Here is a 72089-nt window from a genome sequence, read left to right on the forward strand (position 1 = left end):
TAAGTTTTCAATTTCTTTCGTTCTTTCAAGACTTTTAATTATTTAATTCTAAATGATATTTTTATTATAAGTTAACTTCATTGATGTTATCATGCAACAATTTATAGCATTAAATATTTTTGATATTACTTGAATACCGTGATTATTCTTTCTTCCAAAAATGGGTTAACCAATATTAGTTTAATTGAGAAAAAATAATTAAGTTAATCCAACATGAGGTAAAACTCAATTTGAATCATTAGGAACTTTAATGTCAAAAAATTTCAGCAAAATAAAAAAAGAGAAGAGCTTTGGGCATGCATTTGTTTGAAAATAAAAAGGAAGTCCAAATATACTCTTAGAAAAAATTGTTTTCTACCTTACAAATTTATTCTAGAAACATTGAGAAATTGTTGAACTACCTTTACAATTGATATAATATTAAAAAAAAAAACAAAAAGCTAGAATAACCAAAAAAAAAAAAAAAAAACACAAAAACACAAAAAGTTGCAAATATAAATTTTAATGTCATTTAGCCCGGGCCAAATGCCACTAATTACTACTATATATAAGAGTGAATGTCCAAATTTTGTAGTCCTTATGAGGGCGTTTTAGTAATTTTGATTCTATGACATCAACCATTCAAGGTGCTACATGTGTTGCCTTTTTCTTACTTATTCCTACTTTTTGCATTCATTCTCCTTTAAATCCATTCTTACTTTTTGTTCTTGGTAAGTTGTAGTATCATTATGAATCTTTTCTTGCTCCTTAGTCCCTTCCATTCATTTTATATGGTATTTTTAGCTTTTATATTTAGTTCAAAATAAATAATTCATAAGTGGCCAAATTAAGGCAACCAGTTGCAAAAAACAAATTTGAGCAATGACATCTTTCTGTATCAACCACTAATAAATATTTAATTTAAGCTTATATTAAGATATAAATTGAATGACAGAATGATTTCCTACGCGTCTATAATGATTTCTTATGGAAAAATATAATTTAAGCAAGTTTAATAATATTTTCACATAAAAGAAAGACTCAAATATGGACGAGTGTTCTTTGTGAGGCCGCTATGACTTTTTTCATAACATAATCACTCTTAGTGGCATGAAAAAGTCCATAAAGTTCTTAAAATTTAACAAAATGGATGAGAACTTACAATGTAAATATGAATAAAGTTGGAAAAAAAAAACTATTAAAGCCTTTTTGATTATATAAAACATTATTTATTTTGAACTAAATATAAAAACTAAAAATACCATATAAAATGAGTGGAAGGTACTAAGGGGCAAGTAAAGATTCATATATAGATACTAGAAGATATACAATTATATGAGATTTAAATATTACTAACATAGAAAAAAGTATATTTTTAAGAAAAGGCAACACATCTACTTTTATATGGTTGATGTCATAGAATCAAAATTACTAAAACGCCTCCGTGAGGACTACAAAATTTGGACATTCCCTCTTATATATAGTAGTAATATAATCAAGCAGGTTTTAATAGTTTTTTTTCCAACATTATTCATATTTTTAGATAATAAATGAATTTTTACATAATAAATAATCCATATTAAGTTGTTACCATTTAATTAAGGGTAATTTAGTAAAACTACTTTACTTTTTGCATTAATTTCTTTTTTAAGTCCATTAAAAGCAACATATAATATGGACCGGAGGAAGTATTAGATTATCCTTTACATTATTTGTCATCATACATTTTGGTATAGTTTAGACAACTTTGGAGTCACATTTTCATTTTTAACTGGAACATTTATTAAAACTTATTAATATAATTACTCTCCATCCTCTCCAACTTATGTGACTCTTCATTTTCTAAGAGTGAATTTGACTAAACTTTGAAGCTAAATTGAATTAGATCAACTTAATATTTTAAATTAAAATTTAATAATTAAAAATTATACAAAATTACTATAAATTGCATTTTAACGGAAAATTAATATTCTTAAGCATAAACTATGTATGAAGAACTAAACAAATTCTTGAGGTTCATTTAATGAATTTAGTCTAAAACTAAGCTTAAATCACCACATTTAACTAGCATAAACTCTTGCCATATGAAATATCTTATGAGTGAAATCAAAAGTTAATAAGTGCCAAAATAATCTATTTTTATCTAGTACATAAATTATATCTCATAAATTCATAAAAATGCCAATATTTTTCAATTATTTTATATAATTTAAATCATGATATTTTACAGAATCTCGAGGTGCTTGTGTCCTTTGATAGTTGAAAATTCTCTTGCCAAACTTTCTTCCCCCATAAATAATTTCTTGTTTAAAAATTATCTAATTAGGTGACTAAATAGGTGTTTGACAATAGAGACTTAAATATTTTTCATTTTATTTGAGATTTATGGAGTTGGAATTGAAGATGTAAATATGTTTGGTTATGCTTTTTGCAAAATATTTGAAATAAAGCCTCATGTCTTGAATGTAGTTAAATACACCTTCAAAATGAAAAGTGAGTTAAAAAACGTTATAAGTTGTTTTCCGAAAATACAACTTTAAAATGAATTAAATTTTCAAAAACACCATTTTCAAATAAAGAAAATTATTCAAACGGAAAAGGGGGCTACAAAGGCCTCTAACTATTCGAAATAGCTCACATTTACCCTTCGTTTGTTTTTAGTAACAAAACTACCCTTGCCGTCTATGTTTTGAACCACAAACACCCCTTAAAACGTTAGACTTGCCACTGAAGCTGACATGGCAGTCCAACTGGGTTAAACTTGTTGACTTGGTCGTTCACCTAGACAATCCGACATGACAAAAAATTTATGCTTTGTTCTTCCTTGTTGAATTCTAATCACAAAAAAGAAATTAGAAAATTAAAAAATACCACAATAGTTCTTGATTGGGGTTTATGATTGGATTAAAAAATTTCGTCGTTCTTTTTTGTGAATTTATGATTGGCTTGATCTAAATTTTTAGCTGCTTATCCGTGATAGCTTCGCAATATCAACCCCAACAATCCCTAGTAAGATTTAGATCAAACCAATTATTCACAAAACCCTTTTTCAGATTTTCAAGCTTTTAAGAACTCTTCCATGATTTTTTTAAATTTTTTTTTTTTTTTTGGTTTTAGCTCTGATCTTCAAACCAATAAATCAGTTGTTAAGTTGAATTTTCAGCTTTAATCGCAATTTACAGTAACATACAATTAAATCTCTTCAAATTTGACACACAATTTCTGCACTTCAATAACCCAACAACAACTAAAAAAATCACTAAGAAGGTTTCAAATCAGCAAGTATTTTCGAATTTCGACACACAAAGAATGGCTAAACAAGTTTTCCAACAACAATCAAACATTTGAATTAAAATTTCAGCCTTAGATCCGTTGACCCCGAAACCCAATCAATGAGCTCGATCCTTCAACACACAGGTACTACTTCAAACAAACTTCAATACACTTCGAAATTGGAGTTTCAAAGTCTGGAGAGCAACTCAAGCAAGAATAATGGAAGAACTACTCTTTTTTGTAAGGGAAAAGGGTCAAAAATACCTCTCTAAGCAAAAAATATGTAAAATATCTACACTTATTTTGGGAAAAATATATTTCATTTAATGAATTATACCCCTGTTTAATTTTCTTAAAATAACCCAAAATTATTATTTAAACTAAGTTAATCATTTAAAACCCGACAACTAAATAATAACCCATAAGATTTATTCCCCCAATTCCCTCAAACTTCAAACCTACGTTTGGGGGAATAAGGGATTTTAAATTATTATTTAATGGGTATTTTTATCTAAATGACGGATAAATTATCAAAAATGATTTCTTATTTTTGGGGATAATTCGAAAGAATGTGGGTATATTTGAAAACTTTTGGAATGATTTTTCACCGAAAATAAGTTGCAATATTTTTAACCCTTTTTTCAAAGAGAAAATATTTTTGACCCTTTTCCCTTTTTGTAATTAGGGTTCAACAAGGAAGAACAAAGCATAAAAGGAGGGGATTACTGCCATGTTGGCTGCCTAGGTGGACGACCACGTCAACAAATTTAACCCAGTTGGATTGCCATGTCAGCTCCAGTGGCAAGGCTAACGTTTTAAGGGCATTTGTGGTCCAAAACATAGACTAGACGGCAAGTCTAGTTTTGGTACCAAAAATAAATAAAGGGTAAATGTGAGCTATTTCGAATAGTTCAAAGATATTTTTGGCCCTTTTCCGTTTCGAAAAAAATGTTTATATCTTAAGTTTGGATCGGGTTTAGACGAAAGTAACTTAAAATATATATAAGTGGGAATCAAAAAAGTTTTAGAAATCATAAACTTTGATCCAAATTACATGTGGCTTTTGTGTTTTTTTCCTTATTGCATATTCTTACTTTCACCATTTTTTTTAATGACATTTCACTTAGGCCTTTGTAATTGGTTAATGTTATAGTAACTTTTTATGAATTTATTTTTTGCTCCTTATTAAATTATTTTTACTCCTTTATCTCAAAATAACCCCACTTGTGAAATTTTTATTGTTGTGTTAGATGAATCTAGAAGATAAAAATATGAGTTTTGTCAATACTGGTGAAAATAAAATACATTATTAAAATCTTAAATAAGTTCAAGATAGCGCAAAATGAGTTTGAAGTAGGACAGAGCTAGAGTGTCGACAACGGTTTCTATCGAAACCAATAGCTTTGGTTCACAAACTTTGTATTTAAACGATAAATTATTAATTTAGTACTGAATAACTTCAAAAATAAGAATTCAAAACCCATAAATTTCAAATATTGGCTCTACATCTAAATTGAAGTCGTTAACAATAAAAGTTAAAATGTTTAAGTTTGGATCCACGAGTACGAAACTAGTTATTCTATATACGAATAAGGAGAGTACCTTCACCTTTCTTGATTTTTGATTCCTAAGTATCAATTCGTGGATGAACATTCTCAAGAACTTCCCTACTTCATTTTTATCAATTTCCATGCATTAAATGGACTCAAAACTCTATTTTTTGGCCGCTTATGCGAGCTATTCTAATGAAACATATTTTATAATACGAGTAAAACAGTATGTCTACGGTGCTTAAACAATAGTAGCTTCTTTTTTTTTTTAATTTTTTTTTTCAAGATTTGATGTCTTGGTGGTGTATTTATTTTTGTAGAGCACAAAAGAAGGGGGGCTAGACCTTACCCCAAGTATACATCACTGATTGCATGACAATCACCAAAAAGAGAATGATATTAATGCTAATTGCTGATCATCATCACAGTTCTAACAAGCAACATACTTAACTAACAAAAAAAAATTGGCCTTGTCATATCTAATTCTTATACTTGGCAGTCGCATTCTATCCAAAACGTAAGGACATTTAGCACCGCTTGGTAAATGTTCAAGCCTGTGATATAGAGAAGGCTGATCCAATTTAGTAGCCAGTTTAGCAGGATAATCTGCCACCTTATTTGCTTCTCTATAACAGTGTGAAGATGTGAAGTCAGCAGTGTTAATAATGTTAGCAGTTTCCTCTACAATGTCCTTCCAGTATGTGTTACTGTGGTTTTGTGATTCATCATATTGACAATAAGAAAAGAATCCATTACAATGGTGCTCTGCTTTGAGCCACTGTTCTTGAGCCACTGTTCTACATATTTAGCAGTCATAATTGCGGGACTTATTCAGATCTTATCATTGTAAAGAGTGCTGAAAAATTGGAAGATATGTTCTTAGATGTACTCTTTATGGAGAATGAAAGTGATATGATCTAAAAATAGTTGTCTCAAATTATTCGTCATTTTAAAAGTATAAGACGAAATTGAGATAATAGTCAAAATACCCCCCAACGTTTGACCAAAATGCCAACTACACACCGAACTCATGTGCGGGGGTCCTATTACCCCCCAGACAAATTTTTTCGCAGTGTAAAATGGCCACTGGCCGATTGGCGATCCAATCTATGCCAACCCCCAAATATTAAATGGCGGTTGTCCACACGCGCCTGGCCCGCGTGCCACGTGTTTAATTTTGCCCCATTTTTTATTAATTTCCCCCTTCCTCCATCCATCTACTCTTCTTCTTCAAAAAAAAAAAAAATCTCTCAATTTTCCATACTCCATTTTTATTAAGGATATGAAAACCCATACCCAATTCTCCTTCATCTTCATCAACATTATCATCATCATCATCATCATCTTCACTAGGAGTTGAAAAAAAAAATCACACCAACTTGCTCAAATCTAATCCAAACAAACCCAAATGTGAAAGGAAGCTTCCTAACACCAAATAGAACAAAGTTCATCCATTAATTTGATTAAACAATGGGCAATTCGCAGAACTTGTTCTTTTTGGGTGGTCTTTAAATTTTGCCCCTCATATTTGCGTCTTTTTTAAATTTTGCCCTTCATATTTGTGGTCTTTAAGTTTTGCCCTTAGCTTGGATACACGAGGTTTGGGTTCGAACCCCCGCTCAAGCATAAAATAAAGAAATAATTTCGCAAGGCGGGGGTGGAGGGGAGTGTACGCCCCCCGCATAACTTCCTTAAGGAAAAACTAAAGTTATGCCGAGGGGGCATAACTTTTCCTCAAGACATAGTTTAGTTATGCCTTATGGAGCAAAACTTTTCCTTAAGGAACTATGCCTTATAGGGCATTTTTAATTAAGGCATAACCAAAAGTATGCCTTAACTAAAAGTATGCCTTAACTAAAAGTGTGACTTGAAAAGTTTAAAAAAAAAAAAAAAAGTCTCAAGGCAAAGTTCCGCCCTCCCAAGATAACTTCCTTAAGGAAAACTAAAGTTATGCCGGAGGGGGTATAATTTAGTTTTGCCTTATGGGCAAAACTTTTCCTTAAGGAATTATGCCTTATGGGGCGGACTTTTAATTAAGGCATAACCAAAAGTATGCCTTAAAAAAAAAAAAAAAAAAAAAAAAATGTCTCAAGGCAAAGTCTGCGGCTCTCCGCATAACTTCCTTAAGGAAAAACTAAAGTTATGCCGGAGGGGGCATAACTTTTCCTCAAGGTATAATTTAGTTTTGCCTTATGGGGTAAAAAATTTTCTTAAGGAACTATGCCTTATGGGGCATACTTTTAATTAAGGCATAACCAAAAGTATGCCTTAACTAAAAGTGTGCCTTTAAAAGTTAAAAAAAAAAAAAAAAAAAAAATTCTCAAGGCAAAGTCTGCCCTCCGGCATAACTTCCTTAAGGAAAAACTAAAGTTATGCGGAGGGCATAACTTTTCCTCAAGGCATAATTTAGTTTTGCCTTATGGGGCAAATTTTTTTCTTAAGGAACTATGCCTTATGGGGATACTTTTAATTAAGGCATAACCAAAATTTTGCCTTAACTAAAATTGTGCCTTTAAAATTTAAAAAAAAAAAAAAAAAAAAAAAAAATTCTCAAGGCAAAGTGCCATCCCTCCCAAGATAACTTCCTTAAGGAAAACTAAAGTTATCAGGGGGCATAACTTTTCCTCAAGGCATAATTTAGTTTTGCCTTATGGGGTAAAATTTTTCTTAAGGAACTATACCTTATGGGGCATACTTTTAATTAAGGCATAACCAAAAGTATGCCTTAACTAAAAGTGTGCCTTTAAAAGTTAAAAAAAAAAAAAAAAAAATTCTCAAGGCAAAGTCTGCCCCCTAAGATAACTTCCTTAAGGAAAAACTAAAGTTATGCCGGAGGGGCATAACTTTCCTCAAGGCATAATTTAGTTTTGCCTTATGGGCAAAATTTTTCCTTAAGGAACTATGCCTTACGGGGTATACTTTTAATTAAGGCATAACCAAAAGTATGCCTTAACTAAAAAGTGTGCCTGAAAAGTTAAAAAAAAAAAAAAAAAAAAATGTCTCAAGGCAAAGTCCGCCCTCCCAAGATAATTTAGAATTTAGAGAAACCCATTTAGTGTTCTTCATAGCTTTCTCCAAATTCTTAGCAATGGAGTTTAATTTTCTCCCCAAATCAACTCAAAGAATTAGTGCTTAAATAACTCCAACCAAGCAACAAGTAGCAACTCCAAACAAGCAACTTCCAATCAGATTTTCTTTAACAAGATTAGATTTTTCATCCTTATTTTTTTCCGCATTTTTCCTTTTTCTTTCTTGATTTTTCATTTTTTTCTTCAGATTTTCGTTTATGGTGGAAAGTTGTTCTTTAACAAGTTGTTCGGAATCATATGTGGATTTTCTTCGGAGATTTTCGTTTATAATGGATATTATTTTGACAACAAAAAATGGGGATGGATATTAAATAGGGTGAAGATGAAGATGAAGTAGCCTAAAAATGGAGGGAGTTCAAATTTTATCTACTTGGCATCATATGTGGCGGCTTAGTTGGCGTCAAAACGGTCGAGATGCATTTTTAAAGGCCATCACGCGCCACTTTGAAGGTGTATTCACGCTCTCGCCACATCGGCAAAAAAAAGGGCCATTTTACTCGAAAAAATTTGTCCGGGGGGTAATAGGACCCCCGCAAAGGTTCGGTGTGTAGTTGACATTTTGGTCAAACGTTGGGGGGTATTTTGACTATTATCCCAGACGAAATTCATTATTCTTTTTTCACTTGAAGATTACAAACACCTGAATTGTGGAGAGATGACATATAGATAAAGTAAATATTAAATGAAGAGAGATTATATATTTTAAACATAAATAAGAATAAAATAGTTAAAACCATTCCTAATTACTCTCTCCATTCCATAATAAGTGTCACCTTAGCTAAAAAAATTTATCCCATAATAAGTGTCACCTTATATTAAGAAATCAAGACACAATTGACAAGTTTTTTCCAACTCTACTCTTAGATAAAAACTGATAAGTTAAAGTAATATCTAAATGATGATTGGAAAAGCCATACAGTAACTTGTTATTGTTGGATTCCCAATGTCTAAAGGACTACTACCTGTAAATGCTCTAATCAAGTGGAAAAATATTTATTTTTATTATATAGGGGTAATTTAGTAAATTTCACATTGCATTATGAATTTTTTAATATGCGTGTTTTTAGCTAAGTTGATACTTATTATGGGATAGAGAGAGTAATATTTTCTTAAAGGGCGTATAAGAGAAAAACACGACAGATAATTTGGGACGGGAGCACTTAAACTAGGGAGAATCGAGATAATAGTCAAAAATACTTCAACGTTCCACGACCAAAATGCCAACTACACACCTAACCTTTTACGTTGACCTATTACCCCCACGAAATTTTTTTTCGGTGTTAAAATGCCCCTTTTTTGCCGATGTGGACAAGAGCGTGAATACACGCCGGTGGCGCGTTATAACCTTTAAAAAGAGCATGTGACGTGTTTTGGAGTCGCTAACTCGGATCGCCATACGTAGATGCCATGTAGATTAATTTGAACTCCTCCATTTTTACACCCACCCGCTACTTCATCTTCTTCTTCACCCATTTAATACCCATCTCCATTTTTTTGTCAAAAAGGCAAACGGCTCCATAACTTCAACCACTCCAATCGTTATACCTAAAAATCAACACCTTAATCGCTCCAATCGTTGGAAAGAGGTTCGTTAGCTAGGGTTTATTTCTCATTTATTTCTCTTTAAATTTTCGTTCATGTGAAATTTATTGTTTTAAATTTCTTGAGTGATTCTTGCTCATATTTAGTCATTTTTCATTTCTTAGGGTTTGTTATGGAAAAAATTGACCCTGGTCGATTGTGTATGGATGAGAGTGATCCTATGCTTAGAACCGTGGTCCAATGTCAACACGGGAATTTGTTGCAAATGCAAACTTTCGGTCTAAAAACAACCCGGAAGAAGATCGGTCTTGTCCCTATTTATAGTATGGTCTTGCTCCCATTTTTTGATTTATTGAAAAATTAAATTTGTAAAATTATGCTCGTTTTGCTATTTTTCGAGCTTCAAAAATGCAAGTTTTTTCGGCGGAGGACGGAGATGAAGTTGATCCAAGATCAAAATTTATCCTCCCAAAATTGGTTAACAAAATTAGAGATTTAGAGAAGGAATTGGTGCAATATCGGAGTTTGAAGATGGAATTGGATGAGATCACTACTAACGATAATAATTCGGTTAGTGTTGACATGGGTTTGGTCGAGGTTGATGGACCAAAAAAGAAGACACAAGGAAGACTAAAGGGGTAGTTCCATAGAATTTCATTTTTTTGTTTGTTGCTTGTGTTGTTGTTGTGTTCATAAGTTTTGTATTCCGTAGTGGCAATTCAAACAATGGAAAAAAATCAAATTGCCATAGATAGTGGTAGTGGTGGTAGTGTCTCGGCTATGTTATGTTTTGTTTGCCTTTTTGTTATGGCAAATTTTCTAACATATACATCTATTTTATCATGTATGAATGAAGAAGTTTGATGTTAAGGTGTTTTGAAGTATTTATCCGAAATTAAAATTAAAATCAAAATCACATCCACATAACATTAATCATTGTCTTAATCAAAATAGGTAGCATACATGGACATGTTAAACATAGACAATTGAATAATAGAGATCTACTAATCAATATTTATGATCTCTATCTCTTTTTTAAATACATTTAAATCCTATGCCATCTCCACACTCACATTTACACACCCAAATCTCTAGTGTGTCTCCCCTTTCAAACTCTTGAATCTATAAATGCCTTCCACCCTTGGCATAAACGAGCTTTTTTCCCAATTCTCCTAACGTCATCTTGTGAACGGTGTCATCTTGATACTTTAACACGGCATCGCGTTGTTGTCGTTGGAAAAATGTCATGATGTTCATGTGGAAGTATCTTCAATGAACAAAAAGAAAGTTTACATCGTCGGTTTTACGTAAATCAAATAATAATAACAAATATAAAAAAACTTACAAAATCACTTCGGTTTGCATGCAAGTAACGGGTTAATTCTTTTCACAAAGAAAGCTTTTAGCATCTTCTTTTGGTATGATGTAGATGTTATATGTTGTTGTGTTTGTTGTGCTTCGCTTTCGGTGCACTAGTTGTTGTGTTTGTTGTGCTACTTCGGTTACTTGCGTTATGTTGTTGTTGTAGTTTAGTGTGGTGAATGTGTGATATGGTGTGTGTGTGTATTGTGTTATATAGATGGTTTGAACATTTTTTTGCACGGATTGCCCTTCGTCAGTGGTCTTTAAATTTTGCCACTCAAATTGTGGTCTTTAAATTTTGCCCTTCATATTGTGGTCTTTAAATTTTGCCTTTGCTTGGAAAGATGACTAATACATGAAATTCTGGTTTTGAACCCGCGTCAAAGCATAAAAAAAAAAAAATAATTTAGTTAGGCGCTAGGGGAGTGTATCAAAGATCGACTGTCTGATCTTTAAGAAAAGTTAAAGTTATGCCGATCAGAGGCATAACAAAATCTGCCCCTCGAAGTAAAATGCCCCACGCCCCCTCCCGTGACTTTTAGTTAAACATAACAAAAAGAGTCTCTTGGGCAGGCATAAAAATTTAAACTTTGCCTTATAAAACAAACTTTTTTGGTTGAAGTCATCAACGATTTGCTAATCTCAGCATATTCAAAATCAATTTGTATCTGATGGACATTGGTTGTAGCATAATACTTTTTCCATGTAACCCGCTATGCCCCCATCGGCATTGTGAAGGAATTATGAGCATATGGGACTAGGCATACTTATGCATTGCGGCGTACTTGACATAGCTTGCCCGCATAACTTTGATAATTCCTTGATAAGTTCATGTGCCCATCTTGGGCATAAAAGTTTGCCCATTAAAAGTATGCCCCCATCGGCATAAACTTGTTAAGCAGATTTACCAAACTTATCTGGAAGTGAATACTTACGCTTATGGCAAACTTTGCCTTGAAGCATATATGTATTTTCAAGCATATATACCAAAGTTACATGGAAAGTATTATGCTACAACCAAATGTCCATCCCAAATTCACACTTTACCGGCAATACAAGGTAGATTAGCTAGCTGTTGATAAACTGACAAAAAAAAGTTTGCCTTATAAGGCAAAGTTTAAATTTTATATGCCCTCCTCGTGATTTTTAGTTATGTTTAACTAAAGTGCACTCCCGCGTACTGCCTTGAGGGGTATTTTTAGTTATGCCGGATCCGGCATAATTTAATCTTTTCTAAAGATTATCTTGATCCCAAGATACCCTACAAAGGGCAAAATTTAAGACCACAAATATGAAGGGCAAAAATTTAAAGACCCAAATTTGAGTGGCAAAATTTAAAGACCACCTGACGAAGGGCAATCGGTGCAAAAAATGTATTTAATGGTCATGACCATGTTGGATTTAGTGCCGTTAACGGTCCTTGACCATGTCGTATTTAGTGCCTTTAATCGTCTTTGTTGACGTATTAAATTCATGCCTTATTTAATTTTGTACACGTTTAACAAAATATGTCAAGTCAAAATGGAATTGGAACACGTTAAACTTGTTATGATGTATTAGCGTTGTTTTTGATTAAACGAACAAGACAAAATACTAAAATGTTGTTTTGATTAAACGAACAAGACAAAATACTAATATGTTGTTTTGATTAAACGAACAAGACAAAAATACTAAAATGTCAATCCATAAATGTGTACATTGAAGAAGCTCAGGACATTTTCATCATAATTTTATTTTTCCATGGTCGTTGGGATCGTAAAGTGCTTTCTTGGCTTGGGTTTGCCGATTTACCTCTACCTTTTGTCATTTTCTCCGTATCTCTTGTAGTTTCCTGGTTGTGATTGCTTCATTGCCTCTCCATTTCAGCTTACTATTTGCACTTGGCTTGTAGCCAATGTCATCAAGCAGTAACTTCTTATCCGGGGGTCACCTTGCTTTACTAGTTGACACAATCTCCGCTCGCTCATATGCCAGTCGTCTACGCAAATTATACCAAGGAGTTAGTAATGGAAACAACACATAAAATAACACTTAGTAATGGAAACAACACATAAAAGAACAACCTCAGTGTATTAAGGCACTCACATTAATCAAGCTAACCCATTTTCTCGCTCGAAAACACCCATTCCCATTACTCTAAAGCCTTTATACGGTGCACTAGTGCCACTTCCTCTTCCTCTTTTAGCAAAGTGGGTCGTGCACTAGTTGTCAGCAGGGGATGAACATGAAGCATGAACTTACCGTCGGGCAGATTATTTCCTCTTTTGCTGCGCTTTTCCTAGGTTCTCTCTTTGGCCTCTTTTGTCAACAGTACTAGTTTGTTGGTGGTTTCTTTGGTCTCCCCATGACCTTGCTTGAAGATGGTGGTTGTGATGTGTTGGCCCTTCCACCGTTAGAGCTTGTCAGTCCGTCCATGCCGCCGAGTCTTTTTTTGACACCCTCTCACAGCGTCTCTATTATGGCTGCTTGCTACAAGTCATGGCCATTCCGGGCCTTGGCATCTTCCCGCACTTCGAATTTCACTCGCCCTTCCTTTCCGGTCTTTTTGAGGCTTACTCGTGCATGCTTTTATGTCCGTGGAGCCACACTAGGCGGGTAGAGACAAAGCACATTTCCATGTTTCAGTGACCGGGTTGAAGAACATGCCTATATGTTCTTACGTAAGTCTCTTTGCTATAGCAACGGTCAATGTGAGCTGCCGGGATCATACCTTTTGAACCGAATCGTTGGCAAAGTGTTACGTGCACAGGATGCCTTTTAGTCGCCACACCTTGCCACCGCATCGCCTTTAGAAATATCCTCCGCTAGTGTTGATATAGTCCTTCCTAATTTCAAAACCACAAGAACTCCATTAAACTCAATGTTACATTGCATTGAAAGTGTAGATTTTCCTCTAACACCTTCGTACACACGGGAGAGTAGTTACATTTCCAAGTGTTTACAAACTCCCTTAATGTTCCAATCCTTGCCATCATTTTCACCCTAATCTCGCCTCAAGCATTGTTATTATAGTTTTGTGCGCTACCAAATTGCTAATAAACAAACAAATCATATTGTTATATCACAAACGGTTGTCAAAAGGAGCAACAGCAAGGTAAATATGCATTACTCATACCTGGCAGCCATGATCCAAGCATTAAAACACTCAGCCATATTGTTATCTACAGAATCTACTTTTACATTAGTGTTGAAGTAGACCTTACACCAATAATTTATGTTGTAATACATCAGTTTGTCCATCATTTTCGTTGGACCAAGCAACTTCATCTGCTCAATATTTCTCCTTAGTTGAGACTCAAAGGTGCTTTTGGCAATTCTCCAAAACTGCTGTCTTCTTTGTAGCCCTCTCCAGTCTTTGCTAAAGTTAGCTAAGATGTGCCTAGCACACTTTCTGTGTTCAACAACAGGTAAAAGATCTTGAATAGCAACAAATAGTCCCTGAAATAGTAGCAGTTAGTATAGATGAAAACACATGACTTTTCATGAAAAAAAATTGCAACAAATCTCTAGTGTACATACCTTCTGCATATCTGTTATCAATGTTAAATGTGTCCCATCTCCAAGTGCCAAATCTTCCTTCAAAATTCTGATAAACCAAGTCCAAGTGCTCTTGTTTTCATACTCCACCACAGCCCATGCCAGAGGCAACATTTGGTTATTACCATCTTTACACACAGCTACCAACAACTGTCCTCTACAAACCCCTTTCAGAAAACAACCATCTAAACCAATACATTTTCTACAGTGCTGAAATGCTTTCTTCAAAGCATCAAAACAGATATAAAAGCTTTGAAAAACAGGCCTACTATCAGCATTTGGTTCAACAACTTTAACTACACAAGTGGAACCAGGATTAGTCCTTAACAATTCATCCCTGTAGTCAAGGATTTTTCCAAACTCCTGAATGTGATCTCCCATGATTTCTTTCATTTCTTTTTTCTTGCTCTTCTAATCGTGGTCTTACCAACATGAAGATTAAACTTTGTCCTAATTAGCTCTTGCAATTGAACAACTTTAATGTTTGGCTGCTCAGTTATTCTCTTTCTATAAGTCTCGACAATAAACTTGGCATTACACAAGTAGTTTCTGCTAGTTTGGAGGCAAGTATGCTTTGGAATGTAAGTTTTAATTTGGAAATCATCTGTGGTTTTATCAAGCCTAGCATACAATAACCATGGACAACCATCCTTGCACCTCACCCTAACCCTTGTAGGCTCATTCACCCACTTTTCTACTTTAACCCTTTTCCTAACAAAGATATTTTGTTATATCGCTCTCCTAAACTCATCAACATCTTTAAAGACCATACCCAACCGCATATACAATCCTTTCTTTGGGGTCTGTGAATGATTTTGTTCTTATCATTCTTCCTTCTTGTAAACCTTTGTCTTCGCGTATTTACCCCAACAAATTCAATGTCCTCTTCATCATCCCAACCCTCATCCTCATCTATTTCAAAGCTATCATCACCGTAACTATCAATGTAAGGTTCATCACCTCCTAACCTACCCTCAAGACTAACCTTACCTATTCTAGTTTCATCAAATCTCTAGATCCACACCGGGCCTGACTCACTGGAACCTCTTCACGTTTTGCCCTCTCACTTCTTTTTCTCCTTCCGAAATTCAATCCTCCTTTCAAATTTCCTCAACTCTCTTACCTCATCACCTCATCACTTGCATATTCATCCTCACCTTCCCCTTCTATGTCATCTACATTGTTCACTATCATCGCAGAGAAATCGTAACCCTCATCTAAGGAATCGATCCAACCGGACCTACATCTTTAAGATCTTCATGCTAACAACGTGGTAGAAGAAGGTCCCGCGTATTTCTAGAAAGAGTACAAGACAAGGAAAAGAGAGGAATGGGGTGTTGTTTCTTCGGTGAGCAACAAACAGTGGATAGGTAGAAGGTGTTTTTTCGAACAGTAAAAATTAAGTAAAAAGAGAATGGGGGGTGTGTTTTCGGGCAGAAAGCATGTATATGAGAGGAGAGGTGTTTTTTCACAAGTTCGAGTAGAAAAGGACAAAGGTGCATTAGGACAATTTAAGGGCCTCAACAACCCTTTCATTACTACATCTTTCATCGCCCCCTATGTCATCACCTCTTTATTAAAAAGGGAACAAGATTCCTCCCTATCCTCATGACTAACATATTCTAATAAAGGTGGGTCAACAACCTGCCTATCAACCATAGGCATGAAAAACCTCCACGTTGTCACCATCATTCAAACCCACAGCCATATTTAAAATAACCTCATCACTATCAACATCTACCAAAATGCCACAATGCAGGTGGCTTAATACTGAATGCCGCAAGTAGGTATCCTAATTCTTTAATAAAGTCTCTCAACTCAAAAAAAGACAACATATCAACATCGACATTGAATATATCAAGAATCCCCCCCACCTTCATATATCGCTCCCCATTATTTTTAAGTGTAACACACCTCCATGGCAGGTACCATCTTAAGGTTACATACACAAAATCACCTACGTACTACCTAAATACTACAAAAATAAAAAAACAAAGAATACCAAGTAATTCAACTTAATGTCAAACTAATCAAAAAATGATAATAATATGCACAGAATCGAAAACCCTAGACTACACGCTTTTTGAAAAAAAAATCAAACAATATGCACAATATGATAATAAAATGTATGTCGATTACAGCTAGGGAACTATGAAAATTTGTTTTTATAGTCCATTTCAAACAATATGCACAAAATCCTAGTATCATTTTTTTTTTTGAAAGAAAAAAAAATGTAAGGAAACTAACCTTTCCTAGAACAACAATGAAGAATGAATCTAGAACAAAGAAACGAAAATATGTATTTTAGAAAATGAAACAAAGATCGGGGAAAATGGTGTTTATCGTGAAATTATTGGTAGGTTTTTGTGAATAAGAGAATTGGGATGGTGTTTAATTTTATGGCACAATGGTCGTGGTTCCGGTCAAAAATGGCCGAAATTAAATATGTGACACGCGGGGCGCGCGTGCCAGGACAAGCGCCATTTAATAATTTGCCGCAGATATCGAACGCACATCAAGAAAAAGTGGCATTTTAATACTGAAAAAAAAATTTTGTGGTGTGCACATAGCCCAACGCAAAGGTTAAAATACAGAATGAGATTTGTCAAACGTCACATATTTTGACTATTATCTCAGGGAGAATCTAACAATTGTCTCTCACTAAAAGGCCATACATCTTTTCCCGCCAGTTCTGCCTTGTTTTAAACTTCATAAAATCTCTTTGAAAATTCTTTAAAAATCTAAAAATTGTTTGAAACTAATGATAAACAAAACCTAAATTGCATAATTATTTCATAATCTTCAAATGAATCACCAAAACTCACAATCCTTTGGTTCTCAGTCACATTTTTATGTATCACTTCTCCAAGATAGCCTTAAATCAAAAGACCCATTTGCCATAAAGTTAATCCATAGCCGTATAATTAAATCTGGTGTCCATGTTGGTGTTTTTATGATGAATAATCTCATTAATGGGTATGTGAAAACCGGGTTTTTATCGTATGCTCGTAAAGTGTTTGATGAAATGCCTGTGAGAGATACTTCTTCTTGGAATACACTTCTATCTGGGTATTCAAGAAAAGGTGAAATTATCGAAGCGCGTTCGATATTTAACGAAATGCCTTATCGGGATTCTGTTTCTTGGACTACTATGATTGTTGGGCACAATTTCGTTGGTCGTTTTAAGGTTGCAATTCAGATGTTTCTTGAGATGGTTGCATTGAATGTTTTACCGACACAGTACACGTTTACGAGTGTTCTTGCCTCTTGTGCTGCAATTAGAGCGTTACACGAGGGACAAAAAGTTCACTCCTTTGTTGTTAAATTTGGGTTGTGTAGTTATGTTTCTGTGGCGAATTCTTTGTTGAATATGTATGCCAAGTCAGGGGATACAATTGCAGCTCGAATCGTTTTTGACAGGATAGCAGTGAAGAACACCTCGAGCTGGAATTCATTGATCTCGCTGTATATGCAGACTGGTCAGGTGGATTTAGCATTGGCACAATTTGAGCAAATGAATGAGCGTGACATAGTTTCGTGGAACTCAATGGTTACAGGCTATAATCAGCACGGCTTTGACGTTCTATCTCTTAATATGTTTTCTAGAATGCTTAAAGAATCTTCATTGGAACCTGATAGATATACTTTAGCCAGTGCTTTATCAGCTTGTGCTAATCTTGGGGAATTAAATGTAGGAAAACAAATCCATGCTCATCTTATCAGAACTGAATTTGACACGTCAGGAGCTGTTGGGAATTCTTTGATTTGCATGTATTCTCGATGTGGTAGCGTAGACATTGCTCGAAAGATTTTAGAGAAAAATAGAGAGTCCGGTCTAAATGTAATTGCATTTACAGCATTACTGGATGGGTACATAAAGCTTGGTGATATAAGTCCAGCAAGGAAGATTTTTGACTCATTGAAGGACCGTGATGTAGTTGTCTGGACGGCCATGATTGTTGGTTATGTTCAAAATGGCCTTAATGATGATGCGATGGCACTCTTTAGGTTAATGGTTAAAGAAGGGCCAGACCCCAATAATTATACTCTAGCAGCAATGTTAAGTGTGTGTTCAAGCGTCGCATCCTTAAATCATGGTAAACAAATCCATTCAGCAGCCATTAAGGCAGGGGAAGCGTTATCAGTTTCTGTTAGCAATGCCCTGATTACTATGTATGCCAAGGCAGGAAATATCAGCTGTGCGACGAGAGTATTTGATTTGATACACCTGAACAGAGACACGGTCTCTTGGACGTCCATGATATTGGCTTTAGCTCTGCATGGACTTGGAGCTGAAGCCATACAATTGTTTGAGAATATGCTTGCACTTGGAATGAAGCCTGATCATATAACGTATGTTGGTGTTCTTGCTGCTTGCACACATGTAGGATTGGTTGCTCAAGGCCGTAGGTATTACAAAATGATGAAAGAGATGCATGGAATTGAACCCACATCAAGCCATTGTGCTTGCATGATTGATCTCTTTGGTCGTGCTGGATTGCTAGAAGAAGCACAAGACTTCATAAAAAATATGCCAATCGAACCAGATGTGATTGCATGGGGTTCACTTTTAGCATCTTGTAGAGTTCACAAAAAGGTGGAGCTAGCAAAAGTTGCAGCTGACAGATTGCTTTCAATTGATCCTGAAAACAGTGGGGCCTACTCAGCACTTGCTAATGTGTATGCTGCTTGTGGAAAATGGGAGGAAGCTGCTAAGATCAGAAAATCAATGAAGGATAGACAGGTCAAGAAAGAACAAGGATTTAGCTGGATTCAAATAAAAAACGTAACCCATGTCTTTGGGGTAGAAGACGCGCTTCATCCGCAGAGAGATGCTATTTACAAGACAATGGAAAAAATCTGGAAAGATATAAAAAAGATGGGATTCGTTCCAGACACCGAATCAGTTCTGCATGATCTTGACTACGAGGTGAAAGAGCAGATTCTTAGACATCATAGTGAGAAGCTTGCAATTGCATTTGGGTTAATAAATACCCCGGAGAACACTACTTTAAGGATCATGAAGAACCTTCGAGTTTGTAATGACTGTCACTCGGCAATCAAATTTATCTCCAAACTTGTAGGGAGAGAAATTATTGTGAGGGATGCCACACGTTTTCACCATTTCAAAGGGGGTGTCTGCTCTTGTCATGATTATTGGTAGGTTGTGCACCGAATTTATCTAAAATTCCACATCAGAGCTGCTGGAGAAAAGTAAAAGAAAAAATCTATGATGCTGGAGGCTACTAAATGACACATGGAATCTGAGTTTGCGAAACCCATACATCAAGGTAAATTTACTATGTATGAAGTATGCGCTCAGTGATGGTGGCGTTGTATAGCTTTATCATCCTGTAAGTAGCTCCTCAGAGTGAGCTCTGTGCTATACTGTTGATGAATCATGAGGTCTGACCTCTAGTGGTCAAAGTAATGAGTCGAAGATCTACCTTGATGGCTTGATGGTTTTCACTAAAACACATTTCAGGTAAACCGGCTATCCAGTTATAGCATCTAAACAGAAGACTGTATCTTGAGCCGTACTTTGTTAATTTTCTGAAACTGTAACAGACATTTATGTCTTCTGTACTACTCTATTTTATAAGTTTTACTTATTTACATTTGATAAATTCTAAAACAAAGAAAGATCAGATATTTTTGTATGTTCATCATTTACAGACTCAGATGGAATACTACACAACTAATCTATTGGATGAACATACACAACTAATCTATTGGATGAACTATTCTCTCTCCTTCATCTCTCAGTACACCGAGTCAGGTATGCATACAAACTGAATAGCATCTACAGTTTATCCTGTTTCATATTTTTTTTATAATTTTATGTCAAATCACCTCATTTGGTGGCAAACCTGCAACTTTGCCTCACTTGGGAAACATTCTTCCCGGCTTCCTCACAGATTTTGAAATATTTTTACTTGATTATTTTTCCTTTCTCTTTTCCAAACACCAAATATGTCTCCACTGTTATCACTATTAGTGGTATCTTCCTCCTTGCAAAGCTTGTAATCGGCTCCTCACCACAAGTTTCAAGCTGGAGTAGCAAGGCCTTGAACAAGATGAAATTAGATGGGGGCTATTTCCCATGAGAAGTCTTTATTTGATGACGTTTTAAATATGATCAAAGTCCCGTTTCTTCTAGTAAACAATTTAAACAACCAGGTCAAAGTGTACCATACATTTCATGGTCAACTTCATAGGTTTATAGCTCAATTTTCATGGTAATCAAGCTCTTTATCATCTGACGTTGTCATTGCAGATGTAGAAAACATGATTCCACTACGCTGTTGCTCTAGTTTGTGGCTGTATGCAGTGGTGGAGCAGGTCACGTTTCTCAGATGGCTTTACTGACATTTGTCTCATAGTGAGGTAAATTCATCTCTAATAAATGTCGTTTTCAATAGCTGATGGATATTCTCATGCATCAACGGTGATTCAAATTATGGAATAAGAAAGTAATGTAATTTTTTTTATATGAATTAACAATTACAATCATAGGGAAGTGGATGTTGAATCAATAGCATAGACCAGGTTTGAAGAAACTTGATTCACATATGTAAGTCCTTTGCCTATAGGATGATAGGGCAGTTGCATGCCTTGCCTGTTAGCAAAAGGTCAAGATATCAACATATGTGCTTTTGCTTATATCAATACAAGTGTTTAATCCTGAATTTCAGAGAAGCCTTCAAAAACCATATATTTTCCTTCTTTCTGTATGATGCACTCCCATTGTTTTCCTTGTGAATATGTGTGTGCTCAGATTCCAGTCTCGCTTTATCTCTGGCTTGCAATTGTAAATGCTACAATTTATATACTATTGTGTTCCTTTCCTCAGTGTTGCTCTGCTCTTGCCTGTACTAGATGGATTTTTCATAGGTTCTCACTAGATATAGTTGATGCCACATCCGTGGTGGTGGGGATCTCATAATTGACGTATTCTAGTTGCGGAAAAGGGGCAAATATATCCCTATACTTTGTTTTATTGTTGAACTTAATCCCCCGTTATACTTTTTCGTTATACATACCCCTACCGTCCGGTAAAGTTTTACATTTGCCCTTAGTTTGACGGAGGAGACGCGTGGACGACTAGGGGTGGCTTGACCCATCTAGAATTAAAAACACCCGGTTAACCGGGTTTAACCCATACCGAATAAAAAACCCACCCCAATTAAAAAACATAAAACTAAGTTAACGTATCCTTTCCATTTCAGTGGAGAAGAGTAGTTCACTACCTCCATAACTCCATAGCTTCTTCATCTCCAAAACGCAACTGGAAAGCCTCAAAAAGGTTATTTTGTTCACTAAATTTAATTTCTTTAGCTGAGTTTGGCCCTCTTTAATTTGGTTGATTCTAAGTTTTAGGGTTTATATAACTTGGTGAATTTCAATCTCTTTCTTCAAGTTTTAGGGTGTACGAAATGTCAGAGATTAGTGTCTCGTCTGTGAGGACTTGCCATTGCGGGCTAGTTCCTCGACAATTCACTTCAAAAACTCCTTCAAATTGCGGAAGGAAATTTCATAAGTGTGCTAATTGTGATGTAAGTTGTTTTTTTTTTCTTTTCAGTCGCTATATGTTGAAATCTATGTTTATGTTGTTCATAATCATTAGTTAATTTCATTTATTGTTAGTAGAAATCATGCAGTTATTGGAAATGGGACGATGAAGATTTCCCTGATGGTGCGGTGATTGCAATTAACCAAATACGGTTAGAATTGGAAGCGGCAAAAGGGCCGATCAATGCTTTGAATATGACGTTGGATCAAGTATCGAAAGGAATGGTTTGAAGGAAAAAGTGGAAGTTTTGGAGGCCATGAAAAACTTTGAAATTAATAAAGCTATGAAGTTGGAAGAGAAAGTATTGAAGATGAAGATGTCCATTATAATGTTATGTGCGTTAATTGTTGGATTTGCATTTGCAGTGATGACAAAATGAAGCTCATTATTGTGTTTGTATTTTTGTGTGAAAGTAGATTAAGAATGTTTAGTGTGACTAAATTGTTTAGTGTGACTAAATTAAAGTTAGCTTTTGAATGTGTAATGTTTAGTGTTCATTTTAGATGAAGTTATCTTGAATGTGTAATGTTTAGTGTTCTGGTTGAAGTTAGGTTTTGAATGAACTCATTGATCTTTAATGTCAATTTACTCGTGCATATTAACTTGGAATATATTGTTGTGAAATTCGTTTAACTAGATGAGTTTGTGTAGTTGCATATTGTTGTGTAGTTGTATCAAACATATTGGTGAATAAACACTTTAGTTGTAGACATTTTTTGCCAAGAAATGTAGTCCCAAACTAGACATCAAACTGCCCAGAAATATAGTCCCAAACTTAAACTCTTTGTTCTATTATTGTGCAGTATTTCTATTGTATTTGTTCTATTATTGTACCCCATTTTTGTACAGGAAAACATGCCTAACTTCTGGGCAAAAACTGTCCAGTTTGGGACTATATTTATGGGCAGTTTGATGTCTAGTTTGGGACTACATTTCTTGGCAAAAAATGTCTACAACTAAAGTGTTTATGAGTTTAAGTTTGGTGCACTGTTAGTATACAAATTTTTTTACACCATCAGGTAATTTAAAGGTAAATATAGTAACTTTCTTAAGTAATATTGTTTACCTTTTTTCCCCTAATAAAACTACAAATTATGAAAAAATAAATAAAGTTAAAAAGGAAGTTTAATCCTACTTGTAATCTAATCAAAATTATTTTCTTATTTTACGTGTAACCGTTTTATTTCCTTTTCAAACACTCTTAACAATTTTGATTTTTTCATGGAGTTTTGTCAAGATTATTACTGAAGCAATTCTTTCAACTTTTTAAACATGATGAACCATGTAACAAATCATTCCTCAAATGTAAACCTTGGGAGCTTCGGTGGATAGTCCTTATGCATTTTCTAATAATATTCAGATTCTTTTTTTCATTTACAAGCATCTAATTAAGAGTAGTTATTGTACAATTTTAAAATGTCATCATTCTATCCATAGTGCTCTTTAGGTTGTTCCGATGGAATACAAGGAATTAAAATTTTGTTAATATTGATTACTTTAACAATGAAAAGCTAAATTTTCAAGTTAAAGAAGAGATGCTTTCGATGCAATTCAAATGTCATCCTACGACAAAAGTCTTCCATGAATATGAAGAATTAAAGGAGGAATCTGAGGTTTACAGTGGTAAAAGAAGCAAAGAGAGAATAGAGATCGACTGCTTGAAGACGGAGGGTAAATTAAAGAGAGAAAGTGGGAGAGAAAAAATCAGTGTGTAATCTTTAAAACAAAAAAAAAATATATGAAAAAGTTGGTAATTTGCTATAGCAGGTTAATGTTACCTGATAGTGTAGAACAAAATCAAAGGCAATTGAACTACTAAAACACCTTCACCAGAATAAACCCACAGCATTCTCCTTAAAGGATACCTAGAAAGCCTTGACTCATAAGCTATGGCATGCAGGTAGAGCCATACCTAGACCTAACGACCTAGATATTTCATAAAGAGTTATTTCTATTGAGTTACCCTTCTGATATTTCTAGTTTGATTGACCCTTTGGGGACAAAAGAAAGATCCTGTGAAAAGACCCAAGTGTTGGAGCAACAACCGACCCAGTCAATTTCAAAAAAATGAGAAACTGATTCGATTGGTCGCTCCTCTTGCCTTTATCGTTGCGTGCTGGTGTGGCTGCTTCAGTCCTTGCTATTCGAAATCTTAGTGAAATACGGGATAAATCACTAGATTAGTGAAAGAATCCCTGCAAGTTAGCACATTTTTAATGACATCAATTAATCCCTACATTAATGGCTTCAAGTTGGGACATAACACTACAAGAAAGAAGAATTTAACAAATGGTTTCGCAACAATTTTTTATATTGGCAACAACTTAGTTTTATTGTTGGCAAATGATTTTTTTTGTTGCCAAGTTGGGACATATAAATTTAGTATAGTATGTTAAATGCGAAAAATATTTTTTTTGTTGCCAAAATTATTTTTTGTCATGGCAACAAAAATTTTTTGTTGCCAAAAAAAAATTCAAAAGTATGGTTCAAGTATGGTATTGAAGTCAACTAATTATCTAAGTTAAGCATGGTATTTAAGTCAACTAATTACCTAAGTTAAGTAGAATATAATCAGAATTGAAGTCAACTATTTACCTAAGTAGAATATGTACAAAATTGAAGTCAACTAAAGTACTAATTATGGTATTTAAGTCAACTAATTACCTAAATTAAGTCAAATAGTGAAAGAATTCAAGTATGGTATTGAAGTCAACTAAACTAAGTATGGACTAAGGATATGTACAGAATTTAAGACAAGGACATAATTAAAAATAACTAAGGACTTTAATACAAGTATAGTAATGATAGAATTTAAGACAAGTAAAGATAAAGTAAGAAAGGTACCTTCTCAATGTCTGAGATAAATGTAACTTCTTCTCCGATCCCATATTCAGCTCCAATGAACCCTTTAGATGCTTCAGAAACCAGGTCCAACTCCTCTTTGTTTCTTTATCAACAACAACCCATGCTAGAGGATAAAAATGGGTCTGGTTGTCTTGAGCCACTAACAGTCTTTTGCTTTCCTTTTCAGAAAGTACCATCTAGTCCAATAAATGGCCTCAAACCATCTTTGTATCCCACCTTTAGGGCCTGGAAACAAATGTACATTCCAAGGAATTTCCTTTTGCCGTGAAGTAGTGCCTCCTTGGATAAGTTAATAACCACATGCTATCCCTCAAAGCATTGGCATAAGCCTCTAACTTGTTGTAATCATCATTGAAACTGCCTTCAAGCTTCTCCAAGATCATTCTCTTTGCCCTTTTACACTTACCATGAGTAGCATTAAGGTTAAAAGCAGCATGCAAATCATTCCTCATTTCTTTCACTTTATACTTAGGATCATCTTGCAACTTCCTCTTGAAGTAGTGTGCAATGATTAAATAATCAACCCTACTGTTGTCAAACTTATCAGTACAATCATATTTTGTGTTTAATATCTTCACTCTACAGCCCTGCCTGCCCTTGTCCTTGGATATTAGACAAATAAATGGGCAGCCTTTTTCACACCTATATCTCAACCTATTGTTGTCACTCTTCAAAAGCACTAACTCCTGCTTACTAACCGGTGCATACAAGTTCATAAACTTACTAGCCTCAGCTATATCCTTGAAAGACATACCACTATGTATCTCTTTATACTCAATAAGGTGTTCAGTAACTTCTTGTTTTCTTTGTGCCAAAAAGCAACCTATTTGTTTAGAGTCATAGTCCAACTCATCAGGATCAATTTCATCATCATCCTCCCCGTTTTTTCGATGCTACTACCGTCCTAGCGGTGTTGAAGCTACGCTAAGTCTCACTATGGTGGACAATGTTGGGGACAGAAACAATAAGCTCACTCTTCTACAAAATAAATATTGATAACGCTAAACTTAGCACTAACAAGACACAACAGGTGCCTAATTCTAACATCATCTTCAATCTCATAATATTTTTCAGATGGACCAATAATAATTAGTTGTTGAACACCTACAAAACCTAATTTTTCAATGTATTCATCAACTATATCTTTAAAGGACAGAAGGTTTGAGTCATACCCTCTCCAAAGGTGAACATCCTTCTTCGAGTAGAGAACATGTGGCTTAGTTGTTCATTCACCATCATCATATGTTAAAAAATAGCACACAATGGGCCCACTTAAAAAAGAACACAAAATAAATAAATAAAGTATCACAATAAGGCCCCTACTAACTAAAGAATGCATAAAGTTATCATATTTAAGTCTCAACTATCACATTTCAATGCAAAATCAGTCACATGCTATTATGGGGGACCCAATTCAACAATAAAAAAACATCAAATCTACAAATAATACCAAAATAGGAAACCCTAAATCACCAAACATACACTTTATTAGAGCATGACCCCGTAAGTGCAATACCATGTATAAACTCTGACAATACAAAATATTCGGTAATTTGGTCTCCCCTCCCCCCCCCCACCACCCACGCACACACACGCTGTGCCCCCGAACACTTTGATAAATAAAAAATAGTAAAGAAACCCTAACAGATCCAAAAAAGGTAAAGCATGACAATAAACCTAACATTAAAGAGCACATGCATGACAATACAACAATAAATACACAAAATTATGAACTAAAACCAAACATCCTAGGAGAAAAGGCACGAAATCAAGTTAAGGCACAAAAATACAAATCCTAGAAAGCGAAATCAGATTGCAACACAAAACCAACATACTAAAACGCTAAAAACAGTTAATACAACAATCTTTAGTGAAGAAAATTACCTTTTTGAGCTTCAATCGGTCAATGACATGGGTTTTGACAAAGAGTGCAACAGTGATGTAGCAGCCGCTCGTGACCTCTCACTTTCTAGAATGAGAGAATTAACTTAGTTTTAGGTTTTTTATTGGGGTGGGTTTTTAGTCGGGTTATGGGTTAAACTGGATCAACCGGGTATTTTTAATTCTTAGTTGGGTCATGCGATCCTAGTCGTCCACATGTCTCCTCTGTCAAACTAAGGACAAATATAAAACTTTACCAGACGGTAGGGGTATATATAATGAAAAAGTATAACAGGGGATTAAGTTCAACAATAAAACAAAGTAGACGGATATTTTTGGCCCTTTCCGTTCTAGTTGTTGTTCCATTGAGAAAATGGCGTTACTGCATCTAAGACCACAGTCTTCTTCACCTTACTAGCTGATCATCATTGGTCTTGAAATGCTGAAACAAACAGTGCGGTCCCAGCCAAAACTGTCAACAAGGATAATTGACTTCTGTCACCAAAAAGACTACCTTTGTTTTGCTCAAAGGCTCAGATTTCGTGTAGTTTAAAGCAAATGTGTAGACGATAATCAGTGATGTCGAACCGCCTAAATGATTGAAAAGAAGTAAAAAGGCTATTAGAAACAAGGCATGAAGCTGGGTGAGGAATGACTAGTTTATTGGCATGAAATTGAGATGTTACTTTATTCATTCCATTTGTCAAGCACCCAAAAAAAAAAAAAAAAATCCTGTTGTCTCATTTCCAGTTTTCGCGTTTATTTATATTTCTATATTGCTCTTTTAGTTTTCGTATTCAATTACTCTTAACCTGCTTGTTGTTTGACATATATAAACGGTCCTCGTGGTTTAGATTTTTGACGGACAAAGTTTGCCTTTTTCACTTTTAAGGTGCGCCATTGTGTGGCCTTAGTTCAAAGATTCCAGGGACGTTATATTCTCCGAATTTGGCTGGTGAAGGTCTTAAGTGCTGCAGTTTTGGAAGAAAAAAGTCAGAACAATTTCACTTTGAAATGAAAGTTGATTATTCTGCGGCACTATCATATTAATTACTTGAACATTTTCAATCATGTTAAAGACTTGGCTGTGGCAATAGGATGATACTTTGCAACATTGAGGCTGGGTTTGGGAGGATACAGATTGTTTTTGAGCCCTCAGAACATTTTCATGGGGCTGGCAGTTTAATCTCTTTGGATTTTTGACATGCTAAATCTCAATCTGAGAAGTTGATCAGGAATGAGATGAATAAATTTGCTTTCAGGAAATGTTCTCTGATTGTGAAGAGTTCTGGATTCAGACTATAGTGTAAAAGATCATGCTATAGGCAACAAAGATATCAGTCCCGAAGGTGGGCTTCACGCATCTTGGTAGATGACTGATGGTTGGAAGCTATGTTGCTCGGAATCCTCAAAAATGGCGATAGGTGCATGTTGGATCCTCCAAAAGTAGTGCATTTACGAAGATCCGACATGGGTACGACATCAGTTTTGATTTTTGAAGAGTCCAAACAACATAGGTTGGAAGGTCCAATTGGAGGTAGGTACAATTATCAGCTGCAGTTTTTCCCCTTTTTCCCCCTTTTGGAGAAAAAAGAGTTTAGAATTTACATAGGTGCAATTATCAACTGCAATGTATTTTGACAGGAGAGGTGTGAGAGGTTGGCTATGGACGGTTTCAGGAGAGGTAAAGGGAGGCCGAAGAAGTATTGGGAGAGGTGATTAGACAGGATATGGCGCAGTTTTAGCTCACCGAGGACATGACCTTAGATAGGAGGTTGTGGAGGACTCAGATTAGGATAGAAGACAAGGTGGCTTATCCTTTCACTATAGTAGTTGTAGTTTTGCTCATTCGTTTATTGCCATTTGATTTCTGCATTTGATTGTTGCTTATATTTGTTGGGCCGTTTTACTTTGATTATCTTATTTATCTATAGCAGTTAATTCTTCTTTTCTTTGTTTCTCTGGCTTTTTACTCGCTTTTGTTATAATACATTTTTCATATTGTTTCGATATGCTTATTACTATCGACCTTTGTCTTGTTTTCGTCTCTTAGGATGTCTTTCGGAAGCAATGTATCTTTGAGGTGGGGGTTAGGTCTGCTGTTTTCTATAGGTTACATGGTGGGATTATATTGGGCTTGTTGTTGTTGTTGTTGTTGTTGTAATGTATTTTGAGGCAACTTCATTTAATGTTATTTTAGGTTTACCTCATCAATATAAAGAAGCGAGATAGCTTCATTCATGACTTCCCTTTGGATATGTTTGATTATATTGAACCTCTGCCAATCACTGAATTGTGATTTATATATTACACTAAGTTAGATGGGGTTCCAAATTGTTGTTAGGCTCCAATACTACTGATTATTATCTAGTATTTTGCCATTGCATGCTATTCTTTGTACAAGACAATTTTATCTAGTGTTTAATTGCTCCAATGAAAAGGTTTTAAAAAATAATAAATGAAGAAAAAGTTTTGCTGTCTTTTCCGTGCTTTAACCTTTATCCCTGATGGGCAAAATTAAACCAAACATTCCAGCATACATTTTTTCTTAACAATTAGCTGCAATTGACCAAGTACCGTAGTCTTTTATAAAAATCTATGACCCAAAAGAAAAAAATCAATTCGAAGTTGTCTAGCTTATACTTATATATATCAGTAAGTTTTTTGTTTTACCAATTACAATAAAAATGCACTTTCCGAACTCGCTTTAGCCGATGCTTATTCCCCACATACCGTCATTGCTTCTTCTCCGGGAAAAGAAAACACCATCTAATTCGTTCTCTAAAGTTGTAAACTAATTGCTGCTTCCCCTTCTTTACAAGAGTGGCAAGTCAGTAAGATGGTGAAGAACAACAAAATATATATCACCAAATTAAGTCGTCAATATCTATCAGCACGTCATCAGCCCAACTCATCTCCTGTTGGTAGTAGAAGCAGTACCCTTCGTTCATCTTCTGAGTTTTTGTGCAGAAAATCATCTTGAGGTTCGTACAACATAGCTTCTATAGTTCTCGCAACATCTTGTTCTGTTACCTCAACCTCCTTCACCTTCTTCTCTTTTATATTCTTCTTGATTTAACAGATAACAAAATCTTGCTTAAGAATATGGTTTTTCTCAAAGAAATCATCCCCCACGAAATATTCTCTCATCAGCCAATTAATTAATACTACTATTTTGCTTTTCTTCTTTACTGTTACTTCGATATTTTAAATTTCTTCTAAACCCCACCACAGATCCCTTGTGATTCTTGATATGTTTACCACTAGTTTGGCCTCTCCAAGTCCCATTGGCAGAAGTTCGACAATGCCTTTCATCTGATTTCTTCCTCCCCTTCAACGGCGCAATAAAGTAGCCAACTTTGTCTTCCAAATTCGAAGCTTCAAAAATCGCCAATGGAGGTTGATCTCCATAGATTTGTGCAAGCCGAATAGGGCATTGACTCGGGAAAGATTCACCCCTCAAGAAACTTTTGAGATAGTTGATTAACTCCATTTCAGTTGGAGTAATGATAAAGTGAAGTTGGTATAAAGTGGTAAGGGTTGGACGAGATAAAGTAGACAAAAGAAGTCGAATTTGAAAAATGCTGACTGAAATTGCAAAACAACGCGTTTAGGCTCCAACATGCCTTCGAGCGCATCTTGGTTTTTTCTCTGATGACAGAAACAACACGTTTAAACCCCAAGGCCCACTCGCCATACGCTCTCTGCAATATGCATGTATATTCCCTTAGCAGAGAAAAGGAAATAAAGGTGAAACTAACGGGAAACTTTATGCATTAAAGGGGGCACCAGATATATAGGGCAATTAATACCCTTCCAAGGTGAGTTTCTTTAGGTGTTTTTGATTGGATTTCATGAATTAAATGCCATTTCTAACACCAAAATCTCATCAAACCTTCTAAATCTCCAAAAACACTTTGAACGGGAAAAGCTAGGGTTCTTCAAGTGAGGTAAGATTCTTCACCGTACCTGTAAATATTGCTATCATTGAAGATTATAAATGGTGTTAGGGTGTACGACACAAAACGAAGTTAGAGACTTTACATGGAACCTAGAAATATTTTAGTCTATGAACTTCAAATTCTCAACAAGGAAAAATTAAATATGACATGAAAATATTGGAGTCTTAGGAGCATAAGTTGATATTGAACGGTATAATTATTTACGACATACCCGAATAATCATTTATAGGATTCAATGATTCTTAACAACAGATTTATCTCTTCGCTATTTGCACTTGGTATAGTTATTTTCCATCAAAGATGTTTGATAAAATGCTTAAATGATATTAACTAAGGATTATTTAGTTGGTTTTGAAAGAAATTCGATTATGGTAGTCACCAAGAGGATTTGGGAAGGCAAGGCTAAGGTGAGTTAAGATATGCCTTTACTACGGTTATTTTCTCACAAAATTATGCCTTAAAAGTGTTTGATGAAATATCTTAAGAGTGTTAATGCATATTTCACAGGAGCAACCTCTAGGAACTCCTTTAAAGAAACTGAAAAATGTGCTTAGAAATGACTATATGACACCGGATTAATGCCTTCAAAAACATAAAATCTATCTATATATAATGGGAAAGGCAAAAGAATGGTGAGATGACAAGTGTAATCACCACAAAAATCAAAATTGAAAAATATTAAATAAAAAAAGAAACTGAACGGATAAAAAAACACCCTAGAAAGATAAAAACTGCAAGTTCACTATGAACTAACGCACACACGATTAGACGCATTTTTGAAATAGACTTTCCACAAATTAAGGAACCAGTTTCCCACTTTAACAAAACCTTATGCGAAGAATAGCAGCAGTTTCAGTTTTGTGAATCAGATTCATAAAGAAGTTTCTAGGTTGAGGGAAAAGAATTTATTCATGGTGACGTCTTTGAAGAGATACACTTACACTCACCATTTCTTCATCAACATTTGATTATTACTCCTTCAATTGCTGACGCTAATGAACTCTTCTCCTAATTCTCTATATTTTCCCAAAACTAATATGGGTATTGTAGGTGTCTCCAAAGTGGGGGTGAATTACCCTGCTAATAATTTCTTGGTTAAGCAAAAGGCTGTTAGCGGTGGATTTGTGTCTAATGGGCCAATGGCACCATTTGAATATCAGTTCAATTATGCTGAGGATCAGTATCAATTTTAAATGGGTCTGTACGGATTTACAAGTTATGAACCCAATGAGATCTCTTCAACGCCAAATTTGTTGAGCAACAACTCATGCTTCTTAGCACACTGTCGTGTCTGCAATAAATGTATGCTTCCTTATCTACGTTACTTTTCTCTCACTTAGATTATCATGTGCAACTGTTGTCTCTGTACGAACAACAGTTATTGTAGTTTTGGAATGAATTCTGAGTAAACCGATGGCAGTTATTGTAGTTTTGGAATGAAATGTGAGTAAAATGATGGCAGTTATAAAATATATACTTTCTTGATTACTTCCTTTGATGTTGATAAATAAGATTCCTAACTGTTCTCACCTTCTATATGTTCAGACTAATCTTTTTTTCCCATTTAGAATTCAAATAGGTGTTGGACTGCTGAATTTAGCCACCATGGTGACAGGTATTTCCTATTAAACTGCTATTTATAGAGATACATGTAATGGATATGCTACGTCTGTTACAAAAATTGCACTCAGAAGTAATTTGATATTTGCTTCATGCCCAGTAACACTAACGTCTCTTTTGTTGTATTTTAATATCTTATTTTTTCTTTGCAGAGGTTGCTTCCCGGGCTGTGATATATTGGGTGCAGTTGGAGGTGAAATAAAATTCTCTACAAATTTTTTATTTTATGGTGATTTAGAAGGCTGAAGACAGAGAGATCGATGAGTTGAGGGAACAAGCTGCGAGGCCATTTTGGTTTTGATCGGTATCAATATCAATTATCTTAGTTAGTTGTTATCGTTATATTGTTCAGAAAGGTGTTTGGTGACTTCTGTCAATCTCATTTTGTTAATTAACACGACTTTGAATTTATAGGTTCTTATCTATTTAGAAAGAGCTTATCCTTGAGGTCTTATACCTCTTGATATGCTTCCTCTTTTGAAAGCAAACCAAGGCACCCAAACTATCAAGTAACTTGGTTCTTTCTTTCATTGTGTATTTTTTATTGCTACCAATATTGGTGATGATACATTAATTGAATCTAACTATTGTGATTATCAAATCTTTATCGGAAAAAAGAATTAGATCAAATAAAATAGTACGAAACAGAGTGTGATATGTTGAATCCTCAAAAAATTTGCATTTGTAAATGTGACTAAGAAGATATTGTGTTACATATTTGTGGAAGACTTTGTGATAGTTATATGGCGAATCACTCTTCAATAGCAAATTTGCTTCATAACAGTTTTACTCAAGGTAACAATTCCAAACTATCAGTTTTCAGCATCAATCGCATAAAAATTGCTTCTAAAATCATTTTTACTCAATATAAAACTTGGAAAGGAGGGATTTGGACCTGTTACAAGGTACACGTGTGTGTTTGAAATGAAAAACTCCAGCAGAAAAAAATAGCAAATTTCCTGTAATTTATACTCATTTGCTTATAACTGAAGTAATGTGTGATTCATATATAAGGGGTATTACCAAATGTTCAAGAGGTTGCTATTAATAGTCTTCCCATTAGCTCAGCACAAGGCATAGAAGATTTCTAAATGAGGTAACACTAGATAAACGAATTGCCGAGTCGTCCATCATTTTCAGCTTTTATTTTTATACATCCTATCGAAGAATATTGATGTGACACCATTTGTAATGTCAGGTTTAATACCAATAAGATGCTTCTGGATGTAGCAGTAGTTGATGCATTTATGCAAATGTAATGCGCTGTGGTTGTGAATTAAACCCTTCTGGAAAAGTCATGTTAGATATCTTCTTGGTGGCTGTGGAGAATATACTGGGTATGTCGTTGTTGTTGACGTTGCATTCATCTTCATCTACTGGTAAAATTTTATTTCTAATTTGAGGATCACTATTTCCATGACGTTGCACTGTTTTGTTTAAGTGCAGATATGTGCTTCAGGAATCGTAGTCCTCTATTGCTCTGGCAATAAATCTCCTATAAGAATAAACTTACTGGTATTGCATGTAACAAGTTTTAGCAGACGCAAATCTTATAATTGCCTTGAGTACAGAAAAAAGGAGGATGGAACTCAGTCAGGCTCTTGCCTCTGAGAAGAAATCAAAACATTCCTCTTTAACGCCTTTCACAATTATCAGGGATGTGATATGTTTGGCAATTCTTCTTTCAACTGCACACATTTGCTTAATTTCTCACAAGAAGCAGTTGCACTCTTGCGCTTCTTTAGCACACACTATAGTAGGAAAGTAGTAGAATTCCTATTTGGTCTATGGCTTGGATTGTGGACATTCTTATTCGAAAAGATTATGATACCAAAGTGAATTTTTTGGACAATATGTTCCATCACGAGAACGTGTTTTACTGATGGCCTACCATAGAACAGGGGTTGATTGGATGTACTTGTGGGATCTTGCATTGCGGAAGGGATGCTTGAGCCACATCAAATATCTACTTAGAAAAGTTTAATGAGATTGCCTGTCTTTGGATGGGGATTTCATGTGCTAGAGTTCATCCCACCAGAAAGAAAATTGGAAGCCGATGAGCCAGTTACTAAGAGTCTAACATGGTTTCAAACGTTTACCAATTCTCAGGATCCACTTTGGCTGACTTCTTTCCCTAAAGGAACTGATCTCACGTAAGGAATTATAATTCTTTGGATTTTATGAAGTGTCCCGTTTTTGGTTAATTGATTAGTTTTAGTTGAACACTTCACATATTGCTTAGAACTTCATAAACGTTCACCTACTCAGGTTACTGCACTTGGTATTATGTTTTTGGTATTATGTTCTAAAATTGGTTCTTGCCTTTAAGTGCAGTGAGCAGAAGTGCAAAAGCAGCCAGGAATTTGCTACCAAGAATGGATTGCCTGTCCTAAAGAATGTACTTCTTGCCTGCTTGGAAACTTACTAAGGAGCTCATTGGATGCAGGAGTTCATGATAATATCCATTCTACTTTTTTCACTGCAGGTTAATTTATACTGCTGGTCCATTTTCTTATTTTTTTAGAATATTTTTCTATTGGGAAAGGATCAACATTCTTTGAAATCTGAAGGAGAAAAAGAAATAGAGTGATGATTGTATATATATATAACTTACATGACTTTAAGTAAGTGTTTGTTTTCTTATTTAAGAGTTTGAGAAAGGTAAATTTTGATTTTCTAATTACAAGTTGTAGTCAATTGCTTATGATTGTTTCTTTTCTTATTCGATGTAATTTAAATATGGAAATATTGTTGTTACTTTGCTATGTAATGTGACACGATGAATAGAGTGCATTTATTTATAACATAAGAGGTACAGTCAAACCTCTCTATAATTGTCATTCGTTATAACAACATTTCACTATAATTGTCTGATTTTCTCCGGAACCGATTTTTCATGTTATAGTTTACTTCTTTATAATAACATTTTACCTCCAACAGCAGTGACATTCATTATAACGGTATGCTCATTGTAAAATTACCTCTCAATTATAGCTACACAATATTGTGTAATAATATTTTGTAAAAAAATATATATATTATGTACAAAAGTAAAATATTATAATATTTATGGCAATCATCAAGGGAAAACTATTGAATTCTTTTTTACTGAAAGCGTGGACAAAAATCTTTGTCGATTCAAGTGTCATATTATCACTAAGAGATTGAAATTTACGAAACAATCTACAGTTGTAGAATTCTTACGTCAAACTTGAAATATTTAAGTTTTCAATTGATTTTAATTCATATTTTTTCTTAGATTTTAATTCCTTATCGGTACAGTATAATTAGTTATGGATTATTAGACACTTCAATTTGTAATTAATGAAATATGAAAATCAATTGAGATTTAAAATTAATAGTAGATTATTTTTCTTGTTTATAACATAAAAAGTACAGAAAAATAAATTTTTGTGTACTTTTGTTTATAACAGCTAAATGAGATCCAATCATCAAACGCCAGTATACATCATAACAACACCTCACTATAACAACCATTAAATTTTCGGACAAACGTTGTCATTATAGAGAGATTAGATTGTAGTTAATTATTTTATTGAATTGGTGTATTTTTTTAAAGTGGATTTGAAAGATAAACCTTTTTAAGATTGAATGCAGTATTTTTTTTTTTTTTATAGTATTGAAGTAATTTTATTAAGTTGAATAATAGAAAATCATTTTTAGTATGAAGAGGAAACTTGAGCATTAATATGGTTTTTTTTTTTTTTTAATTTTTTATGAATGCCAATATAATTGGAGCGCGTAAATTTTAGAAAGAAATTTGCCATAAAAGTTAGATTTCAGAGCTTCCTGCGTTTTAACTTAGAAGCCTGCTCTTTATCAATTTAATAACCCTTAGTTTATTTTCATATGTAGGAGTATTAGAAATTTGACTTATTAAGAGAAAACAAATGTGAATGTTACGAATAAGACGTGAATTACAAAGCTAATGAGGTATTTTCAAATATTTGGAATTACTGTCTGAACTAATTAAAAAAAAAAAAAAAAAAAGAAGATGTGAATTACTAATATATTATAATTAATTTCTTTTGTTATGAACCGCAAGATCGCGCGGGTAGAGATACTAGTGATACTAATAAAACAAGCATATCAAGAATACAAATCATAAAGAGATACCATATATAGATATATATATATCTACACATTAGCTAAGCTGGAAAGTTTACGAACAAGAGCTGCTTGGCATGCAAACGGTATAATTACCAAATTTACAGCCAAATTATTTTCTGAAAATAAAAATAACTAAAATGCTTGAACCCGTCGAGGTTTTCAATTTATTCTCTTTTCTCTGCATCGTTATGGCATTCTTCTTGCGTTGCGGGGTAGCCCCAATGGCGGCACTTGCATTTGCATCGTCTCTGGAAGTAATAAATAGAAATAATACAATTAAAAAATTAGTAATTATATCAAGTGTTGGATATAAGAAAATCGTAAGAAATGAAAATAATTAATGAGATTCAAATCTTGGCATTCTTTCTGCACAACGGTGCTGCTGCTTAATTGAGTCTGGAACCAAAATGCCCAAAAAAAAAAACAGTTTCGACCAAAATATCCCAATAAAAAAAAATGTTACGAAAACACCTTTAGCGCGATGAATTTCTGCGCTAAAAGAGTTAACGGAGACGGCTCGGGTAATTGCTATAGTGCGATAATTTCATTGCGCTATAGTCTTGTTGTTTTTTTTTTTTCTGCTCTTTTGATTAATCCTTCTTTCGTTACACTTTTTAACGTACTTTGACCATAGATTAATCATGCTTCGGGACCCCGAAACTTCAATATTTTATATAGAACCCTACTTATTTTTGTGCGATTAATTAGGTAGGATCAACACATCAAGGATACACAAAAGTTCGGATGACCGTTTTAGAGGTTGAAAAGTGCTCGAACGCCATTTTCGTTCAAGGCTCGGTGACATTAGCTTGAAGTTCTTTATGAATACTTAAACTTGTTCATTAATAATTAATCAAAAGTTAGTCAAAATGGCAGCGTTCATGCAAAAAAAAAAAAAAAACTTAATTAAATTGCATCATTCATAACCTTGAGTAGATGAAAATACTTAACACACTAATTCATTAATAAGAAACCCATGATATATTAAAAATACAATCACAACATTCTTGAGTAGATGAAAATACTTAACATACTAATTAATACCTAAGAGCGTAACGATATATTAAACTTAAAACTAAAATCACAACATTCTTAATCATCATCAGAGTACAAGTCCTCAATATCGTCCTCAGAAAAATATTAGCGGTTTCTTAAGACACATCTTTTTCGGTAGCAGTTAGTTCTCTACCGGTTGATGATGCTTGTTCTTCGGCCAATTTTAGCATGTAAAATCTACATCGTCTTGCCGCGATACATTTGTTTTCTTTTCTAATCCTTTGCACGGCAAGCTCGCAAGTTTCGCACCTACTTGAGGCATGGTTAAGAGTACCTCGTTGGTATTGGAGCGTTGAGATTTTCCAAGTCACGAACAAGACGTTCGATTACTGCAGAGCCGATGTGACCATTCTCGGCGTAAACCGCAATAATATTCCCGCGGATCTGAATATTTCACACTGCAAAAATCATCATTACGCTCTATAAGAAGGTGGGGATTTAGCTCATCTAGTTTGAAATCACTAGTATCGCTCGAAAAATTGCTATGATTTGAACTCTCATCGTCACTGCTATTTGGTTCTTTTGGAAGGAGTAAAGACCAAGCTGAGTTTCTACTACTCGACATTGAATATGGTGTAGTCTAATAACAAAGAAAGGGCTACTTATATAGTTGCAAACCCCCGAAGTACCTGGGGGGGGGGAAGGGTTTTATGACCCTACCTACTTACCTTATTGTAAGAAAAATGTTAATCTTCATCGGACATTTCACGGTCCGAATCCCACTTGGATCTAAATCTTGTGCTACCATATATACCATATTCTACCCTATGGTAACGTATTTGCATCCGATTGTTCTCTTGCGAAAATGATTAAGAGCCAAATTAAACTCTTGTGGAGTTAAGCGAGGCATTGACATATCACGTTTTTTTGGGCGTTTAAGCCCTACGACACTAACTTGTGCTCGAAAGCTTGCGGCCTCCCTAACACGCCAATCCCACTCCTCTCGTCATTTTATTATTGTATTCTCGATTGAATCTATCGTTAGGGATATTTGAGTAATGAAAATCATCATCATCTAGTTCCCGAGTCCTACCCATTTCTTCAAATATGTTTCTTTGGAGTGAATGATATAACACGGCTAATATCTCTAAATTGGTCAAAAAATGACATAGTAGCTCAATTTTGTGTGAAATGTTGTGTGGTTGGTAACAACTCTTCGTCAAATTACGTTATATAAAGTTTGATTCGAATCATGACGTTTTTACGTTTTGACGATTGAGGTGACAATGGAGCGATTGTATAGCGCAGTAAAATAATGCGTTATGACAGTATAACGCAGTAATTTACTGCGTTATACAGTGATATTACTGCGTTATACAGTGATAACGCATTATTTTATTGCGCTATACCGTCATAACGCACTATTTTATTGCGCTATACCGCTGAAATGTAGTATAACGCAGTAAAATAATGCGTTATGCATCTCTCCACACTTATTTTGATTAGACGTAACATTGTAATTGAATGGAAGCTCAAATCGAAGCCTGGTGTGCCCGGTAATATTTTTGATTTTGTATTTTGGGCCTTCAAACCATGCATTGATGGGTTTGCTCATTGTCGGCCTGTAATATCAATAGATGGAACACATGTATGTATTTTAAGTATGATATAAAGGCCGCTAATAGCGTTGGAATGGATGCAAATGGAGCTATATTCCCTCTAGCTTTTGCAATTACGGCTAATGAGAGCATTAGTACGTGGGGTATATTTTTGGACTACTTAAGGCAACACGTTATTAAGGATCGCATGGGAATATGTGTGATATCAGACAGAAATCTTTGGCATATTGCACAATATGTTCAATTTGCAAGGGTGGCAACCACCCTTTGCCTACCATCGTTATTGTTTAAGGCATTTGAAGGCAAACTTCCAAAAGGCATATCGAATCCCAAAGACTTTGCAATTGGATGTGGTATGCAACGAGCATCGGAGAAGAAGTTTAACACCGCAAATGGACATTATTAGGCGGGCGAATGAGGAAGCCTTCCATCGGTTAAATGCAATTGATAAAGACAAATGGACATTACACCGGGATGAAGGTAGACGATGGGGTATGCGACAATAAACGGCTACCGAGTCATTCAATGGCTTGTTGAAATGCACGGGGGACTACCGTCACCGCAATGGTGAGAATGACATTTAAGCGAGTTGTGGAGCGGTTCGTCGGTAGATCAAAAGAGGGCAAAGCACATGCGAATGAGAAGGTCTAAGATGGATGCCAAAACCGTTAAAACTATTCGAGTACCACAAATATAAGGCTCAGAAACATGACCGGATGGAGTACAACCTTGCAGAGCGCATATTTGAACTCACAACGAGTGTGCACCAAGGTAAAGGAGGTAACGTTCACACAATTTGTGAGATTCCAAGAACATGCACATGCGGCAAGTGGCAATCATATCACATGCCATGTTCTCACGCGCTTCAAGTGTTTTATCACAATGGGAAAGAACGCCTCCTCTTACATGGCCGAGGAATATACGGTTGAAAATTATGCAAAAACGTATCTTTGAAGGTTCTACCCACTTGGTAGCGAGAGTTATTGGCCACCAGATCCATTTTCAATGGTTGCAAATAAAGCATTTATCCGTAAATTCGAAAGAATGCATACTCGCGTATTCATAATGAAATGGATGTTCCACGGGAGATACACTCGAAAATGCTCATTTTTCAATTATGTTGGTCATGATAAGCGCAAGTGTCCCTTACGGCATGGTGGTCAAACTACATCTCGCGGTGGAAGTACCTCTCGGGATGGAGGAAACTTTAGTGGTGGAAGTACCTCTAGTGGTGGTGGCACATCTCGCGGCGGTGGCGGAAGATCAACTCAAGGGCATTAATTGATGAATGTTTTTTAAGTTTTTTTCTTACTTTGATGATTGTATTTTTAATATATCATGGGTTTCTTATTAATGAATTAGTGTGTTAAGTATTTTCATCTACTCAAGGTTATGAATGATGCAATTTAATTAAGTTTTTTTTTTTTTGCATGAACGCTGCCATTTTGACTAACTTTTGATTAATTATTAATGAACAAGTTTAAGTATTCGTAAAGAACTTCAAGCTAATGTCACCGAGCCTTGAACGAAAATGACGTTCGAGCACTTTTCAACCTCTAAAACGGTCATCCGAACTTTTGTGTATCCTTGATGTGTTGATCCTACCTAATTAATCGCACAAAAATAAGTAGGGTTCTATATAAAATATTGAAGTTTCGGGGTCCCGAAGCATGATTAATCTATGGTCAAAGTACATTAAAAAGTGTAACAAAAGAAGGGTTAACCAAAAACAAAAAAAAAAACAAGCACTATAGCGCGATGAATTATGCTAGCTATAGCGATTAACGAAGCCATCTCCGTTAACTCTTTAGCGCAGTAATTTACTGCGCTAAAGGTGTTTTCGTAACATTTTTTTTTATTGGGGTATTTTGGTCGAAACTGTTTTTTTTGGGGGCATTTTGATTCCGGACCCTGCTTAATTTGATTCACCTCTCTTTGCATCGACTGTGAGAATGGGAAAATGTGAAATTAACATAGATGATAACTATTTTTGTCTAATAAATGATAGAAATTGTGGAAGTATAATCATTACCTCAAGCCTGGAGTTGAATTGAGACGCATGTAAGTTTGTGACATGATAAAAATAAAATAGAATATTATTAGTATTAAGACTTATTACGACTACAATATGGTATATTTACATGATAAAATAAATAGACTATTATTAGTTTTTATCGCATCCGGACTATAGATTTCATCATCAATATAGAGTTTTTAATGAACAATCTACAAATAAATGAAAGAGAGAAAAAGGACGAACCAACCTTGTCTTGCAAGTCGATAAACAAATGCATGTTGTGACAACTTCTGGAGACAAACCTGTTCATATTTTGTGTATGTAACAGAAATCAGATACAAAAATAATGCACATATAAGACAATAGCCGCCGACCATTTTGTTTCTCATTACTTCCCAAATGAAAACATTGACATAAAAAAAGATATCACTGTCAGAAAATGGTGTTTTTTAAATATTTTTCATGTAAAAATATGATCTGCCAATTGTATCTATAAGATTAACTAAAAACACAATAAAGTTTTAGGAATTATAATTTGGCTATTACCTAGTCTAAAACTAGGTATCTTCCATATATATAATCAACACATTTTTATCAACCTTTAGGTATATATTTTCAATATTCGGCTGAGTGTTAATGAAAGTTCTTCTAAATTGACAGTTAGCAAGCTAAAAATCAAATTAATGATCTAGGTGGATTTAATTATGTCTACAAGTTAATTAATGCCATGTTTTGACAAGTTAAAATCATTAAGAATATACATGTCTAATCCTTTTTACTATAAAAACAAGAAAACTAAAAATGAAATTAACGACTAGTATAAGGGTTAATTTGTCTGCGACGTGACTCAGTCGTGGTATACTCCATATTGCTTCTACTGATGCTACAACATAGAATAAAAGCAATCGTAAATTACTAATCTAACAAATCAAGTGAAACAACTTTTCATAATATAATTAGCTCAGTTTTCTAAAAGAGAAAAAAAAAAAAAAACATATATACACACCTCAGAAAGAGTTCATTAATTAGAATCATTTAAAACATGTTCTTCCATACTGACACGTATACAATTGGAAGTTAGCACTCGTCTTCTCAATTAATCGACCATAAACTATAATTTGTGACATCACATACGTCCGACTCATTTTCAGATACTACTGTCTATCTATACCATTTGTCTTTCTAAGATTTTGCACATCTCTTAGGAAAGATATATAATAATAGCATTAATCATAAAAAAATATTTGTCCTCCATTTATATCTATGTTTAACTAACATTTCACTAAATGAAACAGTAAAAATATATGCGGAAAAAGAATTGAGGTGCATTTTAGTTTGGGACATGATAAAATAAAATAGAATATTATTAGTATTAAAACTTATAACGACTACAATATGGTATATCTACATGATAAAATAAATAGACTATTTTTATTTATTTATGGAATCTGCACTATAGATTTCATCAGAAATATAGTGTTTTTAATGAACAATCTACAAATAATGAAAGAGGAAAAGAACAAACCAGGCGAGTCTTTCAAGTCGAAACATAAATGCTTGTTGTGACATCATCCGCAAGAAAACCTGTTCATGTTGTGTGTATGACAGAAATCAGATACAAAAATAATGTACATATAAAACAATAGCCACCAACCATTTCCTCGGTCACTGCTTCGCAAATAAAACCAATGACGTCACAAAGATACCACTATGAGAAAATTGTGCTTTTTAAGACTTTTCCATGCAAAAATATGATTTGCCAATTGTCTATAAGATTAATTAAAAACACACAAAAAATAAAAATAAATTAGGAACAATAATTTTGCTATGTATAAAACTAGGTATCTTCCATATATATATAATCAACCTTCTTAAGATACATTTTTGGTCAAACTGTTAAGTTTTTTGGTTTTCCCTTCCTATGTGGAATTGGATTAATAAAACTCAATCCAATTTGGACCAAGCCAATTTTGTCCAAAATTTCCTCTATATATAGGATCAATTTAGGTCTTATTTTCACAACACAAGAGTGAATTCATAGCAGCCATATAGAGAGAAAAACGTGAGAGAGAAATTTTCTGCTACAGCAGTCCGCTTTAAATTGCGTTTCCTGATTCGTTAACCGTTGGATCGTGCTGAAATTTGAACTGGGGGTTCTCAACATCTGTTTCTTCGATTTCAACGGTGGAGATCGGATTTTATGGTCTGTAGCTCCAGTTTTCGAGTACGAACAGTAGCTCGTTTTGGGAGTGATTTCTCTCTGTTTATTAGTTTTGGTCTATCTTTTATGTATTGTTGCTTCGTGCTTGGCTTTGTTGTAGCCATTTGGAGAACATTGTTGTAACTCTTGTTGATTATAGTGGAACTTTTGTTGGCGGCGGTCCGTGGATGTTTCCTCTTCACCTTGAAGGTCTTACCACGTAAATTTGGTGTCTTCCATTCGATTTATTTTTGCTTGCTTTGCTATTTTATTGTTGGTATAGCTGCTGCTTGGATTTCCATTTGTGCTAGTGTTTATTGTCTTCTCTTGGTTCAAATAGTGTTGGAAGTTTCGACTTGGGTATTTCTTCCGCTGTTACCTCGTCATGCAATTTGGTTATTGCTTACTTCTTCCCAACACAAACTTTAGGTATATGTTTTCAACATTCTTCTGGGTCTAAATGAAAGTTTCTTCTAAATTGGTAGTTAGCAAGCTAGCAACCAAATTAATGACGTAGGCGGATTTAATTATGCATACAAATTAAATACTGTCATGTTTTTACAAGTTAAATATCATTAAGACTATATATATCTAATTATTTTTCCGATAAAAACAAGAAAACTAATAATGAAGTTAACAACTAGTATAAGGTTTAACCTGTCTGTGTCGTGATTCAGTGGTGGTATAGTCCATATTGCTGCTAGTGGTGCTACAACATAGAATAAAAGCAACTGTAAATTAATAATCTAAAAATCAAATGAAACATCTTTGCATAATATAATCAGCTCTATTATCTAAAAAAAAGACGCACATATACACACACCTCAGAAAATAGTTCATTAACTAGACATTTAAAACATGTTCTTTCATACCAACACCTATGCAATTGGAAGTTAGAACTCATCTTCTTAACTACTTAACCATAAACTATAATTGTGACATCACATACACCCGACTCATTTTTAGATATTTTCAATCCATACCAATTGTCTTTTAAATTTTTGCACATCTCTTAAGAAAGATATATAATAATAACATTAATCGTAAAAAAAAGATTGTCTCAACTACTCCATTTATATCTCCTCTTCACTAACAGTTCACTAAGAATAAATTTGAAAATAATAATAAATGGTATATTTCTAAAACATAAAATATTAAAAATAAATCTATCTTTTCAGATTTTGTTTTTACTTTAAACAGAACTACTAATTCGGATGAAGAAGTTTAAACTAGAAGACGATCGATATTTTTTTATTGATCAAAAAATTTATTTGCTTGGCTTGCATGTTAGAAATGATATCCAAGATCGAATTAATTAGAAATTCTTGTATTCGAGTACATGATCGTTTGAAACTTGTTACGCAAAATCAATTCAATAATTATGATCTAATAAGTAACCTGAAGACTAAACAAAGTATAAATTAATTACAAGGAAATAATACATTCAAAACTAGATACAGACTAGAAAATTTATGCTATATCAGTTGCTTAAAATCTAAAATGAGTCAATATTTAATTTATCCTTTTGCTAGGTGAAAAAAATAAACGTTTTGCATGACCTTTAAAAAAAAAACTTTTTTTTCCCTCCATTCTCACATCCCAACTAACAAAATAATAGAATGTCAACCCTACCCACAAGATTTAAAAAAGAAAAAAAGAAAAAAAAGAAAAGACATCTAGGATGTTTTTGGCATAAGGAATATCTAGAAAATAAGTCATTCTATCAACCAACTACAAGAAAATAATAAAAGTGAGATATTTAAAAAAAAAAAATAGTTTCTAAATTTTAAAGACTATTAAATAGTGCGAAAAAATTTCTTCTTAGATATATTTTTCTTTGTACCAAAAATAAATCAAGTGAAAAATGACATAAAGGAAAACATCTAAAAAATAAATCATTTTTCGGCAATCAAACACCAGAAAATATTGAAGGGGAAAAACCATTTTCTACGCTTATCTTTCTTAGTAATAGTTCAAAATTTAAAGTGCTCAATAGTGAGACAAAATATTTCTCTGGCTTACCTTGAATGAATCGGACTAGTGTTGCTTGAATGAGCATCAGAAGAAGCTCCATTCCGAGCCATTGAACCAACGAGAAGAACAACAAGAGACTTATAAAATAGAAAATGAGAAGTAAAGTAACTCTCTCTTTCTCTTGGAGTTGCTTTGATGAAAGAAATGCAAAGAAATAACTAGATTTATTGGAGATTTTTCTAGTGATGTTCTGTTAATCTTCGTTCTCTTTTGCTCTTCTGCAAATTTGCACCATCTCGAAGTGAGTGACGTTTGGTTAGTAGTATAAGTTTTTCTTTCTTGCATGCGTTTAACAAGTGTTATTTACTCTTAGAAACTTGTCGGCAATGCATCTCATGAAAACTTCTTCTCACAATTGTTTTTCTCTTTTGCCTTGGCTCATTATAAAAAAGATTTTTAAAAAGTGCTTGAGGACAAAATTCCAAGACTTTTATCTTTTGGCCTTTTCTTTATTTCTCTCTATTATCACTCTCAACGAGGGACAAGTTAGTTTGAAGAAAAGTTTATCTTTTTGGGATAGAGTTATTGAATTGAATGTAAACATTTTAAGGTGTTTCATTCATGAAAAGAAAAAAGAACGTCTTCCAACTGCTAGAATTGTAATTTGGAATGATTCTTTTATAAACAATATTGGTTCAAAGATGTGTTTCTATAGCAAATTTAAATGATAGGTCCATGGTACTTGTGTGCTCATTGATCAATTAAAGAATTAATTAATGTTCTAAATTTATAAATTCACAGGATCTAGTTCTTTTGGTAGTATGATTGATTAAAGTAAACATACATTCAAATTCAGTTATTTATTTATTTATTTATTTGATTATACTACATTAAAATTGGAAACATCGTTAAGTGTAAAATTGAATTTACGATAATACCCATAAAATTGAATTATTAAACTATCCTCCTTACTCCCACTTAATGGGATTTCACTGGATATATTGTTGTTGTTATTTAATACCCATAATGAGTTAAATAACAACATTGCCCTTAACAATAATTTATTCTTTTTCAAACAAATACAATATATTTTTCCTTTAACTTCGTATGCGCAAGACAAACGTCTTACATTTATTAGTATGTTATATTTAAATAAGTTTTTACCTTCTTTTGTGCTTGGATTAAAAAGGACCTCCAAAATAATAGAAGCTCTCCTTGTATAATCTTAAATATTAAATGAAATTTAGTTTAATCGTTATGTCGAGATATTTTATTTATCAAAATAAGTGTTAAGTAAATACAATTTAACTGACGACTATGGAGGAGAGCTTTACTACCAAGGGGTTTGGCTTTTGGTGTATTAATATAAGAATTATAAACTTCACTGCAAGAATCCTATAAGAAAAGAGGTTGCCTAGGAGAGGGAGACCCTTCTAGCTAGCTGGATTGGTAATAATTTGATGGTCTTTGTTGAAACTTAAATCTAGCAGCTAAGTGCACCAAAGGGCTAATCCCACGATTTGGAGATAGGTTTATTTTTCATTGATTTAGTTAAATAAGAATTTTCATACTTAAAAAAATCCTAACGCGAGACTCCCATGTGGACTTTTTCTCTCGCTTCTCTCTAGAATGACTAGAGAGAGAAAACAAAGATTACTGTTTACCCAAAAATTAGGTAATAAGTTGAATTTGTAAGTGAGGTATAGGATATGTGGATACTTTAATCTATTTTGGTTAATGAGGAACGTATATGCGGGTTTGTATATAATGACTTATATATAAATATCCATGTGTTAATGGCTTGGATGAATATGTTTTATATTATGGATTTGAGCTAAATATATATGTATATTTAGATGCTATATCGCGTGTGATTGAATCAAGTCACACAACTCTGCAATCCGGACCAAAATTAGAAAGAAAGAGAAAGAAAGAGAAAGAAAGAGAGAGCTTCAATATAAATTCTATTACAATGTTTTAGATCTGAAAAACTAACCCTTAAAAGTAGGGAAGTGCCCCCTATTTATAGTTTCTCTCTATGGGCCTTTCATACATCATAAAGCCCTTTTAGAGTAAAGGAAACCCTAATATGGATAAGGTTGGGTCGTACGGTCTGACGCCCGTACGACTGACAGTATTAGGTGGCAAAACGGTCTTCACACGTGGCAATTGAATAACTAATTGACCGGACTAACGACCACGATCAACTCGGCCATGAAGCAACCGGACTAACGGCCATGATCAACTCGGCCATGAAGTAACCGGACTAGCTGTGATAAGTAGTTTGCCCCGGATAAATCGAACCTTACGGTTTTCCTCCGACTTCTTCTGATCAAGCACTACTGATGCAATACCCCCGGTCTGAATACTCGTGCTTGTTTTCTTCCTTTTCTTGGTCCCCGGTCTCACCAGTCAAACATTAATTCGGTTTTTACCGTATACAATTACCCCATTGTTGACTAAAACTTTGCCACCAACTACATAGATACGACAAGGACATGATAACTCCAGGAGCAATAGGAGAAGCAGACAAACCAACAGAGGCAACGAACATGATCGACGAGGAGACAAATCAAATACAAAGGAGTACAAACAAACCAAGGCAGGAAGAAAAGAAAGTAAGTTTTCGGCACACTTAAACAAAAGAGCATCACACAGATAGGTCACGGCCCATTTGGACTAAGTCGTGCGGGCACTTATCCTTCCCACCTCGGTAAGCGAACCCTCAACCCAACGGTAAGTAAAAACATGAATAAATAAATCGAGCAAGTGGAAAAGAATAAATACGTAAGTCTCACAATAATATATAATAGAAACAGTGCGGAATAAGGAAACACCCCCAGGGTCTGATCTAAGTCATACAAGAGCATCTAATGAAAATATACAAGTCTGGAATAATAATACATAAATCTATCTATGTCTCGAAATAGAAATAGTAAGACATAAATAGGAAGAGTCTTCAAGGCAGCGAACGTCTTGTGCTCACCCTAGAAACTCGATGCTATGCTGATGACGACTATCAGCCACGAGAGATGGAAGCAGGCCCAACCTGATACTCTGCATTCACAAAGGAATGCAGCAAGTGCAGGTCAGTACAAAACAACAGTACTGGTAGGTATCATCGGCCGACTAAGCATAACTAACATAATTCAGACAATAAAGCAGGACAGGCAGATAAATCAACAAGTATAAGTCACAACAATCAGAAAACAAGTATCCGTCATCACATAGGTTAAAGCATCTAAACCCAAGCGTGTCAAGTCTCAATATATACACAATCCGAATCAGGCAAACAAGTATAACACTGAATCATCACAATATAAGCCACAATGCAATGCAATGCAATGCAATGATGTATGAATGCCAATGCAATGCAATGCAATGCCATGTACACATGTACTCTGGATGGAAGTATCGGCGTCTCAGTAGCACAACCCAAGGTGACTCGCAAAGTCTAAGTGCCACTTGTCCCGGATCTTTGCCCAACAGACAGACGAGACCCGGATCTTTGCCCAAGGGGGTTCTCATTGGCACCGTCTTGGGGGACTGCGGAGTCCATGCACTCACTCAATCCACGATTCCGGGACTAACATCAGATATCGGACTTTCACATCACTCTCATTTAAAAATCGAGCCAAGCTCATCACAATGTTTCACCAAGTACCAACAGTGTCTCAACAGTTTGTCATGAAGAATGAGAATGAGTGAAATGCATGTGTCAACATCAAGAATCAGCTCAATATCATAAGTACCAACATGCATACGCCAATAATATATCAATGTCACAAATACCAACATGGGTACGCCAACAATATATCAATGTCACAAGTACCATCAGGGGTACGCCAACAATATCATCAACAACTAAACAGGTGATACGAAAATCTATGCTCATATCAACATCAAAGTAAAGTACCACCATATCACAATTAAGATGTAACAACAGTTCCCAATATCTATTAACAACACATGGCATCAAGCCAACACAAAAGATCAATCAAGTCACAACACAACGGGGTGGCTAGCCCCAATCATGCAACAGGGCCCATCCTAAGACAATATCCAACCTAACTTCATACTCGAAGGTTTACATGTTTTCTCCGACAGTATAATCTAAATATATGCTTCGCTATACAAAGTCTCACTAAGGGTAAGCCATAACCTACCTGGATGGCCGAACAAGAAACACTGACAAATCACTCTTTTGCCTTGCCTTTCCGCTGAGCCTTAAGATCAAAAAAGTCTAGGCATATTCGAAATCTAGATTAAAAATCATGAAGAACAATACTAAAATTGCTATAATTCAATTTAGGTCAAATCCAACCCTAGAATTTGGGAAAACGGGGCCCATAAGGTCAAAACGGGAAATTCGGGAGTAAAGTATCAAATTAAGCACTAGGTGATCATAACCCAACAACTAACTGCTAATTTAACTCATTGATTCACCTAATTTCGAATTTCAGGTAAAACCCCTAATTTTGGGTATAAGCTCTAACTCTTTGATTCAAGAATTCAACTCTAATAATGGAAGATAAATGATTAACAACCCTAGATACATCATAATCTAGCATAATCCCAATCAATTTCATCATTAATAAGCCTAGATAGAACATTCATTAACTCCGCTTTTATCTTCCATTACTAAGGAATTACTAAGGGAAAGAAGAATCTATGATGATTAGGAATAAGGAATTAGTAAAGAGATTAGCAAGACTTACCACCAAGAGTTTTCTCCAATAATCTTCTAAAAACAGTTCCCAAGAGCTCAATTTTCGTAATGGTATTGAATGATAGACTAAGGGCTTATTTAATACACATTTAATGAAATAACAGGCCCGATACCACCACGGCGGCATTGGGGCCGCTACAGCGCCACTGTCCCAGCTTCCTCTAGGACTGTCCGGGCGGTCTGGGAAGAAATGGGTTTGACCGCCCCAGCGGTTATCCTACCGCAACAGTGGTGCCGCTGGGACGGCATTGGTGCCGCTACGGCGGACACCAGGTACCAGAACCCAATAATTTTTCCTAAGTCTCAACCGAAATCCCAAACCACTTTTGAGGCCATCTGCTCACATACCACATACACAGACCCATATAAAAATACGCTACAAACGCACTCGTGGCCTCGGAATTTCCAACGGAAGTCTCGTTGATCGAGTCAACCTTTGATACCTCATTACCAACTTCCCAACCCAAGTCCCAAAATGCATCCGAATGAACCAGATATACACACAAGTTCTAAACAACCATCCGGACTTCTCAAAATCGATGAATTTTCGAAAAAGGTCCGTTTACCCAAAAGTCAACTTTGAGTCAACTCTTTTTCACTTAAAGTCCATTTTTCACAAAGAGTTGCCCGAATCAAGTCTAGACACCTCGGGAAGCTTGTCAATGGTCCCCTCGGGTCAAAATGAGCTAACCACGCTCGAAAAAGGGGCGGAAAAGCCAAAAAGACTATAATGACCAAACTGGTCATTACAGGACACCATAGATTTTTAATGCTCCTTACTTCATAATATATCTTTACAGGATGTGGGAAACAACCCAACAAATGACCAACACTTTATCCCTATCACATCTTCCGATAAATCTAGGCTATACAAACCATGGAAACTCTCCATTATTATCAAATAGTTGGAAAACACATGGGATACAACCAATTGCAGAACAAAATCCAGAGACTTTGGGGACACAAAATCACCCTAAACCTAATAAATCTAGGCAATGACTTTTACATTATTAAATTAACCAATTTAGAAATTTATAACAGAGCCCTAAGTAAGGGACCATAGTTCATTGGACCCCAATTACTTTATGTCTGGAAATGGTGTCCAAAATTCAACCCTCACATGGCCAACCTAAATTTCTCAACAATTTGGATACATCTCCAAGACCTCCCAACTGAATAATGCTGAAATTCTCACTAGGATAGGTCAAACCATCGGAATTGCCATCAAAATAGATAGTTATACATCAAAAACCACTAGGGAGCGATATGCACGTATATGCATTAAAGCATCCTTAGAAAAGAAACTTTCGTAAAATGTCATGATAGGAACCCACTTACAGCTATACACTATGAACCTTCTAATCATTTGTATACGACCGGTGGTTTCTCAGGACATATTAGCACACAATGTACAGTCACACCCCATACACCCAGATCCCCTGACCCAAAGATCCTCCAACCCCCAAATCATAAATGGATGGCACAGTCTCATACAACAAAAGAAAATAAGATTTGGAAGAGACTAACAACAACACAAGAAAATGCAGTCTATGCCAAAATAATGTTGAAGGAAAAATGCCGAAAATAATAATAATTGAAAAACAGAAGAAAAAATTGAAAGAATAGAACATGATGAAAAAAAAAAGATGAAAAAATAAAAAGAAAATGGAGATGACATGGACACTAGCAGCTCGTAGTGGGTGTGTGAGAAATACACGGACACATTTGCAGGTACACAATAAGTTGTTTAACGCAAGGATGCGTACGACCACGTAAAAGGAAAAGTTGTCGCTAAGTCAGCACAAATTCAACCAATGGAAATAGGTATGGACACATCATTTATTACTGTAACTCCCTTTCCCAAAGAAGTAAACTTTACAAAAGCATACAAGAAACCCTAAACCACATATTACAACTATGATGATGCAAGAAAAGACAAAAAAAACCAAACTAACCAAACACAAAAATCTACACAACAAACACACAACAACCATCTAGCTATCTCTCTCAACTACAAATGTCAAGAAAGGGATTCCTTGGATAAGTGGAAAAATGCTCCAAAAATCCTTAAAAAAATCCAAAAATACATCTAACTCCACATCCCAGCCCTCTGAACAATAAATTGTCACATTTGTAAACACTGACGTTGAAATACATACACACACTCCTTCGACCCAAATCAATCAAGGCTCACATGCAATGAGTGCGACGACTCCAATTAATGAACCCCAGTTGCTGCACTAAAATGAGGATATTGAAAAGATTGTAAATGATCCAGATATCCGAAAATATGCCACTTTTATGGAAACATACTAGAATAATCAAATACATTCATTAAATCCTGCTAGCCTTTCCACTATTGGGCGAACTGCATGAGGAGCTTCAACACTTAATGCGAAAATTCATTTCTCAGTCTTTCCAACTTCGTGGAAAAATCCTAAGCCGCCGTTCTCCACTCCTCTCAACCCCTCACATCAAGGTAAGATCATTTCTATGATTCTTAACCAATACTAGTACTAAATACATGATTCTTAACACGATTCTTAAGCAAAAAGATAAGATTTCGAAGGTAAATCCTTCTCAAGCAATTGAAAGCTAGGGTTTTGGTGTTCTTCGTCAGAGAAGCAAACTAGTTCGTTGAATTGGCATAGTAAATCTCAATATTCTCCAATCATAGCCTAGGTTAAAGATTCTAATCCACAAGTCCGCCAAGTTTCTAAAGAATCACTTAACAACAGGCCACAACTCAAATGAATCGCCAATAAGATTCCGATAAGGTAATGTACGATGCAATGGTAAGAAGTACAATATATAAGGGATGCAATGCAATGTAATGAAAAATGATACCATGACAAATATCTCGAACCTGTACACACATAGTACATGCATTTTTCGCTTCAGTAGTCATGACCCATGAGGGACTCACAACGTCCATGTACTAGCCACTATGGAACATACCTCGGATGTGACCTGCTACTATATGTACGGTATAGACCTCGGACTCTATCAATAATATTGTTACTTCCCCTTTTCCTCTTTCCTTTCACTTCATATCTGCTTCGTTATCATTCTCATCATATATAAGTGTATGAATGCAAGACATTATGAATCATGTGAAATCAATGCCAAATAGTACAAGAGGGAAATCATAAGCCTTGCCCTTTCTCACAATTCATAAGCATCATCATAACAAATAGAACTAGCATAGTCTGCATAATCACAACAACGTTTTCAAGTACAACACATGTTAAAGATTGTATAAAGCACGGCGACAAGCCCAAATAATCAGAAGTAATACCAACCTAATTGGAATTCACCTCCACACCATGCCCGAAGACCTATCATACTGTTCCCGTCCATAACCATTTCACACATGTGATTCGCTAATCGAAATCTAAGAAAAATAAGCCATAAACTAACTCAAAGCCGAACACGAGGCTCAAACTCCTCAAACTTATGCCTTTCCCTTTCGGATCACCTCCGAACGCTCAAAGTCTAACAAAATATTTGATCCGCATTAGATTGCTAACCTAATAATATACAAATTGTTATGCTTTCGGAATAACCCCTAAAAGTGACCCCGGACCCACACGGGTAAAATGCGAAATTGACTTCAAATAATCTAACCCATAGTCTAGATAAGCAATGTTTAAATTAGTCTAGATAAGCAATGTTTAAAGTATCATCAATTCTACCCACAAAGCGTCCCTCAATTTCAACAGTTTCTCTCTCTTAAGTTCTAGGGCAAAAGCCCCTATTTCCTTTCAATCCACTTATCATTAAAGACCAGAACAAGGGTTAACTAGGTAGAAATCAACAATTTAAAACTTAGAAACTTACGCTCAAGTGGAGAATCAACAATCCCTCTGAAAATCACCTCAAAGCTTGCTCTCAACTCAAGATAAGACTTTATGAAACCTAGCCTCATTGTAGGACTTAAGATATTTCTGGTTCTGCGATTTTTATAGCGGACACTTTTATAGAGGGGGTGGACTCGCACCTTTGGACATTCCTTCGCAGGGGCGGTCCTCACTTAAATGGTTAAACTCGCCAAGGAAAGAATATTTTCGCAGGTGGGGCCTCGCACCTGCTCTTACCCTTCACTTGGAGCAGTCGAGCAAAATTTCTTGGCTCAAACCTGTGAAGCAACCACTGCAGGGAAGGACTTGCAGGTGCGGTACAACAACTGCCAGTGCAGAAACACTAGCAATTGAACTAGCAATTTCCCAATTCAAGCCTAACTCTCTAATGCAACACCCGAAACTCACTCGAAACCCAGAATGCATACCAATGTAAAAATGCGCTATGAACTGACTCGTTCCCTCAAAATTCCCAATGGAGGTCATTTTGACCCGGTCAGACCCCCCAAAAGTTAAGTTTCCAACTAAAGACCAAAAATGCTCTCGAGTGCCTCGGGAACCGAACCAACCACCCCTACCAAGTTATAATCAACTCTCCGAACCTTATAAAATCGATGAAATTCCCAAAAAGGTTCGTATACACCAAAGTTAAATTTTGATCAACTATTTTTCACTTATTCAACTTATGGGCTTCTAAAATCCTCAATTTTCATCACGACTCCCCTGACTCCCTCGGGAACCATACCAACTATCCTCGTGGGTCAAAATTACTCTAACAGAGCTAGGGGAAGGGTCAACAGGGGTAAAAGGGTTAAAAATCCTAGACGACCAAATAGGTCGTTACATCAGATACTAATTAAACAACCGTTCGTCCTCGAACGAAGAAGAAATGAAATGAAGGAAAGGTACTGATTCAGTAAAGAGTTAGGGATATCTACTATGCATATCAGCCTCGGTCTCCCAAGTAGCTTCCTCAACTGTACGGTATTTCCATTGTACCTTCACCAAAGCTATCTCCTTTGACCTCAATTTTCGGACCTTCCTATCCAAGATGGCTACTGACTCCTCCTCAAAGGACAGATTCTGATCGAATAGGACGGAGTCCCAATGGATGATATAAGACCCTTCCAAATGGTATTTCTTCAGTATGGACACATAAAACACTAGGTGAATAGTCGACAAACCCGGAGGTAATGCTAACTCATAAGCTACCCTTACAATGTGCCGAAGGATCTCAAATGGGCCAATGAACCTTGGGCTTAGCTTGCCATTCTTCCCGAATCTCATCACACCCTTCGTGGGTGAAACATTCAATAGAACCTGGTCACCAACCATAAACTCCAAATCACCAACCTTTCAATCCGCATACACCTTTTGCCTACTCTGAGCCGCAAGGAGTTTTTCTTGAATCAACTTCACTTTATCCAATGACTCTCTCAACAGATCGGTACCCCAAGGTCTCACCTCAAAAGCATCGAACCAGCCAATCGGAGATTGGCATTTCTTCCTATGTAAGGCCTCAAATGGAGCCATGTCAATACTCGAGTGATAGTTGTTGTTGTATGCAAACTCTGCCAAAGGTAAGAACTGGTCCTAGTGAACACCAACATGCTTAGAGTATATCCTCTAAAACTTGAATCATCCGCTCAGACTGGCTATCTGTTTGCCGGTGAAAAGCAGTGCTAAAATCCAACTGAGTCCCCATCTCTTTCTGCAAGGTCCTCCAGAATTAGGAACTGAACTGAGTGCCTCTGTCAGAGATAATGGAAATGGGCACCCTATGCAATCGAATAATCTTTTTAATGTAGATCTTAGCCAACTTCTTCTAGTTTTAGGTGGTCTGAACCAGAATAAAGTACGCGGACTTGGTCAACTTATCCATGACAACCCAAATAGCATCAAACTTGCCCAAAGTCTTCGGTAGGCCAACCACAAGGTCAATCAATATCCTCTCCCACTTTCACTCTGGAGTGGGCATCCTCTAAATCATACCCCCTAGCCTCTTATGCTCATACTTAACCTGCTGGCAATTCAAACACTGAGAAACAAGCTCAACAATATCATGCTTCATCATGCCCCACCAATAATTCCATCTCAAATCATGGCACCAAGGTGAATGTCACATCCTTGAATTGTTGTGCCTTAATTTACTGCAAAAGAGATGACCTCTCCTCAACACAAGCCAAAACCCTACCCGAATCTAAAATGTCAAGCCTCAAAGTACCGTCTACCAAAGTCTGAATGTCCTTGGAAAAAGGTCTCTCTTCTACTACCAATCGAGCCAAACAGCCCATACTCACCGCCTTACGGCTTAATGCATCCGCCACAACATTGGCTTTGCCCGGGTGATACAGAATGGTCAGGTCATAGTCCTCTAGTAACTCCATCTATCTGCGCTATCTGGAATTCAAGTCCCTATGATTAAACACATGCTGAAGGTTATGATGATTAGTGAAAACATCACAATGAACCCCATACATATAGTGCCTCCAAATCTTCCAAGTGAACACCACCACCGCCAACTCTAAGTCATGAGTGGGATAGTTCTTTTTGTGCGCCTTTAATTTTCTCGAACCATAAGTGATTAACTTACCTTCCTGCATCAAAACATAGCCTAAACCTATCCATGAAGCATCACAATACACAGTGAAGCCCTTCCCTCAACCGGTAGAGATAAAATAGGAGCCGAATTCAATAAAATATTGAGCTTTTGGAATATCTCTTCACATTCATCGAACAACTGAAAAGGCACATTCTTTTGAGTCAAACGGGTCAAGTTGGAAGCAATCGATGAAAATCCCTTCACAACCCGACGATAATAACTGGCAAGACACACAAAACTCCAGATTAGATCACTGAAGTGGGCCTAGCCCAATCTCGGACTACCTTGATCTTCTTGGGATCTACCATAATCCCATCCTTAGGCACAAAATTCCCCAAAAATTCCATAGAATCGAGCCAAAACTCATACTTAAAAAATTTGGCATAAAACTCCTTCTCCTTCAACAATCCAAGTACAATCCTCAAATGTCTTTCATGGTCTTCCTTGCTCCGAGAGTATACCAAAATGTCATCAATGAAGACTATGATGAAAGAGTCCAAGTATGGATTGAAGATGCCATTCATCAGATCTATAAAAGATGCCGGGGCATTTATAAGCCCTAACGACATGACTAGGAACTCGTAATGGCCATAGCGAGTCCTGAAGTCTATCTTTGGAATGTCCGTGGCTTTAATCTTAAACTGGTGATAGCTCAATCTCAAATCAATCTTGGAAAATACCGAGGCTCCCTGAAGCTGGTCAAACAAATCGTCGATGCAGGGAAAAGGAAACTTGTTTTGGATGGTAACTTTATTCAACTGATGATAATCAATACACATCTGCATCGACCCATACTTCTTGCTTCCTCAGAAGATATTGCAACTGTTTTTTCAACTCTCTCAACTCAACCGGTGCCATCTGATATGGCGAAATAGAAATAGGGCGAGTGCTCAGCTCCAGATCAATAAAAAAGTTGATATCTCGATTGGGTGGCATATTCGACAAATCCGTAAGAAACACCTCCGCAAACTCGCTCACTATAGGCACAAACTCAAGTGGCGCAGTGTCAACACTGGTATCACGAATATAGGCCAAGCAGGCCAGACATCCTCTGTTGACTAACTTTCTAGCTCAAAGAAATGAGGTAATCTTGCTTGGTAAGGGACTAGGAGTACCCTTCAATTCAATTCTTAGAATACCCGTCATGACTAGCGTGACAGTCCAAAATCGCGTGATAAGGAGACAACCAAATCATGGCCAAGGTAACATCAAAATCTACCATATCAAGGATTACCAATTCTGCCCACTTACTATAACCTATAAATTTAACTGTACAAGATCGATAGACTCGATCCACCACCACCGAATCTCCGACTGGAGTAGACATGTGAATAGGTACGTTAAGTAGATCAAAAACATTATCCAAACCCATAGAGAAATATGTGAACACATAAAAGAAAGTGGAACTCGGGTTAAATAATACGGAGGCTGCCGGTGACAGATTGAAATAGTACATGTGATGACAGCATCAAAATCCTCGACCTCTGGTTTGCAAGGGAAGGCATAACAATGATCCGATCTGCCATCGGCCTGCGAACCACCACGACTACCTTACTTGACTGGGCCCTACCCTTACCAGGCTGATGTCCACCTCTGCCGGACTGAGATCTACCTCTTCTAGGTTGGGGACTACCTCTACCAGGCGAGTGACTACCTCTCCCAAACTGTGCACCACTTCGACTAGAAGACCCACCCCTTCTAAATAATGGTGCTGAAGACCTGGGGGTCTGATACGAAGAGCTCTATCCGCTCTGTCTGAGTCAGGGACAATGGATCCTGATATGCCCAGCTCACCACACTCATAACAGGCTCTGTTGGATATAGCCCGATGAACTGAAACTGACGAACCAGAATGTCCTCCACGGTCTGAGAATCGGGAATAAGAACTCTGGACTGACTATCCAGAAGAGTAACGGCTGGGCCCTGAAGAACCCCCAACCAATGTCTGAATAGTTGACTGAATCAGGTGATCGGAGTAGAACTGGAACCTCTACCCATAATGGCCCTTTCCTCTGAATGATGTACCACTGAAACCGCCCCCTCTGTGGGCTCTCTTATCTTCAACCCTACCATGACTCTACTGTCTCATTGACTCGACCGAAGTGACATGGTCCACCATCTCCTGAAATGTAGCCCTTGTGGTCGCTAACTATAGAGTCGCCAACTTCAACGGAACATTCAATCATTAGACAAATCTCCTCACTCGCTCCGCCTTTGTGGGGAGCAACTGAAGCGCATACCTAGACAAGGAATGGGAGAGAGCCTCATATTCAACAACAGATAGCCCTCTTCACTCCAGGTCACTGAAGTCGTCCAGTTTCTAGTCTGTCAAAGTACGTGGGACGTACTTCTCTAAGAAGATCTGATAAAACCTGGTCAATGATAACGGAGGTGACCCAGCTGGCCTGCCCTTGATATAAGACCTTCACTAAAGCTTGGCATCACCCATTAACTGGAAGGCTACACAATCTACTCCATGCGTCTCCACCACTCGCATCTTGTGGAGCCTCTCATGGCAATTAATAATAAACTCTTAGGTGTCCTCCTGCTGAGTGCCGTAGAAACAGGAAGGCTTTATTTTAGTGAACCTCCCAAATAAGTTATGCTTCTCGTGGGTTATCACTGGACCTGCTACGGGTCTAGGAAATAAATTAGCTATAAGGACCTCATCCATACGAGGAGCCACAGCCGCAGCTGGTACCGTCGTGCCCCTGGAGCACGGAACCTCTCTGGAATCTGATCAACCAATCTAACCCCAGGACCATTCGGTGTACTTGGTAGAACACGTACCTGAGTCAACCCCTCAAGTAGGATCAACACTCAAACCAAAGTATCGAAGAGAAATCGGAGTGGTAATAATATTAGGCCGAGGTTTGGTCTTTGTTAGTACCTCATCCTCCTGGAAGGCCTCATCCAGATGATCCATCGGTGGCTTAGGAGATACAGATCTAGCTCGGGCCTGACCAACCACGGGTGCCATGCCCCTAGCTAGTGCTGCCCTTCTACCTCTGCCAGTGCCACGACTTCTAGCTTGACCCCTACCACGTGCCACGGCTCTGGAAGACGGCACTGGCACCTCATCGATCCGAGCTCTAGCATGTGTTCTCACCATCTGTGAGAGAATAGAAGGAGAATTCATATACCAGTTTGAACCAACTAGATGCTAATTAGAACAAATTAGCACGAAAGGAATAAAAGGATGAAATATCGGGGTCTCGATGACGAACCTGGCTCAGACTCCGCAATTAGAAAAAGTGCAGCAAGAGTAGTATCAGTAGAACACTAGTACTGGTAAGCATCATAGGTCGACTACGATTAGCTAACATATATGAAAGATAGAATTAAAGGGCAAAACAGATAAGATAATCAACAACAATCAATAGGCACAGTAAATCTCAATATTCTCCAATCATAGCCTAGGTTATAGCTGCGAATCCACAAGTCTGCCATGTTTCTAAAGAATCACTCAATAACAGACCATAACTCAAATAAATCGCCAACAAGATTCTGATAAGGTAATGTGCGATGCAATGATAAGAAGTACAATACATGATGGATGCAATGCAATGCAATAAAACATGATACCATGACCAATATCTGGAACCTATACATGAATACAACAAGTATTTTTCGCTTTAATAGTCATGACCCATAGGGTACCCGCGGCATCCATGTACTAGCCACTCCGGAACAGACCTCGGATCGTGACTCGCCACTCCGGAATAGACCTCAGATCGTGACTCGTCACTCTAGAACAGACCTCAAAAGTGACCTGCCATTATATGTCCGATACAGACCTCAGACTATAGCAATAATACTTTTATTTCCTTTTTTCCTCTTTTCTTTCACTTCACATCCGTTTCCATATCACTCTCATCATATATAAGTGTATGAATGCAAGACATAAGGAATCATGTGAAATCAATGCCAAATAATACGACATGTAAATCATAAGCCTTGCCCTTTCTCATAATTCATAAGCATCATCATAACAAATAGGACTAAGCATAGCCCGCATAATCACAACCACGTTGTCAAGTACAAGACATGTTAAAGATTGTATACAGTACGGTGACAAGCCCAAATAATCAGAAGTCAAACCAACCTAATTGGAATTCATCTTCACACCATGCCCGAAGACCTATCATGCTTTCCCGGTCCATAACTATATAACACATGCTATTCGCTAATCGAAGTCTAAGAAAGGTAAGCCATAACCTACCTCAAAATCGAACACAAGCCTCAAACTCCTCAAACCTGGGCCTTTCCCTTCTGGATCGTCTCTGAATGCTCAAAGTCTAACAAATATTTGATCTACATTAGATTATGAACCTAATGATATACAAATTGCTATGCTTTCAGAATAACCCCAAAAATAACCTTAAAAAGTGACCCTGGGCCCACATTTGTAAAATGGGCAATTGACTTCAAATAATATAACCCATAGTCTGGATAAGCAATATTTAAAGTATCATCAAATTCTACCTACAAAGCATCCCTCAATTTCAACATTTTCCGTCTCTTAAGTTCTAGGGCAGAAACCCCCATTTCCCTTCAATCCAATTATCATTAATGACTAAAATAAGGGTTAACTAGTAGAAATCAAAAAATTTAAAACTTAGAAACTTACCCTCAAGTGGAGAATCAACAATCCCTCTGAAAATCGCCTCAAAGCTTGCTCTCAACTCCAGATAGGAATTTATGAAACCTAGCCTCGTTTTAGGACCTAAGATATTTCTGGTTCTGTGATTTTTGCCCGCACGGACCCTTTTATAGCCGAGGCAGAATCTAACCTGCGGATATTCCTTCACAGGGGTGGTCCACACTTAAATGGTCAAACTTGCTAGGTTGAGAATATTTCTGAATGTGCGGCCTCACACCTGCGCTTACCCTTCCGCCGGAGAGGTCAAAGCCCAGAATTCCTTGGCTCGCACCTGTGAACCAACCACAGGAGGGGCGGGCTCACAGGTGCGGTACAAAAACTGTCGGTGTGGAAACACCGGCAACGGAACTAGCAATTTCAAAAATTCAAGCCTAACTCTCCGATGCAACACTTGAAAACCACCTGGAACCTCTTTGACACAAACCAAATAGGCATACAAATGAAAAAATGCGCTACAAACTCACTCGTTCCCTCGGAATTTCCAACGGAGGTCATCTTGACCCGATCAACCCCCCAAACTTAAGTTTCCAACCAAAGACCCAAAATGCTCTCGACTGCCTCGGGAACCGAACCAACCATCCCTACCAAATTATAATCGACTCTATGGACCTCACGAAATCGATGAAATTCTCAAAAGGTTTGTATACACAAAAGTCAACTTTTGGTCAACCATTTTTCACTTATTCAACTTAAGGGTTTGTAAAATCCTCAATTTTTATCACAACTCTCCCGACTTTCTCGGGAACCATACCAACCCTCCTCGTGGGTGAAAATTAATTAAATGGAGCTAGGGGAAGGGTCAACAGGGTCAAAAAGCCTGGAGGACCAAACGGGTCATTACAGATTCATGGAAGTCCGAATAATATTCATGAACATAAATATTGAAACATGTTTGTGCATGACATACACTGTATATATTTCATAAAAACATGTATCTACGGTTTATTATGAATTGAGACCAAATACCCTATAAATCTGTGGCAAACGTGTGTTTCATGAATCAATATAGCGTGGGGAGAACAACGACGTTTCCACACGTGGATAGAAGCCCTACATACCAGTAAACGTTCCAATCCAATGAACTAGTTTGCTTCTCTGATGAAGAACACCCAAAAACCCTAGCTTGAACCACTTGAGACGGGTTACCTTGAAAATCCTATGTTTTGTTTTCGTTTAAGAATCATGTATTTAGTGCTAGGATTGATTAAGAATCATAGAGATGTTCTTACCTTGATTTGGGGGGGGGGGGGGGGTAGTTTGAGAGGAGAGAAAATCGTCCTTGAGGGGATTTTGTCAAGACCTAAATCACAGGTCATGGTGGCACCTTCACTATCCCCCCTAGTAAGCGAACCATCCCCAAAATTCCATAACTCTTCCTTGTTATTTAAAGCTAAAGAGCTATCCAAAACACAAATAAACTAGTTAAACAATAAAACCAATGCTGAAGAAATACTTTATTCATTAAATACTTTCCCAAAATCGGGTCTAGATCCGTACAAGAGCTTTTAAAAGAAATAAAACTTGAATTTAAAATTACAGACTTAAGTGGACACAAACTCTGTTTAAGGAATAAAAGTAACATAATTTTTAAGAATAGACTCCGGGCTGCAGGATCTCTAATAGCTCGCCCGACGCCTTTGATATCTACCTCGAACAGGTACGACGCTTCGATAGAACTTGAAAACAACTCTACACTCCAAATAGGAGTGTAGCAAGAGTAGTATGAGAACAAAACTTGGCTCGTATGTATCATAGGTGGGCAACAATTAGTTAACATATATAGATAAGCAGAAATTAATAGATAAGGCAGATAAACAATCAAGTACAGTCAATAAGCATGTTCGGGTACAAACCACAACTTGGGGTACGATATCGCAATCTCTCAGATCATAGGCCTAAGGGGAAGTTTCTAATCCTTAGTCCCTCTAGTCATCGGTCCTCACCGACAAGCAACCACTCTATAATTCAATAATCGAGAAATCATTTAGGAAAAATTCCATGCAAGGATATGCATTTACGCGGATGCAATGCAAGTGCTTTGCAATGCCATGCCCCCCAGAGGCGTAAATGGCGGCAAGCCCACATAACAGCTAACGGAACCAACCTAAATGGAATCTTCTCTACACCATGCTCGAAGGCCTATCATGCTTTCCCTATCAATAACTACTATCTATATGTGATTCCTAATCAGGGTCTAATAAGAGTAAACCGTAACCTATCTCGAATCCAAACAGGAGCCACGGACCATCCACCTTGAGCTTTTCCCTCTTTTGGATAGGATCCAAACAAACCGAGGTCCTTATCAATAAGTATTATATATTAGCAATGAAACTACAAACACCTAAGCTACCATACTCCTAGAAAGACTCAAAACAACCTTTAGAAAATGACCCCGGGTGCACAAGGACAAAATCATAACTTTTTGGCTGAACTAGTCAACCCAGAGTCTAAAACAATCAACATCTTAAATTTCACGCACCTTTAACCTCAAATAAGCCTTAAATTCTCAAACTTACTAAACCTCTATGTTCAAGGAAGACCCACAAATTGACCCATTTGAAAATCCACTTCAGAAGTCAAAATTTGGATTGGAAATGACTTACCCAAGTTATAAATTCTGAAATCCCTTTAAAACAATCCATGATTTAATTAAGAAGAACTATTTACCCACCTAGGGTTTTACAAGTCATAAAAGTCCCCCACTTTCTAAAACCCAAACATGAAACAAAGACTAATTAAAAAGGGAGGGTTAAAAGGGAGTAATGAAATAGAGATTAGAACTTACCCTCACCAAAAACCATGGAACCTTTTGAAAATTTTCTAAATCCATCCATAAAACATTTTGGGGGTGAAAATATGGTCCAATCCTGAAATAAGAGAATAGATATCTGGTCTACTCAGCAATTTCCATTGACGCAGAACTCTTCTTGTAGAGGCGACGTTACATCTGTCGAATTTATTTCGCAGATGTGAGCCTATATATCTAGTCAGATTTTCACAAAAGCGGATGAAGAGCCACGAAAGCAGGCTCGTGGTTGTGGCCCAACCGTATATAAAAGCGGGCCATTTGAAATAGAATTGCAATTTCCAACAACTCCCAAAGTCGCCTAAAGGTCAAACCTTACCCGCATAATTACTTAAAGGACTAAAAAATCCTAAGGGACTATGCCACTTATCCTCGTAAAACCAGATATATGTAAGTAAGTGAATCTCAAGAAGGGTAGTTTCTGGAGAAAGGGGAAAAGTTTTATAACGACCGAATGGGTCGTAACATTAGATACCAATTAAATAACTATTCATCCTTGAACGGAAGACAGTGAGAGGAAGGTACGTAAATCGGTGAAAGTCAAAATATCTCGGCTCGAATAATAGGAACGAGCACATCATCCTGGAATCGTAACTTTCTGGATTGAAAATGATTTAGGGAAACTCGAATCGAAAGATAGAAGTGAGTGCTTCACACTATCAGTTACCTTCTCCACGCAGGTCCTTACTTTCTCTTTTGAATTATAAATGATTTGATCCAGAAGGTACATCATGGTCTGGTTTGCCTTGCCTATCCCAATGGTCTCCAATTGCCCCATGTACTTGTTAATTCCATCATACTATCCACAACTGTCTTCTCCTCATTGATAATGTTGCCGCAAATCGTAATGTATCCTCTCAGTGCCGGAGGTGGTAGAATGCGTAGGTAGTGAATGCTCCATGTATAGAATCTGTTGTGTATCCTTGTCTGCTAGATTCTAGTAATTTGGAGGTCGCTTGCCTTGACCGGATGAAGAGGTCGGTACTATCGAATCTGCAACTTCATACTTCTATGCGGTCTCGAAAAGTACAACTCGGTTGGTCGTACCCACAATAAGAGTTTCACTGGTCTGCTATACTTTGCAAGAGTTACATAGGAGTCGAGGAGACGAGTTTTGAATCAAAGTGTGGCGGATCGGTGCTCCTCATAAAAATATAGTTTGATATGTAATTCCCTTGGAGAATTTTGTTTTAGGAATTGGTGGCTGAAATTCATTCAAATTTATTATAAGTTGAAATAATGAGAACTTGAATTGGTTTTCGCTCCAACAAAAAAAAAAAAAAAAAGATCTACTTTTTCTTCCCTTCCTTCAATTACCATTTGTTTTCTAAATATATGTTTATCTTGCAAATTTGATTTTGGAAAGCTGATCTTTGTCGCATCTGCGAAAGGGTCTTCGCATGTGCGCACTCGCCAATGGGAGTGATTGTCTACATATGCGGCAGTTGCTAAGAAGGAAGGAATCCATAGTAGCGAATAGATTGCACAGAGGCGCATCCGCAGACGCAATTGAAATTTTACAAAAGTGACTTGGCTAGGAAGGACAAAATTCGCGAAGGCGGTGCATAATTCCACACATGCGGAATCGCAAATACGAATCCTGCCTCGTTTAAGCGGAAATCGGCTGTTTCAAATGGGGTATAAGAGGGTTTTTCACCACTCTGCACACCCCCACCACTTCTCCCACCACCAAAACCCACACCCTACTTCCCAATTGTTACACCATTTTACTCTTCTCACTCCCCGTAAAACTCCCCCCCACAGCCAACTCTCCCCCATTCTCAAACACAACCACAAAGAAGACCACAAAAATCTGCAAAGTTTCAAAGTAAAGAGGGATTCTTCAACAACATTTATCTCTTCCAAATCTTCACTACAAGGTAGGTGCTTTTGCTTTCCTTATACTGTTGGACGAAATTAGGCTCATAAATCTAGGTTTATTCATGTATATGGGTTGGGAATTTTGGGTAAAATGTTGAAACTTTTGATGCGGGTTTGCATGTGGGTGGTTGAAAAATCCTTAGATTTGGTTGTTGGTTACTGTGAGATCATGCAACTCACTGTATAAAGTACTAAAATATCTCTAAATTGGGTTGAAAAATTGAAGAACAATTAGGTGGACGTTCATAGTGGTTGTGGGTAGGATTTTTAGAATTTTGGGGTGTTTGTTGCTTGAAATCACAGTCCATTGAGTTTAGCGATCTCGCATGCTTGAATGGTTGAGGATTTAGGAGTAAAGGTTGATAATTTTGGGTCCAAATCCATGGGGGCAGTAGGGTCTCTCTGGGGATTAAGCCGACTCTCCCGCATTTGCCCATAAACTTTCGCAGGTGGTGTGACATGTAAGGGAGGGGTTTTTTTCTACTGTGAAAGTTTTTGTGCTGATGCGGCTTTGCATCTGCGGCCTTACTTCCGCAAAAGCGATGCCTGCAATGATTAATCCATTTCGGATGTGAAATGTTTTAACCAGAGGCTGTCTCGTATCTACGGTGCTCCCTCTGCAGATGCGATGCCTGAATAGAAAAATAGAAACCAGTGCGTGGCTTGTCTACTGAGTTTTAATATGCTGGACGATAATTTAGTGCTGAACTAACTTAATTTGATCAAAGAAGGTGCTACTCGGTGAAAGATGGATCCAAACGAAAATAAGAACGTCGTGCCAATCCAAGAAAATGTGCCAGCCCCAGAAAATGCCGAAAGAAATGCTGAAGACTATGAAACCACTCGGTTCATGTCCTGTGATTGCCCACACCGTTATTTTTACAATTTGCTAGACAAGAATCTCCTGTGCGAGAGGGGAATTAACTTGTACAAGGTGCCTGTACGTCTACCAGAATTCTATGAGCGTCTCGTGAACACAGGTTGGACTTTTTTGTCCCCACCCTATGCAAGGCATACGTAGAATGGGTGAGGTAGTTCTATGCGAACCTAAAGCTCGTGAGGTTGGCTAATCCTGATCCGGAGATTATCATTCGGGGTACAGTGGTAAAGTTTGGTGCCGCGGTGATTAATATTTATTACGGCTTGCTTGACCATCCCGAGGAATCGATGTAGGAAAAAGATATTTGTGGGAACAGGAACTGGTTGGTTTCAAAGTTGATTCCTGAAAGCAAAAGGGACAAGATTACATGGGCTCACAAGAGGACGGGGATTAAAAATACAAAATTTATCACGGAGGCGAAGAGGGGGAAGTACATTATCTCTCATAAGGTATGTCCTTCAGGAAACACTACTGACTGTATGTACGTTTGTGCCCTGAGGATTGCCTGTATTCTGGATGACGTTTCAGTGAATGATGGTTATCACGTGATTTGGGAGTTGGTGCCGTACCTGCACCAGAATAGCCCGAGTCTGATGTCCCTTTCTTGATCGTGGCTTGTGCAAGAAGGCAGGGTTTCCTCAGCGTCCTACAGATCATTGGGTTGACCGACAAAGAGCGTTTCACCCTTTCAAGGTCACCGGGTAGGGGTAGCGCGGTGCAAAGCAAGAAGAGGAAGGTCGAGGTGACTGTTGACACCCAATTTTGTCCCGCCTTTCTTCCAAAATATTTATTTGCGCTTCTAATGTTTGGACAACTTAAGAACAGTTATTTATATTTTATTACAATGATTAGCTTTCTAATAATATTGTCGTTTTTCATTATCCAACTATAGTCATTCCCTATTATCATTATTATTACCGTTTTTATTATTATTATTATTATTATTATTGTTATTATTATATTTCCATCACTTAATATTATAATCGTCATGATCACTTTTAACATTTCTATTTATCATCTTACGCAAAAACGCATCGCATTTTATTTATGCAATTGAACGACAACATTTAATTATTTTTAAACTTTATAAATATTATCGCAAATATTACAATATCATATAATTTTATTTTTTATTTTTGTTTGAGCTATAATAAATATATTTTTATATTAAGTAATATTTTAGTGCGCGTTAATACATAATTACCTAAAGAGTGTCTTTCATCTTAATTTAGAAGCCTAAATAAATATGAGGAAGAAAGCATCTTAAGTCCAAGATAAAAGACTTCTTACTAGCCCAATTCATATAATATCTGATCCTTAATTTGGCTAATTTTAGCCCAAAAGAGAGCCCAATCCACACAGCCCATTTCCATACCCTCCTTTCCACATGGACACCGTGCGAGCGCCCCGTCAGTGCCACATAAGGCGCCAAACGGTCACAGCATAGGGCTGGAACACGCCTCTGAATTAACCAGCACATGCCTCCCACATCCAGCACACGCCTCTGCCACGTGTTTCCCCCTTATTGGCTAGTTAATTAGAAAATACCATTCTACCCCAACTTAGCTATCCTAAATGACTAAAATAACCCTCCACCATCTGTAAACCCTAACATTTTCCCTAGACGCCTCTTTTCTTGCTCTCTCCATGGCAGAAGTATTTTTGTCACCTTGCCCATTTTTGGTCCATGTTCAGCCTTTCGTGAATCATGTCCAGATTTTACCCTTCTCAATTCAAGTAAAGCTTTGTGCTTTTCTGCTGATTTCAGAGCTTCATAAGGTTATTTCCCAAGTTTATGTATCAAGAGGGTCAAATATCTCCGATTCAGACCAAAATTTCTCCATTTCAGGCAAGATCTTAAATCAAATCTTCAATACAAGACAAACCTTGGTGAGTTCGAGCAAGTTTGACCCACGATTACTTCTAATCGTCCCTTTAAGATTTCCTTTTCTAACAAAGAGATATGCTTTTCGCTCTGTCCAAAAAACATCTATGAGACTCGTTCATAGAGATTTTTACCGTTTGAAAATCCTCATCTTTAGGAATCCCGCCCAAAAAAACATCCCAAAGAACCTAGCTGGTAGCTATAAATATCAGCCTTGGGCTTCATTTCAAAGCAGAAGTTGAACAGCCACATATCACTCAAAATCACTCTATTTTACCTTTCTGTTGGAGATTCTGGTTACCCTTAAAGTGGTCTGGCTCGTTGATTCTTTAAAGTGTAGATTCGTGACTTAATGTTATATCCCGTATTTCGTACGTCGGGATAATCCGAGTCAACCTTGCTAAGTGAAGGCCAAGACCATCCCGAGATATGAGGTAGAGACTTTTGTTGTCTTAAAAGCATAAGTTGTGTATGATTTTATTAGCATGGAAATATTAAAGAATCATTTGGGGTCAAAGTCCATTTTTGGAAAGTATTCTAATTTTGGAAAGGAAATTAGTTCATGAAAAATGAAAAAAAAAAAAAAGAGAGGACCATGTGGCCGGCCACTTGGGGGTGGGCCATGGCCACATGGTTGGCCAATATGAGTAATTAAAAGATGACTAAGAAGTCATCATATTCATCTTCTCCTTCATTTTAGAAAATTCAAGAACCTTGGAGACAAAAGGGAGGCTCCATTCGGCCATAGGAGAAAAAAAAATTGAAGATCAAAATCTCCTCCAAAAAAATTATTTCTTCAAGTATTTCAACCCATTTGAAGGTGAAGAACAACATAGAGTGGTTGTTGGAGTAGCAAGAACAAGAATTTATTCAAGAATAAACTCTAGATAAGTTGAAGAATCAAGTGAAGAAGGTAAGGTCCAATCTTCCTTTTTATATGTTGTGCATGGTTTGTGTATGTTGTGAAGTGTGAAAATGAATGGAATCCATGAAAATATGGATGTGGAAGAGAAACCGTGTGGGTGTGTAGTTGGCCGTGCATGTGTGTGTGATGTTAAGGTGATGAATTAGTTGAATTTAGCATGTTTGTGTGTTGTTGTAATGTGTAGAAAATGAATGCAACTCATGGAATAATGTATGTTGAGGAATGGCCGAAAATGGGCTGTTTTGTGTGCTAGATAATGAAGTAATGTTACTTAGTGTTTTAGTTATTGTCGTCATGAATTCTATGATGGTAATGGAGTGTAATAATGCAAGTTAAAGTTGACATCGTCGTGGGGCTGTTTTGGAGCTAATGTAATTCCAATGTAGATTCATGCATTTGTGAGAATAATATTGTTAACATATAAATTGTTGATATAGTTTATGAGTTTTGAAAGAAGGAAAAATGTTAGTGTTGTTCTCGGGTTTAGGGAAGATTTCGGGTGAATTGGCACATTGGTTGGATTGCTTGAAATGTTGTGTGAATTGTTTATAGTGTCCTTGAATATTGTTTGAATGATTTCGGATTAGTAATTGAACGTGCGAATATTGATGTTAGTTTGATTTTATGCGGTTGAAGTGAATATAAGTGAATATCGTCGAATTATGTGAAAGAAGGTTGTTGATGTTAGAATGCGTTTTGAATCAATGGTTGATGTTGTTAGAATGTTTTGTTGGTATTGTTGTTGGTGAAATTGGCCGAGTTTAATTCTCGGGGTGGTGTATTTATAGGGGAAGTGCTGCCGAAATTTCTGTAGAATTTGGTGTGCGCTTGGAATTGGGTTTCTAAATGCCTTTAGCTAATGTTTGATATTTAATGATGTATTGTAGATCTTGGAAAGTTCACGACGTAAATTTGGATTAGCTTGGAAAGCAGGCGAGGTATGTAAGGCGTTACTTTCTATTCTTTGGCATGTCTTAGTACTACTAGGCTATGACCCGAGCCTCGGGGGTAATTCCACTCTTAGAATCCGAGCTTAGTTACGTACTTTATCCATTCCTAAAGACCTACTCTTTAATGTAACCAAACTAAGGTTCTTGTGTTTTCAAAAGATTGCATTTCAAAGTCTTATAAAGAGTTTTGCTATTAAAAAGGGTCCCGAACTTCGAACGCCCGTAACTTTTGCATACGAGCTCGGAACGCCCCAAAACATAATAGGTAAGTTCATAAGGCATAACTTTCCCCTAACTCTAGTAGTGGGGCTCGGATGGGGGTCGGAACCCGTCCGTGGGGCCCGCGGCTTTTCTATGATTATCCTTAATGACCTTTACGAAAGATTTAGTACTATTGTCACCCTGACTTCCGAGTACGGCTCCTCTACTTATTTGATAAATTTAGGATTATGACTTTTATGCATTTTAAATGAGGGTTGTTACGCATATGACTTTAATATGTAATCATGATTTTCTAAGTCCGGTTTGATAAGTTCCGAGAGATGTCCGAAAGGTACTTGATATAGTTCTTGTCCGATTTTCAAATGATAGTTCGTTTAACTTATTTCATCGAGTCATTGATGTGATTTATATGCATATGGTTTCTCACTACTCTGCTCGTGCAAAGCTCAATATGTCCTTCACTGAGTCCCGGGCCAGGACACGTATTCGTGCACGGTCTTGCATCGTATTCACCGAGTCCCTCACTAGAGGGCCGGGACACGCTATATATATATATATATACATACATATATGATGGTGTGATGGTGTGATGAGACGGGGATGGCGGCCAGGATGGCATATGATGATCCTATTCACCGAGTCCCTCGCTGTAGAGGCCGGACACGCTATGTATGTATATGCATATGTATGTGATGATTACTTATGTTTATGACATGATCATGCATTGTCTATGTTCAAGGTAAGCCTTTTTGGCACTGCACTCATGTTCCATACCCTTTATTTTGGTACGGTTTGTTTACTGTATTCCATGCTTTACATGCTCAGTACATATTCCGTACTGACCCCCTTTCTTCGGGGGCTGCGTTTCATGCCGCGCAGTGCGAGATACTCGTTTGGGTGAGCCGCCGACTTAGGATCCCTACTCGCTATTGTGGAGAGCTCCCTTGTCCTGAGCCATTTTGGTACGGACTCTTTTGTTACATATGTATATATTTATTCGAGGTACGGCGGAGCCCATCCCGTCATATGGTTCGTTATTCTTGTTAGAGGCACGTAGACATAAACGTGGGTTGTGGGTATGCATCAGTTGTGTTTGTGTTCTGTAAATCCCCAGATTGTATATATGATATATGTATATGTGTGTGAGCGATGTCGTGCCTTTTGTGCGTATAAGTTCCTATTATGTTCGTCATGATCTGATTATAATTGATAGGTGGGTAAGAGTGCCCAGCTCGGGCACTAGTCACGGCCTACAGGGCTGGGTCGTGACACTTAAGTCCCCTAGTTCACTGCACTTGAGAAAGGTCAGTACTACTCCTCTCTTTTCTGTCTTTTGATTCTGCTCAGAACCTGTTTTTTATGTGTTTAAAGTGCTTTTAGTTTTCAAGATTTTTTTTTCGTATTCCGGACGCCATTAGAATATGGGATTTCATTTGTGTTGTTTACATCAAGATTATTACTCTATAATCGATATTTTCACTTGAAAAACATGGTTTAAGATCCTTGTTTCACTAAG

General features: G+C 36.4%; 2 protein-coding genes, 1 long non-coding RNA gene and 1 pseudogene across 4 annotated transcripts; 3 read left to right on the forward strand and 1 right to left on the reverse strand.

The window, feature by feature from the left end:
- Nucleotides 1-5232: 5232 nt before the first annotated feature.
- Nucleotides 5233-14847, reverse strand: LOC132061178 (uncharacterized). The gene is made up of 3 exons (XM_059454035.1): nt 14315-14847; nt 13911-14233; nt 5233-5599 (listed from the first exon to the last, which is right to left on the reverse strand). Exons 1-3 carry the CDS (start codon nt 14723-14725, stop codon nt 5233-5235), a joined length of 1101 nt encoding a protein of 366 aa, XP_059310018.1. The 5' UTR covers nt 14726-14847.
- Nucleotides 14848-16973: 2126 nt separating this feature from the next.
- LOC132059443 (pentatricopeptide repeat-containing protein At2g22070) lies at nt 16974-19622 on the forward strand. The gene has a single exon (XM_059452066.1). The coding sequence runs from the start codon at nt 17139-17141 to the stop codon at nt 19494-19496; it is 2358 nt and encodes a 785-aa protein (XP_059308049.1). The 5' UTR covers nt 16974-17138; the 3' UTR covers nt 19497-19622.
- A 1214-nt stretch (nt 19623-20836) lies between these two features.
- LOC132059444 (uncharacterized) lies at nt 20837-22676 on the forward strand. 2 transcript variants are annotated; one of them, XR_009415567.1, is made up of 3 exons: nt 20837-20906; nt 21562-21888; nt 21983-22676. It is a non-coding gene; the product is annotated as an uncharacterized LOC132059444 (long non-coding RNA). The 2 variants fall into 2 exon arrangements; XR_009415568.1 differs by having other exon boundaries at nt 20858-20906; nt 21570-21888.
- An 8690-nt stretch (nt 22677-31366) lies between these two features.
- Nucleotides 31367-34945, forward strand: LOC132059445 (probable 1-acyl-sn-glycerol-3-phosphate acyltransferase 4; annotated as a pseudogene).
- Nucleotides 34946-72089: the final 37144 nt, after the last annotated feature.

The sequence above is a fragment of the Lycium ferocissimum genome, chromosome 6 (genome assembly GCF_029784015.1).
Source record: "Lycium ferocissimum isolate CSIRO_LF1 chromosome 6, AGI_CSIRO_Lferr_CH_V1, whole genome shotgun sequence".
NCBI lineage: Eukaryota > Viridiplantae > Streptophyta > Magnoliopsida > Solanales > Solanaceae > Lycium > Lycium ferocissimum.

Coding starts and splice junctions, on each gene's coding strand:
- LOC132061178 (XM_059454035.1), bottom strand. CDS start 14,725: ATGAAAGAAATCATGGGAGATCACATTCAGGAGTTTGGAAAAATCCTT. Junction 14,234..14,314: donor TGATAACAGATATGCAGAAG/GTATGTACACTA, acceptor CTACTATTTCAG/GGACTATTTGTTGCTATTCA. Junction 5,600..13,910: donor GCTTGGATCATGGCTGCCAG/GTATGAGTAATG, acceptor CTAAATATGTAG/AACAGTGGCTCAAGAACAGT.
- LOC132059443 (XM_059452066.1), top strand. CDS start 17,139: ATGAATCACCAAAACTCACAATCCTTTGGTTCTCAGTCACATTTTTAT.